This window comes from Culex pipiens, chromosome 2 (genome assembly GCF_016801865.2).
Source record: "Culex pipiens pallens isolate TS chromosome 2, TS_CPP_V2, whole genome shotgun sequence".
Taxonomy (NCBI): Eukaryota; Metazoa; Arthropoda; class Insecta; order Diptera; family Culicidae; genus Culex; species Culex pipiens.
The window spans coordinates 106,911,090-106,982,667 of NC_068938.1; the positions used below are offsets into that span (position 1 = coordinate 106,911,090).

Consider the following 71,578-nt stretch of genomic DNA (forward strand, 5'->3'; position numbering starts at 1 on the left):
TTTGAAGTTTGCCCCACACATAAGGCTACGTGTTAAGTTTTCGTGAAAAAAATTGGATTTCCTCCTGATTTCTAGAACAAAGTACTGGAAGTTATAGGCTTTTCTGAAAGTGCACACGATTTTGAACCAAACTGCATCATTAACTCAAAAACGATGAAAATGCATAAGGGACATTTATGCGATCAGGGCAGTCTAGCAGAAATGATCCACCGTTCTAGCAGGATTTTGGCAGACCCAGCTCTGCTACAATATTTCGTGACTGGGACGGTGTAGCTTTATCCATAAACCAAAGGGTTTTGTATTGTATCCCTTCTCTCTGCATAATCTACGTCAAGCTAAAATCAACCAAAAATTTTAAGCATGGGACGCTCCGCCAGTTAAGGTGCCCTTAGGTGGTAGGGGAACTATACCCTTTCTCAGCCTATTTCTATTATCGGCCTATCAGCACTTTGATCATGAATCACAGTTTATATCAAGTGTTTTTGACTGTTCCAAAGTAATAAATAGCTCAAATAAAAGTGAGCAAGCAACTCTCCATTGTTGAAACATCTGAAAATGTTGATTTAATAGCAGAAATGGCAAAAGTGATGAGAATTGGTCGAACGGCTTAGTGTGATTAAAATGGGTATATTTCCCCTAGGTGCCTTTCTCACATTATAAGAGGGTAATGTTATCCAAAATAGATACAAAAGGGTGGACCTTTCAGTGTTCTATCAACTTGATTTATTAATCATACCATCAGATTGGGTAGTCAGATTTTCATAATACAGGTCATTTATGTGCTTATAACTTTTGATTAGGTTGTCAGATCTGTAATCTATTGAACTCGTTGGAAAGGTCTTTTGATTACCTATCTAACGACAAGTCGCATGATAGATCCGGACAACGTTTTTATCGAAATATATGAGATTCGACCCCAAAAAAGTTTATAAATAACACTTAAGTGCTTATAACTTTTGATAGGGTCGTCAAAACTTCAATCTTTTGAACTCGTTGGAAAGGTCTTTCGAATACCTTTTCTAAAAAAATTAACATGACGTGGTTTCTTACCAAAAACCACCCTTTTTGGACCTTTATTAAAATCGTTTTTAGCATAACTTTTGAAGTACTTAACTAAACTTTATAATTTTTAATAGCGACTTTTGGGACCCCAAGACGGATCGACTGAGACCAAAACGGTCCAAATCAGTTCTGCCAGTGCCGAGATAATCCAGTGCAAATTTGTTTGATCAACATCCCACTACACACACAAACATTTGATCAGAATTTGATTCTGAGTCGATATGTATACGTGAAGGTTGGTCTAGGTGGTCAAATTAAGAATTTTGTTCTTCGAGTGATTTTATAGCATTTCCTCAATAAGGTGAGGAAGGCAAAAAAAATGATCAGAAATGATTTTTATTCATGTTGTTTACCGTTCACCGAGAATCAGCATTACACTTTTTCAGTTCACTTTTACACACTTGTATGGGAATTTTCATCCCATACAAGTGTGTAAAAGTGAACTGAACTTTGTGTAATGTATAGATTCTCAGTATTGCACATAAAAACTGACATATAGAGCTATAGAGCTTTATGACCTTATTGGCACAGAAACATTTCTCAAAAGAGAATTCACCAAAACAATGATAACAATATCAAAAACATAAGGAATGAAATGATCTGAACCATAAATCATGTCCACGCCCACTCAGCGCGTTCCGTTTGAATTCCGTTTAGAATTCCGCTTGAGCGAAAAAAGTTCGATTCGAATTCTAAACAGTGTTCGTTTTAGATTCTAAAACGCATTCCCAATCAAACCGCTTTCCGCTAGACGGGTTCATTCCGCTTCGAATTCCGCTTCGAAAATTGCTTCGAAATTTTCTAAACAGATTGTCTGATTGGGTTCCGCTTCGATTCCGTTTGAGCAATTTTTGCACAAGGGCGACACCTTCTGGTGTATGGTGGAACCTCGATGACGTTTCGCCGAGTTTCGCCGAAGCGGTTTTATTGTTGATTTTTGGCAATCAAACGTCAAAATGTTAGGAAAAAACAAGTTGGAAAACTTCCCACTCAGCGCGTTCCGTTTGAATTCCGTTTAGAATTCCGCTTGAGCGAAAAAAGTTCGATTCGAATTCTAAACAGTGTTCGTTTTAGATTCTAAACCGCATTCCGTTTCAAACGCAACAACCGGTTCCGTTTGAGTTTTCGCCGCAAATCGGTTTAAGCGGAATTCAAACGGAATCGAAACGGAATGGACGGGTTGGTTTTGACAGCTGCTTCTTCTTCTTCTTTTCTTTCTGGTTTTCTTTTTTTGTTTTGGTTGAGTTCAAATTAAATTGGAATTCAACCAGAAAGGTTAAATCAACTGTTATTTTTAATTTCAAAATCATTTTATTTATTTTCCATAAAATAAAACGCGTCCCAACCCCGAGTCCCCTTATTTTTATTTGTTGTTTCTAGTTTAACAGAAAACTATCCCTCGCGGTTTTAAACGTTATTCTTGGCGGCACCGGTTGGCACTTCGGATCCCTTGCCAACAGCTTCTTCCGTGCAGTTTATTTCTTTCGCTCTGGCCGCCACGTTGGGCTTCTTGTCGTGGTTCTCCAGCAGCAGGGCACCCAGCGAGCGATTCATGTTCAGGTCGATCAGCTTGACGCCGTCGAATATGTTGGACTTGCTCTCAAACAGTTGCTTCAGGAGACCTCTTGCAGCTGCTCGATGATCAGTCCGGGATTTTCAACGGCGGTCGGATCAAGGTCGCGGATTTGATCTTCATAGGGTAGTCCGGCCGGTTGCGGATGAACCCTGTGGAACCATACAACTTGTCCGAGGGGACATTTTGATGGAGCCGTTTTCCAGATCGAGGACTTTGACGGCGTTAGCGGAGACGATCTTCAAGAACTTCGTTTGGCTCTGACGGTGCGTAAGCTGCTTTTACTCGGGAAGAATCGTCAGCAGCAGCTTGGAGTACACATTGTGACAGACGATCAACGTGACCGTATCCAGAACGAACGTTATCCGGACGATGTTTTTGCCCTGCGGGATGTGCGGCCAGTATTTGACGTTGACCTGCTTGAGGTCGCAGACTAAATTCCGTAAGGTGACATCGGCAAGTTGGCCCTTCTTCTCAACGTCCGTGAGGGTGGCCTTCATGATGCAAGCCTGCTGATCGTACGAAAACCGAAGGCAGGCTTGAACTCGAGCTTCTTCATGATGACCCGTGCGATGTCCATCTGCAGAACAAGGTACGGAATCTGCTTGTCGTCCGAGATCAATTCGACCGCTCCGTTGTCCACCGTGTAAAACAGCCAAGTTTTTTCGTGCTGCTCTGCGACCAACCCTCGAGACCAACAGTCGTCCACGGTCTCAATATAAACCAATTACAAGCTTATCAGCTTATCAGCCAACAGTAAGAACAGCTTCGGAGCCAACTCCGGTTGGTTGTACAGCACCTTCATGACCGGCTTCACCGCGGCACTGTTCAGCATCACCAAATTTGTCAGCCACATCACTCTGTACGTCCAGCAGGATCGGCGTCACCGGTGGCTGAATGATTCCCGCCAGCTCACGGTTAACAATCCCGCAGGGTTCTTCATCCGAATCCGGATACGCTCGTTGACCTCGAGCGGATGGCGATGGGAATTGACGATCTCCACCTGAAACGCGCGCAGATTCTTCTAAGATTTTCATCATCTGCAGCGGTGGTCGCTACTCCGTTGACGCATTAACCAACTCGTTGTCATAATCGATCAGGCGAACCTTGAGCGAGATCTTCGATGGGACGGTCTGAAAAAGAGAGAAGAGGGTGGTCATTCCAACTCTAGAAACAAGTTAAAGTAATCCGGTCAGACCTTTTCCAGCACCACAGCCCGGTAAAAACAGTTCTCGTACGGCGCCGCTTAGATGCCTTCGACCTGAATCTCCTCTTACTTGACCGATTCGTATGGAGCTTCATCGCTGTCCTCCGGCTCGTGCATCCCCGCATGAATGAGTGTAACAGGCCGTGTTCTGTCGGCGTGGTGCGTGTCATCTTGCTTTTTCTGGGACATCTGCATGACCTAATTCTGCACCGGGACCAGAATCTGACCGCTCTCTATGGTTGTAGATCTTGAAGAGGGCATGCAACTTTTCTTTGGCTGAAAGAAAAATCTCATAAAAAACGACCAAGCCTAAGACTAAGATTGCTAAACTTACCAATGACTTGACGGATTAGCATAATTAATACTGAGTCCATTCAGCGTCAGCAGCCAAAGCGGGCCACTTTGGCTAGCTCCGGCTAGCCTAGATTGGAACCTGCAGTAGGAACTCCGGAACAACCAACGGTGATTCATTTCGCTGCTTCAATTCTCAATTTCCGTGCTATCTTCCTTATTCCTTAACTTGTAGTACTGCTTTGGACGAATCTCGGCGTACATGGCCATCGCCTTGTCGATGCCGGACGAGTTAACCACCGCCATCCGCACCTTGATCACATCCTCGATCGTGGCGTGCTGAAACCACCGTTCCTGTTCATTCTCAAAGAAATTTAAAGGTACTTTGGTCGGGTCGTGAAAGGTCGAACTCGATCCGCCGACGCTTCGGCTCGAAATGGTCGTCGTCGGGCTGTTGACTGAACCTGCTCGAGACCACCGTCGCTGTTTGGTTCCATCGACGCTACCGGATGTTTGCTGGAACTGCCAACAGCTACGGTCCGAATCGAACGCCGTTGGACGGCGAAAGAACGTTAAGCTTCACGCCTGCTGTTTGGAAAAAGAGCTGTTTCCGGGGAGATAGAGGCGGTAGTTGAGAAAGCGGTAGTAGAGGTATCGCTCCCGAATTCTTGTAATCGCCACCGACGCCGTCGTCTTCGACGACACTTTCCTGTCGGCTTCATCAACCCCAGCGTACTCCTTCGTCACGCTCGTGATGAGCTGACCCTTGAATCTCGCACTCGCCTGCTCATCTTGGACTTGGAGAGTCGCTTCGAGACGGTTCCCGTACTCGACGTTGGGATGATACACGTGAGATTCTTCGCTTCGACGATTACAAGCGAAGGAGCGTTTGGCGCCTCTCAACCTCGGTTCCAACAGTGGTGAACGCGTGCCGGCGTTGTTCGCCGGTTGGTCCGGAACCTGATTCGGTGGCGGGGTCGTCCTCGTTCTGCGTTGCCGGCCTCCGTGGAGATGTCGATGATGATGGTGATGCCGATGAACGTAGATCGTGTGAACGCCGCCGCCAAGCTGCTCGAATGATTCCGTCGACTGGAACGTGGCCGGTTGGTGCAAGTCGAACTCTGTGTCCTCGTCATCAACCGAGGTTGTTGCGGTCGTTGTTTTGACAAGAGTGCTTTCGTCGGCTTGAACTTGAGGGCTGTACTCAGGCAGCCGGAGCTTCTACAGATACTGCTGTGGCCGCCAGCGTCTCATACTTCCGCTCCAATTTCTCAACTACCCCGCAGGCCTTTCGTACCCAGGTGGGAATCCATCTACGCAATATTGGAGCGACTTTTCTTAGGACCTGCGCGAGGTGAATAGGCGTCGCGACGCTCCGACCGCTTGCAGTTCTTTGACTCCTGAAATGAGAAAGTCGTTGAAAAAGGTGCGGTGTTTGGTCAATCCAAATCACTTAGCTTCTCCGTTGGAGCTTCGCTTGTGGCCACTGGAAGTTCCTGGTTGTTCGCCGAAATGTTCGTTTGCAATTCTTGTTGTCAAACGGCAACTGCTGGGACGAAACAATTTAAGAAATTAGGAATTAAAGAATTGAAACATGTTAATTTATGCGCCGCTGATCATCTGCTCTACTTCCTTGTGCTAAATGTATCTGGTTTCTTCTCCTGTCCACGCCTTCTTGCTTGCTGCTGGTGCTGACCAAGATGACTGCGTCGGTTTAACGGCACCGGCACCGCCACGGTCCTCCCCGGTCATCTCGTCGATAACCTCAGCGATCTCCAACCGTCACGCCGATCTGCTTTTCCGTCCCGGCGTTCACCTTGATCTTCATGACGAATTCCGGGGCCGCTACGTCCAGAAAATTGCTGAAGCAGCCTCCGTTTCGGCTGTTCTTCTTGCGCCCTCGTTTGGCCAGAGCTGCTGCTGCTGGATTTGGAAGGGGAAGCTGCATCTGAAAGAAGGAAGAAATAAAAAGGTTTAATGCTACACCAAGTTCTCTCTCTCTCTCTCTGCTCTCTGTAAAAAAAATCAACTCACCAGTTTCTCTATGGTCTTTCACCGGTGCCACCGTGGTCTTCATTGCCTTTTTGTGGCCACGTTTGGGCTGCGCCGCCACCACACTCACTTCAAGTTCCAGCTGCTCCTTTACCAACTCCTTGGCAACGACCTCAAAACCCAGTATCCGTACCATTTTAAGCAGGCTTCTAGCTCTGGTTCTGAGCGGCGACCGCAGCCGCGGGTTGGCGTTTTTTCTTTTTGAGCGGCGGCCGCCGGTTCCGGGGGCTATCCTCTCTTATCCGGTGAGGCAGCTGCTGCAACACCTTCGGGGGGTCACTTTTGCGTCTCGCCATTTTCCCCAACTATGGGTTTTCTGCGGCCGGATCTTCGACCTCGGCCGGCACTGCTGCTTTCCAGCCTGGACGGCCTTGCGACTCCCATGGTCCCATGGTTTTTGGCACATTGCATCATCCGGGTGATGTTTTCATCGTGCATATTTCTAACCTCGTTTCTAACCTTATTAAGGTGAGTTCCGCGGCAGTTACGGAAGGGCTGAACGAGACGGCCGATGGCACAGTCAGTCAGTGAATCGTTCCGGAGGCCTCTGCAATAGCATTTTTTAAACACCGGCTAGTTGGGGACATACGGACTGAAAGGAGGAGACGCCGTTTTTCACCGCGACGGTTTAAATCACACATAAATATCGCGAAAACTTCGAAACACATTCCAATTACAACTTCCGCGAAAAATGCAAGATCGAACAAGTTTGACATTTCTTGGGAAGCCGCTTCACTCACACATTGAGAGAAAAACCGCTTCGGCGAATCGCGGCGAAATGTCATCGAGGTTCCGCCGTACACCAGCAGGTGTCGCCCTTGTGCAAAAATGGTTAAACGGAATCGAAACGGAGTCCAACCGGAGATTCCGTTTAGAAAAATTCGAAACAATTTTCGAAGCGGAATGAACCCGTCATGCGGAAAACCGTTTGATTGGGGAACACTGTTTAGAATTCGAATCGAACTTTTTTCGCTCAAGCGGAATTCTAAACGGAATTTAAACGGAACGCGCTGAGTGGGCGGTTCCGTTTGAGTTTTCGCCGCAAATCGGTTCAAGCGGAATTCAAACGGAATCGAAACGGAATGGCCGTGTTGCCTTTGACAGTTGCTTCTTCTTCTTTTTCTTGTTTTTTATTGCTGGTTTTCTTTTTTGTTTTTGTTGAATCCACTTTAAATTGGGATTCGACCATAGAAATAGATTAAACTTTTTTATGATTTTACATTTTTTATTGTCCCTTTAACTAATCGTTCATTAAAACGCATCCCAACCCCGAGCCCGCTTTATTTTTTTTTTGTTTAGCAGAGTTAACATATTGCACAGATTTTTTTTGTTCCTCTCGAGGCGGTTCACAACGACGTCATTCTTGGCGCACCGGTTGACACTTGTGATCTCTTGCCATCACCATCGCCGAGCAGCTCCAGTAGGTTGGCCAGATCAAAGCGGGAAGTCTTCAGGACCTCGACCTTGGTGTGCGGCGGGTACACTTCCTGGCAAGCCTCGCGTGGGCGGAGTGTCCACGATCGGGAGCGTGCCCTTGTCGCTGATCACGAAGACATATTTCGAACCGGCTCGCTAGTATCTTGTCCCTTGTAGAGTGAAATCGGCAGCTCGTCTCGTTGATGGCAGCTGGCACGGACGTTCCTGTACCTTATCGGCGTTCTTGCGCTCGGCAATTGCAACTTCGATGCAGGACGCTTCCTGCTTCTCCAAGAACTCCTTGTTCTGAACCAGGTTTTTTCGAGGTACATCTCAATCAACTCTCCGGCATCCAGGAAGCCGCCTCTGATTGGCTGTTGCCATCTTGCGCCCTCGTTGGCCGGAACTGCTGCTGCTGCTAAGTTTGGCCGGGGAAGCTGCATCTGAAAGGAGGAGGGAATACAATGGGTAATGTTGATTATTGCACCAAGTCCACTCCGTTTCGAATTAAGTGAAGGAAATGTTCAACTCACCTTGGGAGGAGGAGGATACGCCATTTTCCATCACGTCGCGAAAACTTTGAAATTAGCTCCCACAACGACTTTTGCGGAAAGTTCAAGATCAAACATGTTTGACGTTTCTTAGAAAGCCGCCTCACAAATACACTCAAAGAAAAACCGCTTCGGCGAATAAAGTTTTCTACGTGCGCATGTATTGCGTGTACTTACACGAAAAAGATTGAGGTTAAATTTTGTACCCTCCAGCAAAACAAATGGCGTGCTAGTGTGCGTGAGATCGGGCTTAGATAACTCTATCGCGGCGAAATGTCACCGAGGTTCCGTCTTACACCAGCAGGTGTCGCCCTTGTGCCAAAATGATCAAACGGAATTGAAACGGAGTCCAACCGGAGATTCCGTTTAGAAAATTTCGAAACAATTTTCGAAGCGGAATGAACTAGTCAAGCGGAGAACGGTTTGATTGGGCGTGGACTTGTATCAACACAAAATTGAAATAGACAAAATTGCGTCCCATAGAAAAAATGTTCAAAAACTTCATATTTAATTTTTCCCGACCAAATAATTTTCGTTCATCTTGCAAATGAAAGGAGCTGTTCGAAACTATAGTAAAAAAAACAGACAGATCATTGGTTTTCACTAAGCAAAGTCTTCACAAAAAAAATCTTAATCACCAAATTCTTGTTATTTAATTTTAAAATGATATTAGTGCGAACAAACCAAATAAACAATTACTCCCTGGCCGGAATCCAGCAGCGGTGGATACATTTCTCTCTCCGGAGAAACCATTTTGATCGGCGAGGATTCGGTCCTCCGAACAACAGGACAATGTTCTGGTGAAGACCATCAAGTATAAACAGTTGTCGGTCCTTTGGGCGGTGCGGTGGAGGAAGAGGTAAATTCTTAATTTGCTTGTTTTTTTTGTTTTTTTTTTTATATTTTCTTAAATTACCTTTTCTCTTAGACAAGGACACGAACAAAACATGCAAGAGCTGCTTCTTTGGATCAAAATCGGCACACACTGAACACAAAAATACATCAATCCTCAATAAAGATAAATAAAAAGTACTTGTTTGCAAAAAAAAATACTTTTGATTGATTAAGCCCTAAATACGAAACGTGAGCGTCCGACAGGGACAGGAAATTCTAAATAACAAAGTTGCCCGAAAACGGCCCGACAACGGCCCGTTGATTTTCTCAAACGTTGATTTCGACGATCGTCGGACAAAGTGTTGCATATACGCACGAAAAGGGCCCGAATTCCGTCGGACAAACCGACGGAATTCGGGCCGTTTTGTCGAGCCGTCCGGCGGTTTTCGGGCCGTTGTCGGCCCCGTCCGTCAGTCAGGGTTCCAAAAAAAAAATACTACCCCCTACCCCCAAAAAAGACCCGTGGGGTAAACTAGAGACCCTATTAAGGATCTCTAGGGTAAACTTGTACCACATGAAAGCTACACCCTTACCAAAAATCATGATTTTTTGAGTTCCAAATCCCACTTTTCATACGATTTTTTGAGTTCAGGTACTAGAACCATAAAAATGGTTATATAGGTTGAACTGAAAAATTCGTATGAAAAGTGAGATTTGGAACTCAAAAAATCATGATTTTTGGTAAGGGTGTAGACTAGTCTTCGCTTTCACTACTCCCCACTTGATGTCGCCACAATCACACAACTACACGATTACATCTTTTCATCCACCATCGACCGACCCCTCGTTAATTTTCTAACCAACGTTAAAAATTCTAACCACAACTTGACGTCGCGACGCCTTTTTCGTAAACAAAGTTGTTTTGACAGATTGTCACCCATCGCCACCCACCAGCACACAGCTGATAAGTGGTCAATCCAGTCGCGCGCAGTTCGTTTTGCATCGTCCCTGGGGGAGGAGGGTGGCCACCGCTGCTTGAGTCATCTCTATACAACACTGCAAGTGAAACAAGAAAAAAAAGCAAACCGGAGAGGAGGGAAATTCCACACCTCACAAAGAGTTTGCAGCAGCAGCAGTGTTTACTGATAAGAAAGTGTTAAGTCAGTGCCGTTCCGGCGATGATCCGACCGTGAACGAACGGGTTGAGCTTGTTTCAAAATTATGTAAGGTCATCGGCGGCGACTTCTTCCTTGTGGGGCGTGTAAACAAATAAAGAGACGTGCATTACGCAGCAGACGACGTCGTCGTGACCAAAATTTAATTAGCACGTCGCGGCCGAAGGTCGTCTCCCGCCCGAAAAAGAATTCCGGCGGCCCCCCGACAAAGGACGACGACAAAATGCGCTTCACGACGGCGGCAATCGCGCTGATTGCGTTCATCGTGATCTTCTCGATCTTTGTGGCGAACGTCGCGAATCTGGTTGGAATCGACAGCAAGATTAGCAAGAGGCTGGATGCGGCGTACAGCCGCGGTCAGCAGAGACTCCAGCAGCAGCAGCAATCCGAGGAGGACGGAGAACCGTTCAGGCTTGACGACAGTCCGCGCCATTTGATGTGGTTTTTGCAGGTAAGAGGAGGAGGAGAAGACATGCAATTTAATGAGAGCTAGTTTTGTTTTGATACCGACTTCGTGTTCATTTCTCCAGCGCGTTTTTTTCTCTTCTTTTTTGTTCGTAATGCACATCTTTTATTCTGTGTTGCAATTGCAGCCAGCGAAAGGAGAGTTTATCAGGTTGTAACGGTTTATAGATGAAGGCGGTGCGCAACTGGTTGCAAGTTTGCTTTTTTTACTTTATGGAACGAATTGAAGACTTGTATGAGTTAACCTGCTAAAGGCAGACGTAACTTGGAGATTAGAAAGAGGTGAAAAACGTTCACTTTATATCAATATTCATTCGGATTCAATATTGACTTTGAACTTGAATTAAATTAACGACACTACAAAACACGCAACAAATTTCTATTGAAATAAGTTGTAATTCATTGAAATAAACTTTGCAAAATACTGGAAACGGCATAAGGAACTCAGAAAACTGTCAGATTTTTTTTGTTTATTTTTGTTTTCTAATTTTTGAATTTCATAATTTTCTAGAATTTTAAATTTCTTGAAACTGTTTTAAGATTTTTAAGACTTAGATAGATAACTTAAATTTTAAGAATCTAAGTTAAAATGCTAAGTTCAAATCATAACATTTTAGATTATTGTAAAATCTATAATTAAAAAAAACCCTCAAATTTTAAACTTTTTGAATTTATAATTTTTGATTTGGAATTTTGAAATTTGAATTTTATATTTGTTGGGCTTCTTTCCCATTCCCCAGAAATACATATTTAGGATCTTGAAAAACATGTTATGATGCCCTATCGTCATAATGTCATTTAGCATAACGCCCCGTGTGGCATAACGTAATTGAGCAATTCTCTACAAAATCGGTTGATTGCGACCATTTTTATTTTTTGTATTTTTTTATTTGACTTTGTGGGGCCTTCCCTATGACCAAAGGAGCCATTTTGTGTCATTGGTTCACCCATACAAATTTCCATACAATTTTGGCAGCTGTTCATACAAAAATTATACGTAAAGATTCGAAAATCTGTAAATTTTCAAGGATTGATTTGGTGTCTTCGGCAAAGTTGTATGTATTGACGAGAACTGTTCAGAAAATAAGTACACGGATTTTTTTCACAAAAAATAAATTTTCTAAAATCCGTATTTATTAATTTTTGATTTTTTATATGTTTTAGGAGACAAAACTCTGCACACCATTTTTTTTTTGCTGAAATTCAGTAAAGTTTTACTGAATTTTCATGTACTGAAATTTCAGTAAACGATTCGGTAATTTAGATTTGACTGAATTCTCAGTTAACTGATATTTGTCACTTTGACAGATGATTTACTGAAATTTCAGTAAAATTGTTGTCAAAACAACTGAAATTTCAGCAGTAATTTTTTTTTGGCAGTTTGACAGATCATTTGCTGAATATTCAGCAATCATTGCTGGTATTTCAGTTATCAAAATTTGATTTTGCTTGTCATTGAAAATACTGTTATTAATTCATTTATTTAATCAATCGTCCAAACCTCAAAAACAGGTGGTTAGCAACGAGGCATTTGTTATTAACATTTTTCTTACCTTTGTTTCTAAAAATCACAATTCAAAATTTGAAAAACAATACATTTGAAAGAGGATTTTCACTCGGCAGCATCTAAACAATAAGTCAGAAGTGACATTTCAGTTTGTCAGATATGCAGTTACTGATTTTCAGCATTGTAATGATTACTGAATCGCATTCAGTTATTTATTTTACTGAAATGGCAACCCAAAACTTGCTGTGTGGATCTTTTAAGCCAATCAGAAGTATAGACCAAAATTTTGCCGACGATTTATGTTTTTTTAAATACCGTAAACCGGGGTGAAATTGATAGGTTTAAAATTTTACCGCAATTCTTTTGACAATTTTCCACTAAGAGAAGGTAAAATAGGTTTGTAAACAATAAATATTATGTGTTTTTCGCAATTCGCAATTTTCAGTGTAAGAACGGGCCTTGACCGATCTTATGCACTAGGTTCCCGACGAACACGCACTGCCCTTACACCTACATCTCACCCTTGCTCTGAGTCAGTACGAGCAACACGCTAGAACACGCTTTGAGTGTTCGTGCCAGGCATGCACACCTTCTTTTCCGGTTACGCATTTTAACTCGGCCGGGGGTGGTACATTACGTAGGGTTTGATGTAAGTATAAGCGCCTAATAATTTATAGTGTGCCTATCAACTTTCATTAAAGCAAAAACTGTTATATTTTTAGTTTGAATTCAAAAACTAATTGTTATTTACTGTGTATTGTTTTCTCCTGAAATATTCCCTGTTGTTGAGTCGTGTTTATCTGTTGCTATTTCTTTTGTCGCGGTGTTTTGTTACAATATGTTGGTCCTAAGCATTTTAGAAAAGTTTTTCAAAAGTACAATAGTAATATTTGTGTTAATCCTCTAATCATTCCATAAATTGAGTAAGGGCTCGAACCTCACTTGTTTAAGAAAAAGGTGATGTTTCAAAACAATGGACAGTGAAGGAAATATACTATGTAAAGAATCAATAGTAAAAGAAAGATAGTAATTTATGAAGTAGATAAAGACATCTGGAGTTTTTTTTGAAAAGGTCCAATAAACCAAATTTCCAGTTTTTTGCTTTTTGGGTGTTTTTAGAACCGCCTTGAGTCAGGGGTATTAAAAAACACCCAAAAAGCAAAAACTGAAAATTTGGTTTATTGGTCCTTTTAAAAAAAAACTCCAGACATTAACAATAGTTAATAAATAGAGGTAACAAACAAGCTTAGATTGTATTGAGGGCAATTTACAGGGAAGATGAGAAATTATTCAAATAGATAAATAAAGAAAAGGCACATGATAAACAAAATTAACATCGCTGCCAAATTAAGGGAAAGCAGACAGTCTGTTACAGCAGCATCAGTTGGTAAAATAGAGTGGAAAAGCGTTGAGAAATAAGAGAATCAAATAAGTAAAATCGAAATCAAATGAAGGATAGTAAACAGAAGCCGTTTTAGAAAATCAGTGAAACAAAATAAGCAGAAGATAGATGGTAGCTGGAAATGGAAAGGAGAGAAACCCCGTTCTGCGACGTTCAGGTACATCCACAGCAGTTGACTCAACATACTGCGAATCAAAACAATACCGTCTACAATCACAAATTACTTCCCTTTCCCACATTGACGCGCCCCTTTCTTTTAGCCGTCTCGACTCTGACCCTCGCTGGTCAAAGGTTTACGAGTCGTTTCCACAGGCCACCAGCTAGGTTACACCTTGTCATCATGATGACTAAACACGGGGTTGGGCAGAAGGTTGATCCGTAGCGCATTGGATTTACTTCCGTAAATATCGTAAATATAGGTAAATATTATTGCTTATTGCGAGATAAAATCACGTTTCTCCTTCGCTGTGAGTGACATGAGATTATTGCCGCCTGACTACCGCAGAGTAAAAATCAGCAAGTTGAACTGAAATTTTGCGTTGATTTGGCTGTCAAAATGGTTTGTTTTGAATATTTTCCAAAAAGTCAGCTGAAAACTCAAGGCAACCTTTGACAACAGCCAAAAATTTGTTCTGCGGTTGTCATGCGGCTGTCATGCGACCATTATGTTGCGGTCGTATCACCGCGCGTGAACTCTATAGAACGCCCGTAGTAATATTTACCTGCACGATATTCGGCAGAACATTTTGTTCAGTGTGGATAATGACAGTTAAGAACTGTCACTTGTTTGTTTCCTTCGTTTACAAACTGTCACCGCTCCAATATTTTTCGAGCTTGAGCTTTTTTTTTCACTTGTGGAACCGATCCTCGCAATCTCTCGCAACAACCTACCCCGCAATCCACCAGCAATCTGTGCGAGAAGCCCAATGCGGATCTGCTCTCCGACCCAGAAATTGCCGACAAGACCATCGACTGCCTCGGACTTGGGGTGAGTAATCCTCCGATCTTTTGCTTCATTTCTAATCGTTCCGCCTTCACAGATTTCACCGGAGGTCGATCCGACGGTGCGGATTTGCGCCGGCTGTGCCGAACGCGTCGACGCGCAGCACGCCTTCCGGACGCGAGACCTGCACTGCAACAGTTACGTCGAGAACGAGCTGGAGGACAAGGAAGACGAGGACGTGTCACGGTTCTGCTTGAAGGCGGATGGCGGGGCGGCGTTGGTCGAGTTGTTTCCGGGTGGCGGCGGGAGCGTGGCGGATGAGGTGCAAACGGTGCGGGATTGTTTAGGGGTTGAGATCAACAGCTGGGACATGGTGACGAAGATTTGCGGGGATTGTGTGGGCGGTGTTGAAGAGTTGGCTGAATTTCGGGCGGAATTTTCGCCGACAGCCGTGCCGGTGAAGCTGGAGGACGTGACGGATTCGTCGGATTCGTACAGCATTGGCAGCGAGAATGGGGAAGGGGGTGAGGGTTTTGAGTCGGACAGTTCGACGGCGGATAACGGGGAGAAGCGTGGGGGAAAAGCGGAAGGTCACGGCATGGTCGCTGCCGTGGATTGGAAGTGACCACGAGGTTACAAAGGTTACAAGTCTAAATGTTTGAACGGAGCGGAGGATGGAGTTCAAGCGAAGGTGCTCCTGCACATGGTCAGACAAATGACAAATTCGGCAAATAACAACCGTACGCCATGATTGTTGTTTTTGTTCATCATATTTAACAATACAAAAAAATACGGCTGAAACCACAAATAAAAAGAAAATCCAAGAAACTTCAATGTTCGTCTCTCATTTAACTCCAGGTGACCAAATAAGGTCAAATAAATTTAAAACATGAACATGAACAGTTAGATGCGTCTGCAGTGCAATCGCGTGCAGGAAGTAATCGCCGGCAACTTTTCCTTGGCTAGTGCAAACGCGTTCCGGACGAGCTTGGCACTGTCTCCGATGAACATCTGCACCAGCTGCGGGTCGGCCAGCTTCAGGAAGGTCGACTTTGTTTGCACCACACAGGTACCAGCCGACACCGTACAGCACTCCCTTCGGTGGATGAATTCCCAGGTTCATGAACATGTCCTTGTGCGTCATCGGCAGCACGACGACCTCAATTAGTTCCTGGATTTGCTTGTCCAACCCGCCAATGTCCGAGTAGTGCTCGGTGGGCCGTTCGTCCACCTCCATCGCTTTGACGCGCGCGTCATACTCGGCCGGAAGTGTCTTCCGTCTCCTGCGGGTCCACGTCCAGCAGCTCGATCAGTTTCTACTGATCTTGGTATCCCGTCCCGATTAGTCCTCGGAATTCAACATAGCGTGCCTTGCAATCCAAAAAATGTGGCCGGAGAACAGCAAAATTGAACGGATTTTTTTTGTTTGTAAACAATCAGCAGTGCGCGCGTTTGCGATGACAGCTGTAAAAACACTGAAATAAAATTCATAGAGGAATCGTGTATACACGTGAATATGGATGCACATACGGATCAACTTATGAAATAAATGCAATATATTTGGAGTGACCACCTCGTGTGACTAAACCAAGCCAACGTGGATGTAAGAAAATAGGACACTTGCAAGGAACCAGAGCCATGCTGTTTTGTCCAAACAGCACTACGGATGTAGTTGGGCTCCTTCCGGGATGTTCCTCGCCTAGGTGTGTCAACCGACGAGTATCATCAGTATCATGCACCCTTGGCCTGCAAATATTATGTGTTTTTGAAACAAAATTAAAAAAAAAATCTCCATATTAACAGGCATTTTCAGCTAAACGAACTTAATATAACGTGTGATAACTTTAGAATTTTGCTTCAAATTCAGTTCAAATACCAATATTAATTGGTAATTTTATAAACAAAGCTAATTTTTAGTGATTTACAGGCAGAATTCTGACTTTTTAACAATTTTACCTAAAATTTATTTGTATTTTGTTGAAAATTTTATAAACTTAGTTAACTTAAATATAAACATTTATCTTTACCTTGTAATCAATATTAGCAACCTAAGGTATGGTACATTTCACGTAAAAATAAAGTTTGAACACCTTAAATCTGTTTTAGCAAGAAAAACTATGTCTATCAAAGTCGCCCCGGGATTTAAAATAAGAATTTTTATCGTAACTATTTTTTAAACACTATTGAAAAAACTTGTTTTGTGGCCAGTACATGTTTCAATAATAATAAACTTGAGAAAAACCTTACCATTTTGAAAAAAAAATCAAAAATAAATTGAAATCCTATCAATGTCACCTCGGTACTTAACAATTTTTTTGATTAAGTGCTCCGTTTTCAAAATATCACAATTTCAAATGAACTACAATTTTTGTAACTCTATCCTATGAATTTAAATCCGAAATAAGTTTCTCACATATAAAAACTGAACTATGCGGGATTCATCCCTTTTTCTTGAAAAGTACACCATGTACTTCCAAGTGCTGCGCAAATTCATACTTTTTTCAGTAAAATCACTGTATCTTGCCAATAGTTCATTTTAGTTTGAGGTCTACATTGATTATTATGTAAAATTGTTCGGGAAACATGATGGTGATAAAATAAATTAAGTTAAAATATAAGCAACTGGTCAACATTGAATTTCAATACTTAAAACGTTAAAATATAATATTAGTGGGCATTTAAGTGATAAAATTTTATTTCTGTTGAATTCCTTGGACAATTTTCTATAAAATGTAACTCGTAAAAAGTCTGTTGCTTAAATAGTTGTAAAATTTTATTATTATTTTTTGCTTTTGAGTGTCCTGACTCAAGGCGATTTAAAAAAAATACCCAAAAAGCAAAAACAAAAAACTAATTTGTTTATTGGACATTAAAAAAAAGTCTAGATTTGTTTTCTATAAAATTCCACAGAATTGATAAAATAAAAATATAATCACGGAAACCATGCAGATCTTCCTCTTTGGTTCCAGCCTCGTTGTAGCCTTCAAAATCGGAAGATAGAATCTTTTCGCCATCGCTCTCGCGGCTTTCTTCGTACTTCGATTCCACCGTACTGCTTAGAAGTTTCTTTGTTTCGCACTTCATTTTACAGCAGTCCCAGGGCCAATCTTGTCACACTCAAATATCTTTCCCAGAGCGCTGGATTGCCGTTATGATACGGTCGTCTCCTCTTCTTCGGAAGGTCAATGTTGTAAATCAGTGCTGATCTTAGCACCCCTTCCGTTGGGCTTCTGGTTACATAATATTATCCGGGCTGCCGATATTTTGTTGTTGACCGTGTAGCTACAAAGTAGCGAATCGCCGTTTTGATTTAGTCAGCTCTTTCCTCGTACGTTCCTAAGTACCGCATCTTTGTGACCAGTTTCAGCAGGTATTGTCCAAACTGTTTGACTCCGTCTGGGCTTGTGTTGTCGATGTTATACCTGATAAGGACTGCACCTTCTGTCGACATTTATCTCCAGTCCGATTGGAGCTAGTAGCGGTTCCAAAGTCTGCAGGATCCGATGGACTTTTCAAGAGTAATTGCGACCAGTATCCAGTGGAGAATTCGGAAGATGGATGCCAGGCTTATCTTCGTCTCGAACTTCCGTTCAAAGCGTTCCTTTGCTTCATCCAGGCACAGTACCGGTTTGTTCTTATACAGGGATATTATCCAATGCCGGTTCTCCTCGCTGAACCGATGATACGTCTGTTTTCTTCTCGCCTGCTGTCATATCACCGTATCGTTCGTAGTTGTTTATCTAGTGCTACGTAAAAACTGAAGAGTGCGTGATACCGGAGCTCCTCCGTCGGCGGGAAATGTTATCTATCTCACTTTCAACCTGGTAATCCGCCTGGACCTTGTTTGTCGACGTCGTTGAGCGTACAAAACCCAAATCTGTCGAATCCATCTGACGTCGAAGGCAGCAAACTGGACCGAGTAGTCCTCTGAGCTGGTGAAAAATGGCCCCGAAAATACATCTTTGGGAATTGGCGGCATAAATAATCGCTTTTTTCATTTTGGTTGAAGTGTCAGTTTCCATTTCCTTCGTATTTCGAAATTAAAACCTTTTTGGTTGATGCTTCCAGAAAAGAATAATACATTTTTTCTACGACAGCCTCTTTCTGTCACCAAATCATGGCATACTCAGCATGACATTAGGATAGTATGAATAAGTGGTTTGGTTTGTGTCACTACAATGTTATATTAACCCGTTGGTTGCAAGGGGCTGGAAACTCTAATTATACTTATTAATTTTCAGTATACTGGCGGTATTTTAGTATACTTGTAAGTATACTTACGAATATTTAACTCCAAGTTCCCACCGCCACTTGCTGAACCTTGGTTTGACAACTCGTGAGCCTTGTTGATCTTGTTGTTGATATTGTTTACATTGTCTAGCTTCAGACATAAATGAAAATTATCAATATTGCTTATCACTGCGTCAATCTGGAGAATCTACTGCGACCAATACACCCGGGCTTTCCAAATCCGGAAATCGACTACACACTTGTTGCAAGGATGTTGCTCAACCTCACATTGGCGGCCATAGTCCGCGGTCTCGACTTAGCCGAAGCGGACAAGATCAAGGAGCACGCGGAGATCATCCTTTCGATGGTGAAGAACGACTGCGAAGCTCTGCAAGAATCTACGAGCAGTGCCAACTTGCGCAAGCTACGTGACGCCCTGGTCCGCTCGGAAAAGTGGTCCCTCGACAAAGTACGGTTTCACCACCAGCGGAGCTATGGCCGCCAGGGAAAAACCGAGCGGGATGCTGCGAAACGGCACGGGAAAAGTTCTCCCACTGCCTGCAGCGGATGTCAACCGACGCGGACAACAGCACGATCCTGAACAGCATCGAATCTCCGGAAACCAAACTGGCCAGCTATCGGACGGCGATCCCCCTCAAGCGACCCCCGCGCAGTCCTCCCCTGTTGCTGGAAATCATCAGTGTCCTCGAGTCAACGGGCCAGGCGCAACCTCCGGAGGCGATCGCGCGGGCCAGCAAGATCAAAAGCTCCAACACTTCGCTCACGAGCAGCGGACGCATAAAAACAACGCCTCGCTGCACGAACCGGCACCGAATGTGCTCAACACGCTGGCAAATCTCAAGCACATTGCGAAAAGGAAATTTACGGACTTTCTCACGCACTTAGAACTCGCGACCTGAAGCCGCCACTCCCGGCCAACTCAACGGATTACCTTCACGGGCTGGTTTGCATCATGAGCACGTGGTTCTTCGAAAAGTCCACATTCTACCTGCTCAGCTACGGCGCCCACCAAGATACCGTCGCATGCCTGGTCAAACATCTCCAGCTGCTTCCAGCTATGATGTACGTCATCATGCAGCACAAGATTGCTGCAAGTGTTTTTTTTTAATTTGGGTTGTTTTTTAACCCCAAAAAATAATGAAAAACCTAGTAGGCATGAATATTCTGGAGATAAGTTTAAGATTTACTTTTGCATAATTTGACTGGGTGCCTCTTGTAACCATTTTTTAAATATTTATAATATTAAATATTTAAATTTAAAGTTAAGCTCGGAAACGGACTTTTTGACTACGGCCATGGCCCTCCTCGTGATGGGTAAAGTGTTTATGTTTGGCCGAACCTTGGCTGCCAAGCATGAAAAGCTCTTCTTCAGATAACTGCCTCACATCACCTGTGTGTTCGGCCGGAAGTACCGCATGAACACATGATTTGTCCTCATGGAGTTGAGTCCGTCCGGCAACGTGCGCGCCTTCTAGAAGCCGGCCGACATGCTAGAGCGGCTTTTGCCAGATCGACCCCGATGAAGCTTTACCCCTCGAGGGCAAGATTGTTGCGCTCATTAAATTTTACTCGTACCTTTGAACTGCTGCTTGAAAGAGAAAGTACTAAAGGAACATAGGCATAGCCCAAGCCACCCACCCAACCCACCCCGAGAGTTCGACAGTCGTGTTAATATCATTTATTTCAATCAAATAATGTTTAGACTTAAAACTTTAACGTTTTTCCTTCTGTTGAAATCGTCGGAGCCGATCGGTAGAAAGATGATAGCGGCCATCGGTCATCATCCAAACCAGTGTTTGTTTTTTAATAATTTTCACTTTTCCGCTCCTGTCCCTGATGTTGAACGTGTGTCGCGAACCGGAAGTGCTGCTTTTCAGGTTAAGGGTTCCGTTGCAATCTGGAAACAACTCGTCCAATTCGTACACTTCGTCCGAAATTTCTGAATGAATTGTTCCATCAAACTCTGAATTGAATTCATCATCAACCGCTACGAATTCAGGTGGCAAAAAATCATCGTACATCTCGCCAATGTCCACTTCTGATTGCTCGCTGTCTGCTGCTGTTTCTCTAAGTGAACCTTCCTCATCAGCTGGGTTTTTCGCTTCTGCCGATTCATTCTCACCAGCGTCTTCTTTGTCGAAGTCTTCTCCGTCGTCATCGTCATCTTCGTCGTCAGCTTCAAGAAGGTCGTATTCAGGAGTTTGCTCTGTTGAGGTCGTATCAGGAACTCCATTCGTTCTGAATATAGTCGGCTCCAGGTTTGCGTTGGGAATCCCCACCTTGGCTAGCTCTTCACGAGCGACTGCCTGAGCATCTGTTATAGCCGATTGTATTTGCTCAAACGTCGGGAGTGATTCCACAATTTTCCTTTTGTTCATCTTGTCCATAGCCGGGAAATCAAAGTTTTCCTTGTGCCGATACATGACATCAAGTTTGAACTGAGTAGATTTCAATTTACTCGTTAGCTCCTTCGCAGTGAAATTGACCACTGTTTGATTGGTAGTCGATTCTGATCTTAGAGATCTAAATAATCCTTCGCAGTGTTGGCTGGACAGCAATCTGACAATAAACTGAATTGGGACGTCATGTTTCTTGCAATATTCGATGAAAGCGATCAGTGAATGAGCATTGAGCTCAATGCCCACATGTGCGTTGGATGTAATGAATCGTTTCATTGCTGCGCCTTTCTTCTTGCTCTTCTTTGCCTTCTGATTTTCTTGAGTGCACCAATTCTTCCAGCCACGAAGTATGAAAATGGCCTCCCTAAAAACAAAAAAAAAATGTATTTAGAATATCAAACAAATAAAGACACATTTAATCAACTAACCAAATCTCGGACACACGTTCCAGTGGGGTAAGATCCTCGTGCATAAATGATCGATACAGTCGTCTCATCATTTTGAGGTAAAAAACAGTGCCTTCACTTCCGGGAATACAGTCTTCCAAGCCTTGAATTGTCTCGTTGCTGATAAATTTCAAAGTAGGACCGAATTTCATACGATCTTTAGTCTCAATGTCCGACATGGTCAGGGTCAGTTTGTCTTTGCCGAGTGTTTTTACGAGTGCCTTGAGGTGTTCAGTTGTAATATCAAAATCACCTATAAATTGAAAATTATAAATAAAATAAATCATTCTCAATACTTTCAATATTACCGATTTTCAAATCCAGCTGTTTTCCATTGTGGGCCAAGCGATTCTTCAGTTTGTTAAGGATATGCGTTTTATCTTGAAAGTCAATGTTCGTTTGTTCCAAATCATCAATCACAATGTACCATTTTCCCCAGTATGGAGATCCTTCTCGGTTAAATCTGGCTCGTAATTTTTGAGCTTTTAACACGCGACCGTCTCCATCAGCAGCATTACCAATTACTCGAATGTTCTCTTGGGACAATAGATCTTCTTGTAGTCTCCATCTGTTCAGGACGTCTTCGGTGGTGAACCTGTTATCTGTGCACATATGAAAGAGTACAAACGGGGCAGCTTCTCTACACAGGGGGACGGCCAATTGGACGTAAGCATAGTTTGCGACTCGGTGGGTATCAATGTCATTAGCCATTTTAGCAGGCGAACTTGCAATAAAAATATTCTGAAGCGGCAAACCGGTACATTCGTCGAGTGGTGCAACAAGTCCTCTGAGACTGTCTGTTCGATGTTCATACTGTACAGCTGGTGTTATCCGGGTCCCATCTTCACATAACAATACGGCCAATGGAAAGTTGTTCTTAATAAGATATTCTTTAAGACCAGCTACGTTGATGATGCCTTCGGAGATGTCCAGAGTGTTGGCCTTGATATGGCTTTTAAGGGTTTTTGGCGAAATGTTGATCATATTACGCCCCCAAAAGGTGTAATGTCCTTTGCCGGAGTTCAAAAACTGGTATGCGCAAATGTCTTTCTCGAGTTCCGTAAACCGTCTTCCGTTTCGTTTAACATCCTTGTTGCGCAAGTGCATTTTTACCATTACTTTGAGTATCGGCGCATCTTGCAAAAGTTCGAAAACGCGTTCAGCTAAACAAAAGGAAACAAAACCATTATTTATAAATAAAAAAAACAAAAAAACAGGTTAAGGACTTATGTTTAATAATAATAAATATTTAAATAGCAAAAAATTAATACAAAGTAATGCATTCTGCTAAAACGCTCAACCAAACCACAAAAAATTAAAATTAAATTATAATAAGTTAAATCAATAATGAATAAAAGAAATAAAAATAACAAAAGAATCAATTAAACAAATTATACATAAAAAATAAAGAAAAAAAGAGAATAAAAATAAATAAACGAATAAACGAATTTAAAGAATTTAAGAATTTAAGAATTTAAGAATTTAAGAATTTAAGAATTTAAGAATTTAAGAATTTAAGAATTTAAGAATTTAAGAATTTAAGAATTTAAGAATTTAAGAATTTAAGAATTTAAGAATTTAAGAATTTAAGAATTTAAGAATTTAAGAATTTAAGAATTTAAGAATTTAAGAATTTAAGAATTTAAGAATTTAAGAATTTAAGAATTTAGGAATTTAAGAGTTTAAGAATTTAAGAATTTAAGAATTTAAGAATTTAAGAATTCAAGAAAAACAAATTTAGACATTTATACCAGCCGGGTTAGCGTGGTAGCCTCCTAACCCCAGTATGGCCTGGGTTCAATCCCAGACGGACCCGGTGGCATTTTTCGAGACGAGATTTGCCTGACCACGCCTTCTATCGGATGGGGAAGTAAAACGTCGGTCCATTAGCGTAAAAGAGGTTTTGTGTGACTCACCACACATAACCTTCGGACGCCTAGAAATGAGCAGAAACTTGCAACAGAGACCACAAAAGACCCGGGGGTCGTTAAAGTGGATTGCTTTGCTTTTTTTTTACCAGCCTTATTTTACAATTTCCGAATTTCCAAAATTCCTAGTTTCCTAATTTCTTAGTTTCCGAATATCATAATTTTCTTATTTCCTAATTTCATAATTTACTAATTTCCTAATTTCCTAACTTCCTAATTTCCTGATTTCCTTACTTCCGAACTTCCTTACTTCCTTATTTCCTAGCATATTTAAAACCAAATTTTCTTATTTTATTATTTTCTTTATTTTACTAATTTGCTAGTATCATAATTTCTAAATTTCCTAATTCCTTAATTCCCAAATTTTCTTATTTCTTAATTTCCTTATTCCATTTTTCATAATTCAATTATTTCATAATTTCATAGCTTCCATATTTCCAGATGTCCTAATTTCCTAATTCTTTAATTCCCTGATTTTCTAATTTCCTAATTTAATGTTTTTTTCAATTTTTGTTTTTCTAGTTTTAGAATTAAAAAATTACTCATTTCTGTTTTTTTAAAAAAATGTTCAATTATTGATTTCTTTATTTTAATTATAAATAATAATTGTTGTTAAATATTTTTGAATAAACATTTTCAATCTACAGTAGTTGTTCGGTAACTGGGCGTTGTTTAACTGGGCTGCATTTGAACTGGGCGCTCGATAACTGGGCCGTAGCCCAGTTAAAAAGCAGACAAACGTCAAAAAACCAAAACAAACCGAAATGACCGAGGGGTTAATTGATGCAAAATCATGTTCAATAAATAAAAAAACTTTTTTCAAACTTTTATTTGATTTCAATGCACAATTAAAGAAATCTCAAAAGTAAGCATTGTTAATAAATTTGAGAAACTATTATTTTTATATTTCATCAGCAAAGTACTATGCATCGGTGGTCCCCTCGTAATTTTTCGTCCAGCCCAATTAGCGAGCAGCATTCGGTGACTGGGCTGCGTTCTCAGCCCAGTTATCGAACAACTACTGTATTTAGTTTTGACTTTTGAATATTTATAAACGTCAAACGCGCTCATACCGAACTGTCAACTTTTCTTGGGGGTCACGAAAAGAACATGCAACATTTCAAGAAAAACAACGTAAATAGGCCAAAGCCGAAGTGTAAACAAACAGTTTGTCCTGCTTACGTCAGTGGATGTTTACACTAGGAATGAGCAGAACAGACTCTTTTTTACACTTCGGTTTTGGCCCATTCACATTGTTTTGCTTGATTTCTTGACCGCGTTCCTTCTGATCTGCATACTTACTTTTAACGAATACATAAACACAGAAGGCACAGAAATTTGGAATAAATTAAGAAACCAGTATTATTTTCATATTTTAAAAAAACTAGTCATGTAAGAAACCATGTTAGAACTCACAGAAAACAAACTATGTTACAAACTACTACTAACTCTCTTCGTAAATGCATTTAAAAAGGGCCCATTATGAACAACAGTTGCAAAGTTAAAAGGGCCTAATAACGAGATTTTTTTTTTAATTATGGGTTTTATTGCGAAATTAACAAAAATGATGTATCATCAGTAAAAATACCAACATTCAAGCTTCTTTTTTAAATAGGAATTGAAACTAGTTGTCCACTTTTTGCAAGTGATTTTCTCGAATCGCGGTTTTTGGTTTTGTGCCCTAATAAAATGTTTGGCTCGAAATGTTTACAAAGTTCGGCTGTTTTTGGATGAGTGTGTAGATGAACCAATAATTTTAATTATTAAATGAACTTTAATTGTTTGAATTTACTCACAAAGCTCGTCGTTTGCTCCGGCCGGCTCTTCTTGCGATGCGTTCAGGTGATCATATTCGTTGGAGGTCGCCGATGTTCCAGCACCGGTATCATCTTGGTGTACTTCCCAAACCTTGCAAAGGTGCTCAACGGCATCGCAATTGCTATCAACCTCGCTTTCTTCGTCGCCGTCTTGATCGGAATTATCGAGAAATCGTTGCTGCTCTTCCAACGGCTCCATGGAATCGCGCAACTGGCTACCGTTCGGTATCGCGGCCAGCGCCACGGAATCGCGCATCCGGCCAGCGTTCGTTCTCGCGGACAGCGCCACGGAATTGTGCACCCCTCCATCGCTGTAATTTTTCCCATAATTGCGAGTGCAACCATCCTTGCTTCCTTCGTCGTCATCGCCTTGTTCGTAATCATCGAGAAATTGTTGCTGCACTTCCGCCGGCTCCACGGAATCGCGCTTCCGGCCAGCGTTCGGTATCGCGGCCAACGCCACGGAATCGCGCATCTGAACAGCATTCGGTATCGCAGCCAGCGCCACGGAATCGCGCAACCGGCCAGCGTTTGTTCTCGCGGCCAACGCCACGGAATTGTGCACCCGTCCATCGCCGTAAGTCTCCCCATCATCGCGAGTGCAACCATCCTTGCTTCCTTCGTCGTCATCGCCTTGTTCGTAATCATCGAGAAATTGTTGCTGCACTTCTGCCGGCTCCACGGAATCGCGCTTCCGGCCAGCGTTCGGTATCGTGGTCAGCGCCACGGAATCGCGCATCTGGACAGCGTTCGGTATCGCAGCCAGCGCCACGGAATCGCGCAACCGGCCAGCGTTTGTTCTCGCGGCCAACGCCACGGAATGGTGCACCCGTCCATCGCCGTAATCTTCCCGGTCATTGCGAGTGCTACCAACCTTGCTTCCTTCGTCGTCATCGCCTTGTTCGTAATCATCGAGAAATCGTTGCTGCTCTTCCGCGTGCTCCACGGAATCGCGCATCCGGCCAGCGTTCGGTATCGCAGCCAGCGCCACGGAATCGCGCATCTGGACAGCGTTCGGTATCGCAGCCAGCGCCACGGAATCGCGCAACCGGCCAGCGTTTGTTCTCGCGGCCAACGCCACGGAATGGTGCACCCGTCCATCGCCGTAAGTCTCCCCATCATCGCGAGTGCTACCAACCTTGCTTCCTTCGTCGTCACCGTCTTGTTCGTAATCATCGAGAAATTGTGGCTGCAATTCCGCGCGCTCCACGGAATCGCGCAACCGGCCCGTGCTTCGATTTTCCACGGAATCGCACAGCCAGGCCGCACTGTAATCTCCCACGGAATTGATCGACATCCAGGTGGTACGCTGGTCTTCCTGCACGGTCTCATCGGAATCAATTAACATCGGGGCCGCGCGAAGATCTTCCAAGGTCTCAATGGAATTGATTATCACTCTGGTGGCGTGGTGTTGTGGTTCTACGGGTTCCTGGTCCTGTATGCCGTCCAAGCTTGTGCCAGAATCTTCCAGGGGGTCCTCGTACGAGGAAGTGAAGGAGTGAGGCTGTGCTCGGTCGATTTTTACCCGCTTTTTTCGAGGTTGGCCCGATTTACCAAAATGTAGATCGAAGTGTTTGGTTAAATTAGACAGCTGCCAAGACTCATTACCGATGCGTTTGGTTTTGTAGCTTTTCTGGTCGCAAATGAAGCACTGCACGAACGCCGTAAGAACTCCTCCAGCTTCCCTTTGTACCTGGATCGGAGTTTTGGCGAAATCAGCCGCGCTGTAAAGAAGGAAATCGTGATTATTAAAATTATTATTGAACAGTATAAAACCTACCGCGTTTCATATCGAGCTTGTAGCCGTTTTCTAAGGTCGTTTTTCTCCTTCCGATAATCTGGTGCTGCTGGTTGGCCCGTTCGTGTGCCCTGCCTTGACTGGAGTTTCGTTGGTGGAAGGAATTTTTTCAATCCGTTAGTTTGGACGGTTTTAGCAAGTTCACTCAGCATGAGGCGGTCAAGTGCCGAAAAGGCAAATGGATTATTTCCATTGGGGAAAAAATCCCGATGATTCAGCCCGAGTGCTCCAGCATGCTGGCATATCGCATTCCGCTGGCTGTTGATGATTCCTTCGAGAGAATCAATAACATCAGCATCATCAAGTTTGGTGATCAAAACACTTGCTGCGATTTTTTGATAATTTAAGTGATTTTTCAGGTGCTGTTGTACTTCACCGACCTCTTGGATGATTTCGTTCCAAAAATAATCTTGGCGGGTTATCTACGATAAACGTAATGTTTTCAGTTCTTAGTTATTTCGTTTGTATTCCTTACTTACCGATTCATTGGCGTCGTTCATTTTTCGCTTACGGAATCCTCCGGTGACATTCCGATTCCGGAACGACCATTCAGCTCGGAACACTTTTCACACTCGCTGGCAGGTTAGAAGAAATGGCAGATTTTATTTGACAGCTACACGTTTATGAGGAGATGCTCAAAATAACGCAAGGTGGTTAAAGAAGGGTGGGAAAAAATAAGTATACTTATATAATTTAAGTATACTTATTATTATACTTAGTTAAATACTTAGAGTTTCCTGCCCCTTGGTTGGTTGCTGTCCGTGCTAAAACCATTCACTACTAATGATTCTCCCCTTCCAGATCTCCGACATCCACATCAGTCTGTACCTGGACCCGACCCGCATCCCCCATCTGATCGACTTTTGCAACCGCACCGTGGACATCATCCGGCCGTCGGTGGTGCTCGCCTCGGGTGACCTTACGGACGCCAAAACGTCCAACTTCCTGGGGTCGCAACAGCACGAGCAGGAGTGGCGCTGGTACCGGGAAGTTTTGCGCGAGACGAACGTGCTGAACAAGACCACGTGGCTGGACATTCGCGGGAACCACGATAACTTTAACGTTCCGGCGCTGCAGGCCAAGCAGGATCTGTTTACGAACTACTCGGTCCAGGGGAAGATCCATCCGCGGTCGTATCTGCACCAGGAGGTGACGAAGGACGGGGATCGGTACAGTTTTATTGCGGTTGACGCGTGTTTGGATCCGGGGCCGAAGCGGCCGTTCAACTTTGTGGGGATGCTTTCGATGAACGAAACGCAGCACATAATCAATTTGGCCGAGCAGTCGCGGGCGATGAACACGAATTACACGGTTTGGTTTGGTCACTATCCGACGTCGTGCATTTTGACGCCGGGGCTGGGCACGAGCGGGATCCGGAACTTGATCGGGAAGTACCAGGAAGGGTACGCGTACTTGTGTGGGCACTTTCACAAGCTGGGCGGAGCGGTTCCGCAGATGTACACAATGCAGAACGAGGGCTTCCTGGAGCTTGAGTTGGGCGATTGGATGAAGAATCGGATGTACCGGTTGGCAGCGTTCGACCACGGGCAGTTTTCGTTCGTGGACCTGCAGCACAATCAGTGGCCGGTGGTGCTGGTGACGAATCCGAAAAATGCCTTGTTCAACATTCCCGGCAAGGAGGATCCGCACGCGCAGCTCGACTCGAGCCACATCCGGCTGTTGGCGTTTTCCCCGGCCAAGATCAGCGAGTGTCAGGTGAAAGTGGATCGGGAAGAGTGGGTGGACTGTCGCCGCGTGAGCAACGAGCTGTTTGTGGTGCGCTGGGAGCCCAGGAAGTTCTCGTACGGAGTGCACAAGCTGTCGGTGTTTATCCGGGACGAAGATGGGCGGTACCGGGTGGTGGAGCACGAGTTTACGCTGGACGGATCGCGGAAAAAGTTCAGCCTGTTGGCGCGGTTCGTCCTGATGTACGACACCAACAAGATCTTCCAGGGATTCTTCAGCGTGGCGCTGATTGCGTGTCTGCTGCCGCTGTGCGTGTTCCGGATTTGGCACACGCTTGTCAGAAGTAAGATGACTTCGCGTCCCATAAAATATTGCTTCTAACAGCTGATTGATTTTATTCCAGACGGCGCCGTGACGCGACCCCGCATCCGAAGCTACTGCTGCCGCGGCTGGATTCGTAAAATGTGGATCCTGTCCACGGTGGATCGGCTCATCTTCCCCATCGTCGGGTACTGCCTCTACCTGACGTGTGGTCCGTGGTCCTTTGGGGAGGTCATCGACGGTCATCTCGGCATCGTGTTTGTGTGGGGCATCTTCGTGAACGGGTCGTTCCTGCCCGGCACGTTGACGTACTTTTACGGCTTTTTCCAGCTGATGTTCTGCCAGCTGCCGCTGATTGTGATTTATGCGAACAACGTTGTAAAGAGGTGAGTTGGAATGGCACTTCAAGTGCGGACGTAACTTAAGAAATTTTTAAGTAATCCCTTCCCCACTCCAAAGCAAACCCATGCAATAGTTTAATGTAAAGAACTCTGAATTATGTATTCAATTGAAAGACGCACATGTTTAACAGACGCTTTACAAGGCGCTACAGTCTTCGTTACATAATGCTAAAATTCTACGCATAATTGATAGCTTGTTTGTCTACGGACTTCAAAGGAAACACAACCCTACCATTTTGGCAGAATTTTTGTGCGGAAAGAAGTGTTTAGCTTTTGATCGAAAAGCTTTGACTAAACTTAACCCAACATTGTAGCTGTACCACACGGGCATTTACGTTATGGCTGATACGTGTTCATACATGTTATTCAACTGTTTTAATTTATAGAGAATACCTGTCTTCTCGGGGGTTATTCCATAGGGCGTTACACAATTCTTTCGGAGATTTTACACTTTATTGGAAATATTTAAATTCTTACATGAACCACACATATCAGAATTACCAGAATATTTCCAGAACACAAAACGGAACAATAGCCTTTAGAGTGACCTCTAACGTCTTCTTACGTTGTGAGTCGATTCCGGTAACTTCTGCCAGATCAAAATATTCATTAAATCGCAATCATCAGCTTCGACCAACTTCTGGTGTTTTTTTGACAACAGGTAGCAATAGGTCAGCTGCTTACAATGAACAGTGTCACGATAACCAACCACGTATTGGCTTTTACTGAAGACAATTTGTCTGTTGTAGAGTAGTTGTAGAGTCCGTCGCTTGCAATCTTCACGGCCTTTGAAACAGCAGACTTAAGGTCTTCAAAAGTTATCCTTCAGAGTGGATGCTACAAGACTGAAAAAACTAAACGCGTTTGTATTAAGTTCAGTTTTAAGCAAGTCCAGGATGGATTCTGACGGAGAGTTTTTGCATCGGATGCGGTGAAGAATGTTTTGATCGAATCTGAAAAAACGGTTCGGAGTTCACCCAATAAACTGGGAACGCAAGCAACATAAGCAGTTCCACCACCTATATTTCCAGTTGCAAGTGGATCCTGCCAAATTACTACTTTCCACTACATATTGGACCAAGTGACGCCGCTACTAACAAAGGATTGGAGTAATTTCATAAAATCACCGGTAACTCATAGAGAACTCCTGTTTATAACGTTGTGGTAGGTGCTTGTTTGCCATTATTTATGAAGCAGACAGTCATAACGCGACACAAGTTGCTTACAATTCCTGCAGCATTCACAGTCTCTTGCTGCTCCATACTCATGATCGGAAATCAAGTAGTTAATGACAAGGTCAGATTTTGCCTTCCTCGTCTTACTGAACAACTCGGAATCAAATTCAGAGCAAATGTCTGTGTTGTTGATCAAACAATTCGTGCCAAACATTTCATTAGGGCTCAAAACCAAAAACTGCGATTCGAGAAAATCGATGGCAAAAAGTGGCCAACTTGTTTTAATTTCTAAGAAAAAAGAAAGCTAGACTGGAGGTAATTTAAACGGATGACACGATAAAACACATCATTATCCTCAACTCTGCTTTAAGGCTTTTGCCTTCCTCACTGAGGTAAGGCTATAATCCTGCTCTAAAATTGAACTTTTTATTTAAAGCTCGAAAACCCACCTTGATGTATACATATCGACTCAGAATCGAAAACTGAACAAATGTCTGTGTGTATGTGTGTGTGTATGTGTGTGTGTATGTGTGTGTGTATGTGTGTGTGTATGTGTGTGTGTATGTGACCAATAATGTCACTCAGTTTTCTCAGCACTGGCTGAACCGATTTTGACCAAACCAGTCGCATTCGACTTGGTTTAGGGTCCCATACGGTGCTATTGAATTGTTTGAAGTTTCGATAAGTAGTTCAAAAGTTATGTATAAAAATGTGTTTTCGCATTTTTTTTGGATGTTGAATAAATGGCAGTAAACTGAACCAAACATCATCATGTTATTCATCGTTAGTTAGGTAATTGAAAAACCTTTCCAAAGAGTCCAAAACATTGGTAATCTGGCAACCCTGTCTCGAGTTATAACCACTTAAGTGATTTTTATGTACTTTTTTGTAGTCGGATCTCATTTAAATGTATGTAAACAATGTCCGGATCCTTCATCCGACCCATCGTTGGTTAGGTAATCAAGAGACCTTTCCAACGAATCTAAAACATTGAAGATCTGGCAACCCTGTCTCGAGTTCTGACCACTTAAATGATATTTATGTACTTTTTTTGTAGCCGGATCTCACTTAAATGTATGTAAACAATGTCCGGATCCATCATCCGACCCATCGTTGGTTAGGTAATTGAGAGACTTTTCCAACGAGTCCAAAACATTGAAGATCTGGCAACCCTGTCTCGAGTTAGAACCACTTAAGTGATATTTATGTACTTTTTTGAAGCCGGATCTTACTTAAATGTATGTAAACTATGTCCGGATCCATCATCCGACCCATCGTTGGTTAGGTAATTGAAAGGCCTTTCCAATGAGTCCAAAACATTGAAGATCTGGCAACCCTGTCTCGAGTTCTGACCACTTAAGTGATATTTATGTACTTTTTTGAAGCCGGATCTTACTTAAATGTATGTAAACAATGTCCGGATCCTTCATCCGACCCATCGTTGGTTAGGCAATTGAAAGGGCTTTCCAATGAGTCCAAGACATTGAAGATCTGGGAACCCTGTCTCGAGTTATAACCACTTAAGTGATAATTATGTACTTTTTTGAAGCCGGATCTTACTTAAATGTATGTAAACTAAGTCCGAATCCATCATCCGACCCATCGTTGGTTAGGTAATTGAAAGGCCTTTCCAAAGAGTCCAAAACATTGAAGATCTGGCAACCCTGTCTCGAGTTATGACCACATAAGTTATACATTGTGTTCTTTTTTTCTGGATCTAAAAAAATGATGAAATCACTCATATACCCATTTTTGGTAAAAAGTGAGGAAGGCATCAACCACATAGGTGGATTAAGTTAGTTTTTAATTTATAATGATTTTCGCAATAAAACTCATAATTTTTAAAAAAAATCGTTATTGGGCCCTTTTAACTTTCCAACTGTTGTTCATAACGGGCCCTTTCTAAATGCAATTTCGAAGAGAACTGAAAAAGCACTAAAGCGCTGTCATCTGATTGTTGTTTTTGATTATGTTTATGGGTCTTTTTGTTTAGTTAGCAATAATGAAGAATTCAGCGGAAATTTTGTGATCGAATGGTGTAGATAAGGTATGTGAAACATAAAAAATCTGCAAAAGTGTACTGAACAGCAGCCGCGGGGCCGTATTAAATATTGTATTTCGACGAAGTTTTATTCTGCAGAAATCCTTGGTGAAACGTAAACCAAACTTTGATTTAAAGTGATTTAGTGTTAAGAATGTATGGAAAGTTCACTTTATAACATAGAAAGTTCCTTAACCATGAAAATCTAACGAAAAAGAAAAGACACAATAGAGTTATCTACGTGCGCATGTATTGCGTGTACGTACACGAAAAAGATTGAGGTTAAATTTTGTACCGCCCAGCAAAACAAATGGTGTGCTAGTGTGCGTGAGCTCGGCCTTAGATAACTCTATTGAACTTTTATCTGGTTTGAAGTGAACATTGTTATGTGCTCTTTTGTGTTTTTGATTTTTTCAATAGAAAATTCTTGCTATCAATCTGATTCTTGGAGGGCATGTAGGAATGTACTAAAGAATGGAATAGTGGAATAATCCCAAATGTTAATGTTTTGGTTTTTTGCCCTAATGAAATGTTTGGCTCGAATTTGCACTCCATTATCTCTGCACTGGCTGAACCAATTTTTATTCTGGTCTCATTCGATCCGTCTTGTGGTCCCATAAGTCGCCATTGAAAATTATATAAAGTTCAGCTAAGTACTTCAAAAGTTATTCTAAAAAATATTGAAGGAGGTTATGTACGGAAAGCTTCCGTGTTACACATTTTTAGAAAGGTATCTAAAAGGTCTTTCTAAAGAGCCCAAAAATTTGAAGATCTGACAACCCCATCAAAAATAATAGGGCAATTCTCTGCGAAATCGGTAATTAACTCGGTTTCGAACATTTTTATCTTTTTGATTTTTTTTTATTTGGCTCAAACTTTGTGGGGGCCTTCCCTATTCGGAAATATGTAACTTTTTAAGGTTCTTGTTTTGATTGATTGGTGTCTTCGGCAAAGTTGTGGTATTGATGAGAACTAAAAATTATTTGGTGATTTTTTATTTATTTTTTTCACAAAAAACATTTTTTTATATGTTTTGGGGGACAAAATCCCGCATCTTTTAGGTCATTTTGGAGTATGAAATTAAATCCTGTACTTAATTTTTTTTGACCTAATTTTTTATGTAATTTGCAATCGAAAAGTACTTAACAACCGTTTCAAAATACAGGTCAGACTCGATTATCCGAAGGTTTGTTTGGAACGTCGGATAATCGAATCACGAACATTTTTTTTCGTGTTTTTTAATTTTCTTATTTTAAACATCAGATTTGTGTTTTGCTCAACCATTTTAGTCAAATTTAAATGGTTGATTGCCCGCAAAATTAAAAAAAAAAAATGCATTCTTTCAATATTTCATCATCGCCATTTTGGTCGTCATCTTGGATATAAAAATTCTAAATCACTTTAGAGTTCATCAATCAAAAATAAGACAACGGAAAAACTTTTTTTTCGTGATTCGATTATTCGATGTTCTGATTATCCGAAGTGAAATTTTGCCAAGGTTTTCGGATAATCGAGTCTAGACTATATAGCCATTCGAAATCAAATTTTGTCCAAAAAATCGTTTTTTTTTTTATGTTTGAGAATAGTGTCCATGATTATCCAGCCCTAGAAATATTTTTTTTGAAAGGTTCAGAAAATTTGCTGTAAAATAGTCTAAGAGACATTGGACCTCTGGTTGCTGAGATACAGCGGCTTAAAAAAAAAGAAACAGGAAAATTGAAGTTTTCTCAGTCTCACCCAAACAACCCGCCATTTTCTAATGTCGATATCTCAGCACCAGTTACTGTTGGTTAAATCAAGACTAACATTTCAAAAGGCCGTAATTTTGAATGTTTGGTCAGTTCTAAAAAAAAAAAAAATTAGAAACAAATTTTACTTGAAATATTTCAGGAATGCTTGTCCATATATTTGAAAACATTCCCGATCAGACGGTAATAACTAAATTCATGCCATTTCAATAACAAATACTGTTAAAATAACAGAAAGTGTTATGGAATCTTCTTGAAAAATCCATTTTTGCATTAGGGTTAAATAACAGTTTATGTTATTATAACAAAATGTGTTATTGGTATGATGTTTGTTGAAAGCCAAAACAACTTTGGAATAACATTTTTTGTTATGGAAGAATACCGCTAACTGTTATTGGGATGATCGGATTAAAATAACAAAAAATAATAACAAAGATTTGTTCGAAGAATTAATAAAAATGTTATATTGTACGATCAGTACCTAGCTGGACTCGGTCACTGGAAACGACCGGCGACTCAGTGACCGACGAAATAGGCGGCGGGCCAGATGCGGGCATAAAAATGTCAAAATCTCTTCCCCCCTCACTTCGTCTCACCATCCAGCTGCAGCTTTGTTGACAAACAAACAGAGCACGCGGTCGCATGATGGCGGCATCGAGCCAGAATTAGGGGTGATCATGTGATTAAAAATGATTTTTTTTTCAAGAAAAATAATATTTTTCCGACGGATTAAAAAAATTGGGAGCATGTCCAAACAATTATTCCTGATGTCGGAGAAGTGATAAAAAAGCAAAATTTTAATCCATAATTTTTCTACAATTTTTTTTTTCACTCCAACTGGGAACCCCTAGGTCTATCCACGACCGTTTCCAATGACCGTGAGAAGATGCCAGAAAATCCAGCTACGAGCTAAATCCACTAAATCGTAGCTGGATTTTCTGGCATCTTTTCACGGTCATTGGAAACGGTCGTGGATAGACCTAGGGGTTCCCAGTTGGAGTGAAAAAATTAAATTTATAGAAAAATTAAGGATTAAAATTTTGCTTTGTTATCACTTCTCCGACATCAGGAATAATTGTTTGTACATGCTTCAATTTTTTTATTCGGTCGGAAAAATATTATTTTCTTGAAAAACTTTCATTCTTAATCACATGATCACCCCTAATTCTGGCTCGATGCCGCCATCATGCGACCGCATGCTCCGTTTGTTTGTCAACAAAGCTGCAGCTGGATGGTGAGACGAAGTGAGGGGGAAGAGATTTTGACATTTTTATGCCCGCATCTGACCCGCCGCCTATTTCGTCGGTCACTGAGTCGCCGGTCGTTTCCAGTGACCGAGTCCAGCTAGGAACTGATCGTACAATAAGTCTGTTATTACAATAACAATCCAATACACTCAACCCCCGGTGGTTGGCCACTTTTTCGTTTGACACTTTTTTAGTTTGTACCCCGATGGTTGGTCAAAGTCAAACTAAAAAGTGACGAACTGTCACTTTTTACACGGCGCTCACGCAAACTATCAAAACAAACGTTTGGTAGTGTGTGTGAACTCAGTGTAAAAAGGGTGTCAAACTAAAAAGTGACCCCGTTCGTTTGACAACAGTTGGTGTCAAACCATCGAGGTTTGAGTGTAACAAAAAAATCATAACGACGAATAACAAATCTTGTTATAAATAACATAAAATGTTATTGGCCTAGTATTTCCAAATATCAAAAAATGTTATTCGCAAGTTATTTCCGTCTGCTCGGGTTGAGTTGTTTGAAGTAAAATCAACACTTGAAGTAAGATTTTGAAGGAAAAACTAAAAAGTTTAACCAATTCGCTCTGAACTGAACTGAAGTATGACTTGATTTAGAAAATTTATTTGTTAGGAAAAACTTAAAATCGGCATGATTTTTATCATTTCAACATAATGTGTCAAACCATACTCTCAAATTGGTTAAAAAGGCAAGTTTTAAAGATTTTTTTTATTATTGTGGAGTGTGGATTAATTTAACTTACTGTCCGAACACTTTGATGAAAAAATACTTCTCATCAACAATTACCAAAGATCATTTTTGGATTTATTGTACGATTTAAGCTTATAAAATTATACATTTTCTTGTACAGTAGTTGTTCGGTAACTGGGCGTTGTTTAACTGGGCTGCTTTTTAACTGGGCGCTCGATAACTGGGCCGTAGCCCAGTTAAAAAGCAGACAAACGTCAAAAATCCAAAACAAACCGAAATCACCGAGGGGTAAATGGATGCAAAAATCATGGTCAACAAATAAAAAAACCTTTTTCAAACTTTTATGTAATTTCCAGTCACAATTAAAGAAATATGAAAAGTAATCATTGTAAACAAATTTGAGTAACTTTTATTTTTATATTTCATCCAATAAATTTTATGCATCGGTAGTCCCCTCGTTATTTTTCGTTCAGCCCAGTTAGCGAACAGCATTCGATGACTGGGCTACGTTCTCAGCCCAGTTACCGAACAACTACTGTAGTTGTTTACACTTATTTTTACCATGAAAGTTGACCTATATAATTTTGATATACATCCCTCCACCCCCCTACAGATTCTACCGGCCACCATCCTCCGCGGAGAAGAAGCTCAACTTCCTGGCGGCCACCTGGCAGAACCTGCCGTTCGTGCTGATCATGGTGGTCGAGCTGCTGCTGGCGCTCATCTTCTGGAACGCGTACGGCACGCTCGCCTTCATCATCACCCCGCTGCGCACGTGGTCGATCGTGCTGAACCTGTTCCTGTGGTACCAGTCGAAGAACCTGCCGGACAAGTGTCTCTGCTCGGCGGCCGCCGTCTGGTGTCCCCCGCCCGAGCACAAGCCCGCGTCGTCGCTTGGCCAGTAAAGGGGCCTTTATTTCAAAACTATAGTCACGTGCACCTGATGTATATCTTTAAGTAGGCAATTTGTTTTTTACGTTTACTTTTTATCGAAACGACTGAGCTAAGCCGAGGACAACGATGGACCTGCTGCTGAAAATGCTGTGTTTGTGTATTACTGAAGAAAAAGCTTTCTACCTTCCTGAAGGATGCTAGTATTTGTATGAATGTTTTTTAGTTTGTTACTTCTTTGTTGTTTATTTTTATTCTATTTTATTTTCGGGCATTTGCCGAGTGTAGCCTCGTGACCAGAACTATTCACCACCCAACCACCGAAACAATCTGCGTCTAAATGTGAAAAAAATATTACTAATATTGTGTAAAGTTACAAACAGAACGAAAACCAAGGTATAAAAGAGTGTGCAAAAAGAGTAAAAGTATTCTGCATGCACTAGCTAAGTGTGCTCTAATCTTAATATATATTATTGTATTGTATTTATACAGAAGAAATAGAAGCTACCAAATGTGTAACATTTAAATGCACCTCCTCTCTCATGTGTGTCACTATTCCGAAGAAAGAAAGATCCATTACAACATAATTCAATCTCAAAATCTCACCCACTTGGTATCAAAGTGAACGCAAAAACCATTTGAAAATCGGACATCCACTTTTCCCACGTCCCGTCCAATGAGATGTGCAGTACATTCGGGCACATTCTCCGTCTCCTTTTGAAAAGTGCAACACTTGGCAGGAAAGCTCTGTCATGATATGGGTTTTTGAGTGGGGGGATATTTCAAGGGCCAGCGCGCGCTTTCCGAGTACTTGTTCCAGTTCCACGTGTTCCAACTCTATAGCCTTAAAACGTCCTCCAATGGAATATGGTTCTCCCGTTATTCAAGCAGGGCTTTGCGAAAAATGCGTTGCTCATACTTTTGCTGCCATTTCCGGGCTTTGGCGTCGTGAGGAGTGTGGCGCGCTGCACTTTAGTGCAGTGATTACGGGCTTTTTGTTTCGCCTTTTTTTGCCCGATGTTTTGTGAAGAAGTGCTGCATTTGGAGGCGCATTATCTTTATGTCCTTGTGAGTAATTAGCGGCGATTCAGGTTTGTTGTCTGGTTTTAAGATGCAAATAGAATGAAAGGTTTTTGTGATGCATCAGATCTTTAAAGCTTTCGTTGCTTGAAAATCAAGAACTTAAGAACTCTACAATTTGTCGCTTGTGTGCTTTCTTGTAACATTTTTTCTGTAGAAAGATAGGACGTGTCACAAGATAGCACATAATTGACAAACTGGCGGTTTGGAATTTAGACAGTCTTGAACTGATATATTACCCTTTATCGGTTTCTCACATGGGTATAGTGCAAATTGATACACATGACACTTTTGCATCTAACTTTAATTGTTTGGAATTTTTTTTGAGTGCATAATTGACGAAGGGAGCGCGTGGTCGTAAAAAATATTCGGAGTGAAAAGTGATTTTTTTTGTGTGTGCCTTTTGTTTCGCATTTTTGTCGTGAATTGTGTGCTGCGAGGAGAAGATTGCCCTCTGAAAATGCAGCGTCATCAGTGCATAATTGACAAAGGGAGCGCGTGGTCGTAAAACATATTCGGAGTGAAAAGTGATTTCTTTTGTGATTTTCAAAGCCCTTTCTATATCATCGTTGATCGGAATGCACGGCGTCGGGTGGATTGTGTTTAAATTTTTCGAATAAAGTTTTATTTTTTTGCGGTGAAAAAGCCATTTCTATATAATGAACGAAAGACGCACTGACAATTTGGATCGTTGAGTTAATAGTGGAGCAAAATAACTGTGTGTGAGTGATTTTGTGTGTTAACCAGAAAGACCTTCCCATAGCATCGTTGCTCGGAAGGCTCGCCGACGGGTCTATTATGAAAGTCCTCCCCATAGCGTCGTAGCTCGGGAGGCATCGAAAAGCCAATACCTTATCCTACTAACCCAAAAAAATAATAATCACGTGATGCTTGAAGGAGATGCTGTGGATTCAACGGTCTCAAGCGGTATCAACAAGTATATAGCGAAAAACTATGTGCTTGATGAGTCTGCAACTTCAACTATCGGACTAACATTCCTCCCTTTCGTTGAACTGCAGGCTTCTTGGGAGGGCGCCGGTATTGACTAATAAAGTAGGGATCTTCAGAGGTTAAACAGTGAACGATGTTTGGCTCCCGCTGATCATTTTTGATTCATTGTTTAACTTCAGCTGATCTGTCAATAACGGAGTAGCAGCTCATTGGCAGTCAACCATGCTCATGCTCATTTAATTGTTTGGAATTTTTCAATACCGTAAACCAGGGTGAGATTGATAGTCATTGAATTGCAACAGTTTTTAACAAAATTTGAAAAGCTGAAATAGTTAGTTAACTGTAATGAAGAAAACATTGATAACAAGTATTATTTAAATTCTCTCAAAGTGTCATGTTTTTGCTCAATGAAAATGAGTTTGAATTGGATTCTGTGGACAATTTTACACTAAGAACAGTTAAAATGAGTTTAAAAGTTAAAAGCAGACGTGCATCGGCTCTCAATAGCACTTGATAGTTTTTCTAAGGCCATGGCTTGGAAAAGGCACCATATCAATTTGTTTTGTGCCTAAAGTATGTTTTTTGCAATGCACTATGAGGTTCTGAACGATCGAAACCTTTATCTTCACTTATTCGCTAGTTTTAGTAATGAAGCGCTATTTGAGTGCTAAATAGCACATTTAGCACTTGAAATTTATGTGGTATTCAAATCACTATTATTTTTTTGCTAATCCAAATTGCATAGTGAACAACGATTATTAAAAGCATCGAAATAAAGCTTGTTTTGATGCACAGTGAGCAAAGATTTACTCTGCCGGTTTGCGAAGGCAATCATCTCAAAATGTGGTGAAGTGCTATTGAGTGCCGATGCACGTCTGGTTAAAAGTTTTAAGTGTTATTGAAAAAGAAATAAAACATATGCTCAGCTCGTAGGAATTTTCAGCAGAACAAGATTTTGCCCTACTCACCTCACTGAGGAAAGGCTATAAGGCTTTCTAGGCCCAGTGAAAAAAAATATAATTTAACCCAAAAATGACGAACTTCTCGTCACAGTGTCCTGATGCTAACAATGATCGAGCTCTGTCACAGCCCTGCGAAGTATGCTGGCTGTCATATCGGGAGGTCAGTAAAAAAACCAGCTAGAAGTCGCCTGACAAAAAACTTTTGCTAGAAAGAGATAGGAAACCTGATGCAAACAATCGTTCAGCTGTAATGTAAACATACTTTGAATGTATTGGTAAATTTATGACTAGAAAGCCTTATAAAATTATTCGAAAAATAAACATCACAATTCTTATTTCGGGTAGAAAATGCACATTTAAGTTTTTGGTACCAACCGAAGGTAAATAGGACCGCAAAATGCTAATCCAATTCTGATACATCTCAAGCTAAAAAAAAAATAATAAAATCTAAAACACTGTGATTGCCGAACAATAGTTTTCTCAACAATATCAATAGAGCTATCTACGTTCGCATGTATTGCGTGTATGTACACGATGGATTTTTAGGTTAAAATTTGTGGTCGCCAGCAAAAACAAATGGTAATCTAGTGTGCGTGAGATTGGGCTTAGATAACTCTATAGCCAAATTTCCATTTCTCTTCCACATTAGCACCTCAACCAATAGAATAATCAAATATAACCGCATAAAAACGATAAGAATTTGGACTGATGTGTGTAACGTCACACTAACGTATCTCGACTTTCATTTTGTGAAAGGGAAAAAGAAAAAGTTAGAGTAAAAGTTCTAATTCCGCCAATTTTAATTTGTTTTTAAATTGATTTCACGGATGTAGAAATTTTGTTTGCATATTTGTAGCTGTAATGTATAAAAAAAATAAACATAAAACATTCATTTTTTTAGACCCGCAGTGGGATAGTGTAACCTTTAAGGTTCCTTGAATCAAACGTTGTTATTTGTGCATGTCTATTTTTAAAGTATTTTTGTGTTAACGTTAATTTATTATTGTTCATGTTATATATGCATGCATAGTTTATTTTTAATTATTATTTTTTGAAAGCACACTACAAGTAAATGATTGAATATCTTAAATACACTTCAATAAGGATGATAACTTATGAGTGGGATCAAATTGTTGAACTGGTATAATCCACACCATACTTGGGTGTAAGCCAATACCCCAGGAACATCACAACTAGAGGAGAGTTCAGCCGATCAATATGAGCAGGTCAATACGTCGAGCTCGATTGCTAATATCCGACGAAGCACGATGGGAGCCGACGAGAAACCGAGAGAGGGAGGCTTCGTGGCGGCAAAATCACCATCGGTCATCCTCTTTTCCTTCTGGACGTTCTAGTGCGAAGTTCTAAAACACTCGGTAGATTCGAAAATTTTCTAAGTGTGGTTAGAAAAGCAAGTGGTTAAGTGAAGCTCGATTCCAAATTGATTCTGAGCAAACTGTGCAGCTTCAGGTAAAATTCCTAGAAGAGTTGGGCGAATTAAGGATTTTTGCTAATTTGCGGGAACGCTAACCTCTCTGGCGTCATGTGGCTTCCATATGACGACACGGCGAGCACATTTTTAGTATGCCCAAGCAGCATAGCGCAACATGCTAAAAACGTCTAAGTCCAGTTAAGTTACAACAAGGGAGCAACAATGTTGCAATTCTCAAAAATGTGACGTCGAAACAAAGTTCTTCATGAAATAGTTACCATTATTTTCTGTGGCAACAATTTGATTTTGTGTATTGATGCAACGTTTCGGTGACATTGTTGTACCAATGTTGAAACAAAACAAAAACTTACTTCATATTGAGCGGTAAATGTTGCGAATTAGTTGCAGCAAAGTTTCCTGGCTAATGCTAATTGTAAACATCGTCTGCCATGACATAAACACATCTTGAGTGGAAAAAAGCTATTTTGTGAGTTGGTCTTTTTGTTGCACGCATCAAACAAAATATATGAAGTTCACAAAAATTCTGTCCAAACGGACTTACAGTCAGAAGTATTGGGGCATGAAGAAGAACTTCCACGACTAAAATCGATAATTAGATACAACAGCAAATAACGAATTCAGATGGAATGATTATGCTGATTATGACGTCGAGGATTTCTCGGACAAATCAAAACTATTCTATGTGATTTTCAGGACGACCTCCGTAACACGCACGGCAAGCGTACTTGGGTGTCCCGAGCCGCCTACGCGGAGTCACTGAGCTTCCAGCCGTTGGTAGCCTTGCCCATTTTCCCGGCGAGACACTTCCACTGTTCCGGCCGTGGGCCCGGTACGTGACCCACAAGTCAACATCCTCGTTGGGGTACGGGACAGCCGAAACCAGCCTAGGGCTGATGGTACTCACTTCGCGGCGCTTCGCACCCCTTGTTTGTTCGCAAGGGGGAGAAAAACCACCTACCATGAATCATACGTTTTAGTTTCAATCTACGATTCTTGAAACACACCTTCCAAACAAAGTTCTTTTCCTATTAATATTGTCAACTCTGAACTAAAATGAGAACTTTTATTTCGTTTGACAGTTCTCTAGACAAATTGATGTTTGCAAATTTTATGTAACCATTATGTTACCACAGACAAACAGACGTGACTCTCCATACAAATTATTTTTGAAATCCATCGTCCTTCATCAAACCACCAAATCACGGCGACGCCAGCGCTGCCTGGTGAGCTTATGCCGAAGCGCAGCCCAAACACACCAATACAAACCCATTACTGTCATGTGTCATGTCAGTGTATGCGTGAGACAATCAAGCCTTAACGATTGTAAACATTAACAGCTGTTTCGACATAATTTTGTTGTTGCTGATCATCAGTAACAAAATCAAAATAAATAAATCAAGATCGACGGCCGAAAATGACGGTGGGTCGGTTTAACGGTCGGTTCCGTTTCCAATGGCAGAACCTCATGAGGCAAATCATGCGGCAGCACCTGCAGCAATGCACGACAAAAACAATGACAGAGACCACACCACTGGTCCTCCCCGTTGCTTGCATGTTCCGTCTAAGATTCCTCCTCCACCGAAAACATGAACCATTACATCTGACATCAACATCAACAAGATATCCCGGTCACGAAAACACCAGTAGTGGCCGCCGGAATAGGAAAATCCAATTAAAAACTAACAGAATTGATCCCCACGATGGGCATTTGGAAACATCTGCGGGGAACGTGTCCACGGCGCAATTAAGTTGCCAGCCAACAAAACCAAATTTGAATTTGGGCCGAATGAGACGAAAAAAGTCGCGAAGAGTGGCGCTCACGATCGACGCAACATCGTCAAAATGCCAAAAGGACGACCAGCAGCAGCAATCTGAGCAGCAGGATAAGCAGGTTGCTCCGAAAGAGATGACTCCACCACAGGATCCGGCTTTCTCCGCAGTAGCGGGCGCCTCAGTAGCAGCCTCGACTTCGGCAGGCAGTGGAGCAGGCCTATCTGGTTAATAGTGGGGTAAAAGTATGCCTTCGCTAGTCAGTCGCTCATCTGACTCTGGCCGAAACTTCCCCAAATTTGACCCGCAAAGTCTGGGTAGTGGATCACCGTTGGAATTTCTGAATTTTATAATATTTTTTTTTGTTTTCATTTGCTGCCTCACACGTGCTCACGCGCAACTTAAAAACAAAAACACACGCATCACACACAATGAGAAAAGACGGGCGAGCTGTCACGATAGCAGCGCCATCAGCGCCGGGTGAGTGGATGCCGAAACAAAATTGAATTTGAAATAACCGTTTTTGGAGGACGATGGTTCGGCACTCGAGTGTCCCGTCTGTTTGTCTGTGATGTTACCACAACGTAACACAAATTTTGGTGTTGGATACTTAACTTCAACATTGTTGCTACATATCTGAAACGTTGTTGCAACATAAGTGAAGGTTGGCAATTTGCTCAGAGAGAAGTAAGCAGGGACGTACTTAGGGTGAATGATTTAGAAATCATATCACATTTATTAAAAAAAATCTAAATCTCACAGAAAACAGAATAATATTACTAAAGTCTAGTATGAAGTAGAGGGAGAGCGTGTAATTTGCACCACTAAGGGAAAACTTTGATTGAATGATGTTTGCAAAATATTGAAGAAATCACGACAGGATTTTTTTAAGTTATTAGAAAAATAAAAAATGTGATTATTGAAATTACAAGTCAGCATTTCACAAAAACATTGGAAAATTCATTATAGAGCAATTCTAGCTCAAACCAGGAATTTTTCAGGCACTTTTGTACCTGAGCCTCTCCGATTTCAATGAAACTATTTAGAAAACTGGGCGATCATGGCCAATGTACCTCTATGTGTTCCGTAAATTGTATACTGACATTAGCATGTCCCAAAAAAAACAAGAAGTCGAGTACAAATACGATTTACGAGATACGTAGAGCTACATCGGCTTTGATCGTTCAATTTTCACAGCGGCGAGTTGGCCGTGCGGGTTGGGGCGCGGACTTAGTAAGCTAGATATAACTATCGCCGGTTTGATTTTTTTTGGGATTACATATATATTTTCCTAGCGTCTGCCAGATGTAAATTACACATTATTAGAGGTAAAATTAAACCTTTTTTCTGACATAGAAGATGTACCCCTTTTAAGATGAAATTTTACCATGATTTTTTTTTACTTTGTAGCCTAAGATGTTACAAAAAGACTCACGAAAAGTACAGGATGATATGTCTCTACTAACAAAATACAAAAATCATTTACTGAAACTGTTTTTTAAGCTGTCTAAATGTAAAAAATTCAAAAGTCGATTTTTCAAACAATTTTATATAAGAGTCTCCATATTGACCATTGTCCTATTTCCAATCCTTGTGAAGATGCAGCGATTTTAAAAATAAAAATGTTGAAAAATAGTTTTTTTGTGGATTTGCCAATTTCTATATGACAGACTTGATGTTTCAGTATATAGTTCTGAAATAAATGGAATAAGTTTTTTTCCAAAATAAATAAAAAATAAAAGCTTGAGCAGTTCTTTCTAAAAAAAAATACTAATGTGTGTTTTGGACCTTTTTAATGTAGTTGATTGATTTTAAACTGTAATCAAATATAAGAATTACTCACAAGGACAACCGGCGGATTAGCATCGAGCTGTATTTTACACTTTTGACCATATTGTGAGTGTTGTTTCTATTGTTGTTTTTCTTCAAATTTTGTTCAAATTGTTTATTTTGCACTAAAAGTGCTTGAAATCCCTGTCAACATTTCTTAAAGAGAAATTGACAACATTGGAAGATATGTTGATGGCACTCAGTAAACTTCATTTTTTTAAGTAGAAACCTAGCACAAGAGATAGCCACGATACGTGGGTTGCACTTTATTGCACAACAATCTATTGTAAGTATTTATTTGGGTACTTAAAAAAGTATTCTTTCCTAGTTTGCATAAAAACAAAAATTTTCTTATTGTTGATTTTATTAAAGGTTCCTGAATACACCCCTGTGCGTACAAAGCGCCATGATGCTAGATAGGAAAAAATACTTTATTATACAATTTTCAACTATTTAAACCCATTTTTTATAACGTTTCGTTACAGAACTGACATTCTATGTAACTTGCATTGAAACCCAGATAATTTTCAGATATATTAGCCAACTTTTTTTTATATCGATACTTAAAATAGCTCCAGAAAACATAGCAAATTTTTAAAAGAGTAAGGGCGCATGAAAAAATCACGAGTAGAATGAAATTTTACTCGGTAAACATGAAATAGCCAAACAAATAGACCTTCTATACATTTAAGAAAATCAATTCAGTTTGCTGTTGACGAAAAATACGGTAGCGTTATTTTTCAGACTTATCCATTTTTGTTTTGCTGGGATATCGAAGCGGAAACATTTTTATTCAGAAATTAATTAGAAGTTTGTTGCGCTTGAAACTTGGCTTGAAATCATTTAGGCTGCACGTTTGATTTCAAGCAACCAAAAATTTCACCAATATGGTGACATATTTGCATCATATTTGTTACATTGTTGCAACACCATCAATGCCTCCTACAAAAATTACCATCGCATAGGAAACATTGCCGCAACACGTTCACAACTATCTGGCTATTGTTGCCAATCGCGTTGTTGTCGTGCGCTTTTTTTGTCGCCAGAAGTGTTGCAAATATGTTGCCTCAGCGATTTTGGATTGTTTTGAATTAGTTGCAAATAAGGCTTGGCAACAATAATTGCTGCTTGGGTGTGTTACTAAAGTTCCTCTATCTTCGTCTTAGGACCTTTTTTGTTTCCTTGGTTTAAGTGGAATTCCGGGTTGATTGCCGGTAATTCCCGCAAGCAACATACCCGGACACTGCGGTGCCCGGAAGTCGCACTTTTGGTCTCTCCCTAGTAACATTTTTAAACTTACAGGTTTTATCATGGTTCTGGAAACCTTCATACGGCCTATATGGGCTTTTATGGCCTACTTAAAACCTAAAATGTTACTAGGGCTGCTACGAAGCTTGCGCTGAGTAGCATCAACGTCAAAGAGACAACGCTTCTCACTCGGATTAAAGCATCCTAATCGTCAAGTGCCCTTCCGCCGGAACTACCCACGGTACGACCGGTTCAACAAAGGAAGAAGACGTCCAGGGGTGTGATCGAACACCCAAATAGCTTGCAGTAGCTGTACACAGAAAAAAATAATGTAAATTTGGAAGCTGTAATTTTGGAAGGTTGAATATTACCACTTTTATGATGTAATTTTACCTCAATTTAGACTGAAAAAGTGACATTACACCAGAAAAGTGGTAAAATTACACATTTCCAAAGGTAAAATTACACCTTTTTTCTGACATAAAAGATGTACCCCTTCCCAGATGTAATATTACCATGATTTTTTTTTCTGTGTACCTACACGAGCTGACGGAGCAGCATACCCAGCCACAACCCAGAGGTCCTGCGCTATTGCTCTAACGCGTGGACCTATCCAGCAAACAATTTGGCGCAGCGCGCTAGCCGTTGCTTTGCTGGGAACCCCTGCATGATCCCGCCTAGATCACCAGTACCTGCCTGCCGCTAGATGAGCGGCGGTCCCTGTTCCAGCGGCGGCCCTGTCCAGCGCGGACGTGTTAGCCAAAGACCCGCCACGTGGACGCACCACGTGTACACGATCGTTCGAGGCCTCGACAAACGGATAAATCCGGGTAAGACAAACTTGTGAAAACTCTATGTTTGATTCCTTTTGCCTAAGAGTAGTAGTATAGTAGTGCGCATGTGGGTCAGAATAAACTGTGCAAAATATGAACAAATTGTGTTTACTTTCCTCACTGATCTGTTACTGACATTGCGAATGCCGACCCTTTGATTAGATTCTAGTTTGCTTATACTGAGCTAGGCCGCCGTTCTTGCTTTGTAACATCAATTTGGACTTAAGGGTCAAAAGTTACAGCCATTTTAAGATAAAAAAAGATGCAAATTTAAAACTTAAATATCTCAAAAAGGCGCAGGCCAAATATTAGGCGTCAGGTTGCATTCGAAAAAGGGGCTCTAGCACTACAAACGCTGAAAAAATCCCAGGGATATTTTTCTTTAAACTCGAGATATCTTCATTTGAAAATGTATAATTTTCAAGGGTAAAGTGTATGGGACCAGCCTAACGAAATTCGAAAATTGTCCAACTATATGTTTTTTCCAATCCATCTAAATCTGTCCTCAGAAATTAGCCAAAGTGTCAAAAATGGATTATTGTCATATTTTAGATTTTCTATGTACCGTAAACTGGGGTGACTTTGATAGCCCGGGGTGACATTGATAGAAATTTGATTTGGCCACTAATTTTGATACAACCAATGTAACAGTCATGTTTTTGCATATATGTTCGATAATAAGCTATCCCTTAATGTTGCCGAGCTCCTGTGGTCTAATGGTTACAGGTTTCGCTTTACGAGCGGAAGATCGTGGTTTCAAACCCACATGGCTCGGCACATCCTTTCCCCTGTACTCTTCACATGTATAAGGACCAACTGTTCTCTGTATAATTGCCCTACAGAGCTCCACGGCCCGATCGCAAAAAGTGCTTTGAAGGGACGAGTTTTCCAGAAACCAGAACTTAAGGGCTAGCTGGGTATAAGTAAACGTGAAATGTGCACTTCGGTTCTAGCGATACATTTGGACAGTACAGAGTGGAAAAGGCAGAGCCAAAGAGGATTGAAAAAAAAAACATTCAAACCTCTTCGGTGGCGAAGTTACGGCAGTGGATCGCTCGACACACTCGCTCAACAATAGCGTGTGTGCGTGTCCCATCTGCCTAATAACAGAAGAAGCCTTTGTGATTCTATAAATAGAATTGCAAGTCCGCAATAGATCTAATTCCTGGTCGCAGTGGATAGTGGCATCAAACAAAAAAAAAATCCCTTAATGTTTGCATACTCAAAATCGATTTTTTGACACTTTGGTTCAATTCTGAGGGCAGATTCAGATTCAGCGGGCAATATTACATGAAAAAACATATATAGTTGGAAAATTTTCGAATTTCGTTAGGCACTTTACCCTTGAAAATTAGACATTTTCAAATGAAGAGATATCTCGAGTTTAAAGAAAAATACATGCCGGCGAGAGTCATATTCAGATTACCAAGTACGCGCTCCAACCCTCTCGGCTATCTCGCCGCTGTGAATATAGTTGGATCTTCACCGATGTAGCTGTACACAGCTAAAAAAGTAGTAATCCAGCTGCGTGTTAAAGGCCTGGGTGTAAAATAAATATTGAATTATTTTATGCAATTTTATGTGATTTTACACCCTGAAATATGTAGCCCATCAGTATGGAAAACCTACTTGACCGAAATGTCAAGCTCATATATGCGTTCATTCTTTCTATTCTTCGTCGGTCTGATGGCAGAGTGGGCTAAGGCGCCAGTCCATACTGTTGGTGCTGGGTTTGAATCCCGTCGTCTGCAACTTTTTTTTTGTGTTCGTAAAAATTGTACATGCAGTGTGTAATATTAAGTGTTTATGTTGACGAAGGTGATGTGCATGCTTTTGCATGCGATTTTACCATCGGATTTTTTGCTGTGTAGGTTCCCCATACATCGTGGGCAGTTAACACAGTATACGATGTACGGAAAATCTACTGTTACATTTGCATTGATCCTATCACTTTCATAGCGGCAAGATAGCCGAGCGGGTTGGGGCGCGGACTTGATAATCTGAATATGGCCGGAATGATGTTATTTTTGGGGTGAGCAGACCTAGATTTTTTTCATCGGTACATGCTTATTGTGTACACGTTTTCTTATACAATATTACATGCTTTTGCTTACAAAGGTGATGTGCATGCTTTTGTATGCGATATTACACAGATTTTTTTTACTGTGTGCCTTTTCGTAATTTGGTCGCAGAAGGCGTAGATTACGAGATAAAATTTTGGTGTTTTCGATAAAGTTGCTTGGATTGGCCCAAAACCACCCCAATTGTGAACCGCCCTAATTTTGAACCAAACCAAAAGTTGCCCTTTTCCATTTCCGTAGAAACAGTTCAATCGAGGTTTTTAAGCGAAGATGGCGTTCGAATGGTGAACGCCCGAAATGTCAAAATCGCGCAGTGGTACCAACATTACGGAACAAGTGTGCCATGGCATGACAGCCACATTTTTTTCTAATGTTGGTGCTACTGCGCGATTTTGACATTTCGGGCGTTCACCATTCGAACGCCATCTTCGCTTAAAAACCTGGATAGGGCGAATCTGCGTTTGTAAACAAGCAGTCTGTCCCCCTCTTACTTAACGTGATCTGTCACTTGAGCATAAGGGATAGACTGCTTGTTTACAAACGCAGATTCGCCCTATTGAACTGTTACTACGGATTTGCAACAACTCTTCTGAAGACACCAAAGCTCCAAAACGTCACCATTTTTCGGAAAATCCATTTCCACTTAATTTTGAGTTTTGGACCACTGTGCATTGTTTATCTTCAGCTGATCTGTCAAAACGGAGTAGCAGCTTATTTGCATTCAACCATGCTCATGCTCATGCCTGAAAATGCACTTTTAAGTTTTTGGTTTTTGGTGAACCTAGTTCCTAAAACAGCTGCCGAAATTTTACAATGATACAAAATGCCTTCGTTAGTCAAGGGGCAGCCCTCAAACACCTTTAAAAAAAATTGCCGATTTCGTAGAGAACTGCTTAAAAAGGAAATTAGGAAATAAGGCAAATAAAAAAAATGGTGTTTTAAACAGTAAAGCTAATGTTGAGTGAACCTTTTCCGTTCATTGTTTTCCTTGCAATCATCTTCAATATTATCTGTCATCATCACCATTTGAAACATATGGGGCAACATTTTTCCTCATTCTTGACTTTCAAATGCACCGCATTATTGCACACAGCAGTTGAAGAGAAAGAAAAGCTGAAAGGAAAACCGCTCACGTTAGCACAAAATCAGGGTGTGAAGAAAATTATGTAGCACAACTGATGCTCCATTTGTTTGCCATTTTATAGGGTGGGTGTTCCTGTTTCCATCATTGAAACGTTTCGAAACGAACCGTTTGGCAAAAAGTTCCTTCAACCCTACAAGACCAACCACAGGGATGACGTAAACCGGCGAGGGGCCGAGAAGTCAAGTCAAAGGGGGAACACGTAATATTTCGTGAAATGAAAAATAAGTTGCAAATGAACAGTCACTTTGGCTGACATTTCAGCACTGGTTCATTTTTTCACTTCTTGTTTCTTGCACTTGTTCATTTTTCTATAAGCATCCTTACGACGAGCCACCAAGTCCCGTTCTGTGGTGGTAAAAGGCGTGGGAGATGCCGTGCAGTGTTCTTTGGGTTGTTTCAGCATTACCAGTTGCACTGTGGAATAAAAAATGCTTAAGTTACAAGCTTAATTTTCAGAATTTGAAAAAAGGATTGCACAATGATTTTTGACATCATCATGAAGTAGTTCCGTTGCCGAAAGATCTTAGAAAATGCAAAAATAGAAGATATCATGATTTATTTTATTAATATTCAAAGAATAAAATATAAGTTTTTCATAGTTTTCAAACATCGTTTCGATTTTTTAGAATATTTCGTTTTTTCTCAATCAATGTTTTGATTTCATTATTTAAGAAAAATATTACAAAATAGATGTAATTTTTCTTATTTAATTTTGCCCATTTTTCTACTACCAAACTCCTACTGTGCAACCTTAAGGTCAAAGCATTGGGGAGTAGCAGCTGTTAGTTATGCTGGCAGCATTCGGGCCAGGCTGAGAGGGATGCTTATTGTGCAATCACGTGCGCCCTGGCACACGACGACTGCTGCAACCACATGTCTTCAGAGTCTGTCTTGTGGGTGTTGGGATGGTGGTGATGGTGAAAAAAAGCCAAAAACTGGCGTTTTGGCTTGTGCTGTTCGCCAGAAAGTGTTGGCGGGAGTATGTCTTCATGCAAAAGGATGTTCTATTCTTCTTCGCGTTACAAAAGGGGAATTGGTAAAATTGCATGGTTTGCAAGAAAAGTGAATAAAAACTATGATGTGCTCATGAGGGGGAAAAATTTGCCACCATTTGTGCCATTTGTGGAACTAATTTGAACTGTCACGGGATGATGTATGGATTTTCACACCTGTTGTTTTAACCACTGCGATGTTTGCGTGAAATATTGGCATTTTTTGATATGCATCTTTAAAGTACCGTCATCAGCGGCGAATTGGGACAACTGTTTTTGCCTTGTTACTGCACAGTATTTGGATAATATTTATTGGTTTCGCTTAGAACAGATACAGATTAACAAAAATAGTGAATCGATTTCCAAATTTCATGCTTTTGAGTGATCTAAAACCTATTGTCCCTGTTCAGACAGGAGTCCCGATTCACCCCAGATGACGGTATCATAAACATATTTTTAATAACGTATAAAACTAGCACAAGCTTATAGAATCAAACAATTTGGCTTTTCAAATAAAAAAAAAACATGTTGTTAAGTTGATACATTGAATATGAATATGAATCAATTTTTACCGATAGAAGATTCGAAAAACACTGACTCGACACAGTCCCCCAACAACTTGCGGGGGAAAAGAGGGGTTCATTCAAGTTTTATAAAAATATTGTTAAGACTATGAATCTAGTCCAGGGGTTCCAAACTTTTTGAAAATTGATTCATAATCTGTACATTCAAACCCCGATGGCTTGAGACCAACTGTTGTCAAACGAACGGGGTCACTTTTTGGTTTGACACCCCTTTTACACGGAGTTCACACACACACACACACACACACACACACACACACACACACACACACACACACACACACACACACACACACACACACACACACACACACACACACACACACACACACACACACACACACACACACACACACACACACACACACACACACACACACACACACACACACACACACACACACACACACACACACACACACACACACACACACACACACACACACACACACACACACACACACACACACACACACACACACACACACACACACACACACACACACACACACACACACACACACACACACACACACACACACACACACACACACACACACACACACACACACACACACTACCAAACGTTTGTTTTGATAGTATGCGTGAGCACAGTGCACAGTGGTCCAGATCGCAAAATTAAGTGGAAAATGGATTTTCCGAAAAATGGTTAAGTTTTGGAGCTTTGGAGTCTTCAGAAGAGTTGTTGCATATGGAAAGGGGCAACTTTTGGTTTGGTTGAAAATTAGGGTGGTTCACGATTAGGGTGATTTTGGAAATCTTACTTTACAGGAATATTTTTGGGAATTTTTTCGTCTTCTAGAAAGTTGACGGGCTTGCCAATCCAAGCAACTTTGTCGAAGACACCAAAATTTTATCTCGTAATCTACGACAAAATATATAGAAAGCATCTGAGCAAACCTTCAAAAATCAGTTTTTTTAACGTGGAAATTCAGGGTTAAGTTTTAGAGAAAAGTGGTATTCGGAGCACTTTTAGAACTCTAAAAAACAAACATTTTTATTATCTGACAAGTCAATTTGGACTTAAGGGTCAAACGTTACAGCGATTTTAAGGTAAAAAAGATGCAAATTCAAAACTTAAATATCTCGAAAAGGCGCAAGCCAAATTTTAAGCACTAGGCTGCATTTGAAAGAAGAGATCCAGCACTACAAACGCTGAAAAAATCTCAGGGGTGTTTTTCTTTAAACTCGAGATATCTTCATTTGAAAAAATGAAAAAAATGATAATTTTACATGGAAACCCAAAATATGACCAAAAAACGATTTTTCGACACTTTGGGTCAATTCTGAGGGCAGATTCAGATTCAGCGAACAAAATTACATGGAAAAACATATATTTGGACAATTTTCGAAATTCGTTAGGGTGGTCCCATAAGGTTTTCCCTTGAAAATTAGACTTTTTCAAATGAAGATATCTGGAGTTTAAAGAAAAACACCCCTGAGATTTTTTCAGCGTTTGTAGTGCTGGATCTCTTCTTTCAAATGCAGCCTAGTGCCTAAAATTTGGCTTGCGCCTTTTCGAGATATTTAAGTTTTAAATTTGCATCTTTTTTACCTTAAAATCGCTGTAACTTTTGACCCTTAAGTCCAAATTGACTTGTCAGATAATAAAAATGTTTGTTTTTTAGAGTTCTAAAAGTGTTCCGAATACCACTTTTCTCTAAAACTTAACCCTGAATTGCCACGTTAAAAAAACTGATTTTTGAAGGTTTGCTCAGATGCTTTCTATATATTTTGTCGTAGATTACGAGATAAAATTTTGGTGTCTTCGACAAAGTTGCTTGGATTGGCAAGCCCGTCAACTTTCTACAAGACGAAAAAATTCCCAAAAATATTCCTGTAAAGTAAGATTTCCAAAATCACCCTAATCGTGAACCACCCTAATTTTCAACCAAACCAAAAGTTGCCCCTTTCCATATGCAACAACTCTTCTGAAGACACCAAAGCTCCAAAACTTAACCATTTTTCGGAAAATCCATTTTCCACTTAATTTTGCAATCTGGACCACTGTGCAGTGTAAAAAGTGGCAGTTCGTCACTTTTTAGTTTGACTTTGACCAACTAACGGGGTACAAACTAAAAAAGTGTCAAACGAAAAAGTGACCAACCACTGGGGCTTTCAATATTATCACTTATTAGAAAATTATTTTTTTTGGCCTTTATTTTTTTAGCAGCATGTCAATTTCATAACATTGAAGTAGAGCGTTTCCCGGGGTTACTAAATTCCCGGGAAACGGGAAATTTTCAACAAATTTCCCGGGAAATCCCGGGAATTCCCGGGAAAATTTCAATTTATCGAAAATTATTTTGATAGTGTTTCTGATCAATCTTTTGAAATAAAATTGTATAGAACAGCAACTATAATGGTCAAAATGAGTGTGAGGATCAATTAATGGCTTGACTACTTGTGAAAAATCATGCAACTTTGAGAAAATATATAAACTTTCTAATTTACATGCCGTCTTTTTTTCAGATCAATGCTTAAAATTGCTTTGTAATTTTTCTCAGTGACCATAAAGTTAAAATGAAAAAAAAATCATGCAGAAATTTTGTTGGTCATGGCAAATAACTTATCTCAGAACAAGTATTTTCAACTTGTGAATAAATAATTAATCATTGAATTAACCTTAAAAATCTAATTTCTAGCACTTTTTAACATGAAACGCTAATTCATGAAATAACAACCCAAAGTTTTCAAATATTTGGAGCGTATTTTTGAAATATAGTTGCATTCTTTGGGTAAATTTATTATGTTACGAAGTTATTTTTTAATGGTCTTTCATGGTTTTATGATATGATTTTAGTTATATGGTATTTAGCCTAATAAATTAACAAGATTAAAATAAGTTTGAGTATTTAAAAGTGGATGAAATTAAATGATATTTTTTTCATATTTAACTCAAATGTTTCAAATGATATTACAAAAAAAACGTTCATTCCATAACAGCGTAATTTTTGTTGTCAAACATATAAGCAAACAATATTCCTAGTGGTGAATGCTTCAGAAATAAAAATCATCTAAATTAAATCTTGACATGAAATTTACAGACAAGCTGATTAGTTTAATATGAACAGTAGATTGATATAAATAAAATCAAATCAAGTTCTCCAATTATTATTTTTTGTAAAATTGTATACTTCTGATTGTATTTCGGGAATTCCCGGGAAATTCACAAATTTCCCGGGAAACGGGAAATATTTTTTTCCGGGAAATCCCGGGAATTCCCGGGAATTTTTTTCCCGGGACGGGAAATTGGACGCTCTACATTGAAGCTTCACGGCAATTTCACGGTACCGTCATCTGGGGTGAATCGGGACTACAGTCTGAATAGGGACAGCAGGTTTTAGAGTACCCAAAATCTTGAAATTTGGAAATCGATGCACCATTTTTGTTAATCTGCATCTGTTATATCCGAATCCAAAAAAAATAACCAATTAGGGGAAATATACCCATTTTAATCACTCTAAGCCGTTCGACCAATTCTCATCACTTTGCCGTTTTCCGCTATTAAATCAACATTTACAGATATTTCAACAATTGTGAGTTGCTTGTTCACTTTAATTCGAGCTATTTATAACTTTGGAACAGTCAAAAACACTTTTTGAAAGCCGTAATTCATGAACAAAGTGCTGATAGGCCGATAATAGAAATAGGCTGAAAAAGGGTATAGTTCCCCTATTGTGCATTGACGAGGCTAAAACAGTTGTCCCAATTCACCCCATGTGCCCCGATTCACTCCGACGGTATCCTAAAACGACGGTGTCCTAAAATCTGCTTAAAATTAACAAAAAAATATATTTTTAAAGAAAAGTTGTGTAAATGAAAGCTCCTGAAAAGGTTAGCAAAGGTTAGCAATAGTTTAAGATACAAAATATCTACTATTTTGCAAGTCCTGAGACAATAAGTAACTATTTAACAAATCCAGAAATGTTGTGAGGTTGTTTTGGAGGCCAGCTATTGCCTAACACTTCGAGGTGTGTGAAAAAGCTTCCTGAAGCTTAAGAATTAGCAAAATAGTTCAAACTGAAACAACATATTAAATGAACAATCCCACCCCAATAACGGAAATTTTTAGGGTATTTTTTGACTCGACCCTTTCCAATTTCAACGAAACTTTGTTGACATATTATCCTACGCTTATATAAGCCATTTTTGTGTATATGAAGTCAGTTGCACTCGAGAGTTAAATTTTAAAAAGGGCGAACGTTTTTTTTTAAATATGTTTGTATTTTGTTATATAAATATTGCGGCACATCCAAAGTTAAAGAACGAGGGGATAGTCCTCACGAAAAGAAACGTGGGGAAAGTGCTATTTTGCGAGAGTATAGTCCTCTTGCGTGTTCATTCGTTCATTGAAACAGTTCATCATATTGAGTGGCTTATATGGACAATTGACCGCCACTTAGTCACCGAACCATGGTGGCCCACACGGCAAAGGCACGGTTCAATATGCCGAAGGTCTTGGGTTCGAGTCTCGGTTCCGGTACTAACTACATAAAGAGCGGATCAATGCATCTGAAGACTGCAATGATTTTTGTCGAAATGCATCAATTATCTTATTGGACATAACATCCAAAGTGTCAACTTCGGCTAATTGATGAAGTTCACTGGTGCTGAACCTGGGAGGAAGTTTCAGAATCATTTTCAGAATTTTGATCTGAATCCTCTGAAGTTTTTTCTTCCTGGTTAAGCAACAGCTTGTCCAGATCGGCACAGCATAAAGCATGGCAGGTCTGAAAATTTGTTTATAAATTAACAGTTTATTCTTGAGACAAAGTCTAGAATTCCTGTTTATAAGTGGATACAAACATTTAATATATTTGTTACATTTAACCTGGATACTTTCAATGTGATCCTTGTAAGTAAGGTTTTTGTCAAAAGCAAGTCCAAGATATTTCACTTGATCCTCCCACTTTAAATTTACCTCATTCATCTTTATAATGTGATGACTTTTTGGTTTAAGAAAATCAGCCCTTGGTTTGTGAGGGAAAATAATAAGTTGAGTTTTTGCAGCATTTGGAGTAATTTTCCATTCTTTCAAATAAGAATTGAAAATATCCAAGCTTTTTTGTAATCTTCTTGTGATGACACGAAGGCTTCTACCTTTGGCGGAGATGCTTGTATCATCAGCAAAAAGTGATTTCTGACATCAGAAGTAAACATATTGTATAAAATTGGACCCAAGATGCTTCCTTCCAGCACTTACAGGTAGTTGATCAGATTTGTTGTTCTGATAACATACCTGCAGAGTACGATCCGTCAAATAATTTTGAATAATTTTCACGATATAAATCGGAAAATTAAACCTTTTCAATTTCGCAATCAAATCTTTATGCCAAACACTGTCAAATGCTTTTTCTATGTCTAGAAGAGCAGCGCCAGTAGAATAGCCCTCAGATTTGTTGCTTCGAATCAAATTTGAAACTCTCAACAGCTGATGAGTAGTTGAATGCCCAAGGCGAAATCCAAACTGCTCATCAGCGAAAATTGAATTTTCATTAATGTGCGTCATCATTCTATTAAGAATTATTCTTTCGAATAATTTACTAATAGATGAAAGCAAACTAATGGGCCGATAGCTCGAGGCTTCAGCAGGATTTTTATCCGGTTTTAAAATCGGAACTTCTTTGGCATTTTTTCAACTACTGGGAAAATATGCCAAATCAAAACATTTGTTGCAAATTTTGACCAAGCTACTTAAAGTTGCTTCTGGTAATTTTTTTATTAAAATGTAAAAAATGCCATCCTCACCAGGGACTTTCATGTTTTAATTTTTTTTTCATAATAGATTTTATTTCATTCAGATCCGTATTAAAAACTTTATCTGATGAAAATTCTTGTTCAGCAATATTCTGAAATTCTATTGAAATTTGATCTTCAATAGAACTCAACACAATTATGTTGAAATTATGAGCACTCTCAAACTGCTGAGCAAGTTTTTGAGCTTTTTCCCCATTAGTTAATAGAATATTATCACCATCTTTTAAAGAAGGGATTGGTTTTTGAGGTTTCTTAAGAACCAAAAGGTGAAGCTTTGTGATCTGCACAAAATGGCGTTCTTAACTCAATTTGGCCCAAAATGCACTTACGACAAGCTAGCATGACGGTGAAGTCAACTTGGAATTGTGTAGAGTAAAGACAGAAGTAATTAAGTATGCGGTGCGTTTCGCTTTGAAAAATTGTTAATAAGATAATAATAAGTTAATAAGATGGTTGCAAATTGCTTTAGAAAGAAGGTTGTCAATCAAAGCATGAATGTTTTTGCTTGTTTCGGCACAAAACGTGTTATCAAAGTAGACAACGGAAAAAGAAAGAATACATTCAGTTCAACAACTTTGAAAGTAGTGTGGTCAAATTGTCATTCTTCACATGGTTTTCTAATTTTAGCATTGTGTCTTTTTCCATTCTACCACTTTGTGACTATGGTTAAGCTCCCTTTTCCTTTTTTTGTGATTTCACCAGAAAAGATACTTATTCACACATCTAGACCCCCCCCTTCCTCACCCAACACACTCCCACTCACACATGTGCCTGCACTAGGGTGCCCAGAAAAAATGACCCCCTGCTCCACAAGCGGAAAACAGTTTTTTAGGTTATTTTAAGCATCTGTGTAAATTTTGAGCGAATTTGGTTAGGATTAACCCATTGATACTCGAGCCTAAAGTTGCCGAAAAAAATGTTTTTCATACAAAAATGACTTTTTTAAATCGCTAATAACTTTTCAGGATCGAGTTTTACAGCTTTGGCATGTTCTACAAAGTTGTAGAGCATTAAATTTACAATAAGAATCTCACTTTTGAGAATATTTGGATGGAAGTAGCGCGCCTTGCAGACCAAAACGTGAGAAAATTGGGTTTTTCATACATTTTTTCGATTTTTCCCATACAAACTTCACCTTCGAGTATCAATGGGTAAATGTTGACCGATTTTGCTCATATTTGGCCCAGAGTCCTAAAATAGCTCAAGGAACAATATTCAGCTTGTGGAGCGAGGTTTTGAGAAAAAGTCCCATATTCTGGGCACCTTAGCCTGCACACACCACCTTCCGGTTCGCTCGACCGACAGACAAAACCCAATTCGTATAATGCAAAAGTTGTTTTCTGGTCTTATGCATTGTCGGTTGGAAAAAAGGAACTTCCTGAAAAAGAGAGGAGTAGGACACACCATCTGGTGCAACTCTCTGCGACGGGATTTCGTGTCCGTCCACGAGTGATGGCAGTTTGAGGGTGGACTATGTTTTGTCTCCAGAAACAAATGTATCTTGGTTTGCTGCATGGACCGAAATAAAAAATGTGTGGGAAATAAGATGCGGAGACAATCGGGTATTGCATTGAGGAGAGTGGTGATGGGTTCAGTTCGTTGCGACAAGAATATTAAATAGTTTTCAGATTGTTTGAATTTTTCATTATTTGTTGGCAATGTGTGACAAGTATTCCTGATCGTTATTCGTTATTTTTACTTGAAACAAGGCACAAACCAGGAAAATCCCTCGCTGATTTGGCGATGGATCCCCTTTCTTTGTAAGTAATGTTTTTTTTTACTAAACCTGTACAGATTTTAAAACTGACGTCAAATTTGACCGGCTTCCAAACATGCGAAAAATTTAGCACATTTCTTCGTTGAAATCATCCAAACAAAAATCCTCCAACCACATGCCCATCAAACAGATCCAAGGAATTCTCATTATTCCACACCCGCCAAAGAAATCTGCATGACAAGCTCGAAAGAATCTAGCTACTGCTGCTCGAGTGCCAAACCAAAACCTCTTCTCTTCATTCCCGAAGAAAGCCACAATTCTGCTCGCGTGCCTGCCACTATAATGCTACAATAGGGCTGAATTCCAGCAACTGGACTGTCGTCGTCCAACTATTCAGTGGATATGTTGTCACTGTGGCTTTGGCCGAAAATCCCGCTCCTTGGCCAGGCGGAGCAGCAGCAACTTTCCTCCATTTACAAGTCCGAAATATCCAATAACCGTAAGAGCGTATAACACTGAATAATAACCAAAGACGGCAGGGCATTCCGCCGGGCATTATTGTGCTGTGATCTGTCCTCCTGCGTGGCTACCCCCGGTTCGCCGCCGGTTCGAATATATAATATCGAAGGAATGTTTCCGGCGAGGCGAAACTCGAGTTGAACCGAGCATGAAATATGTCGCCCAGGATCACCAGATAAAATGTGATAATGCCAGCGCATCCATTGCGTGTAGGGGAAGGTGGGACAAGACGACCATATGGGGCAAGAGGAACAATCGCTCCTACGGCCGTAATTTGTACAATTTTGATTATTTCCAGTATGAGGAATTGTTGCTAGCAATGCAATTAGCTGATTCTACTACCACATAACCGCCAAAATGACGTAAACGCCACGGGGCATAAGATTTAATGAAGTTTTTTTCGAAACCTTTGTTTTCTTATAATATTTGGAAAGTACAAAATAAGGCTTAGGGTTCGTTTTAAGGCTCATTTTATCAAAATGCTATTTTTTCTAGATTAGTAGTGCCCCTACAAATGACATGCACCTATTACAAAGTATGATTTATTGATCCTTGCACTGTAACTTGGATTTGGCCCGCACTTTTCTCTCGCACTTGTGGCAACAAGAATTGGAAAAACTAGGCAACCAGGTAGTTGTTTATTTATTTTTCCAGTCGCATTTTCCACCAAACTGGACATTCGCACTTTAAAATTGCGATTGACAGCTAGAAAACATCAGCTCGCTTTGATCATTTTTCAGGAAATTTAAAATTTTCCAAGGCAGTTTGACAAGTCGCAATAGTGCGATCGATAGCAATGATTTAGTGCGAAGTCCATGTTAGTGGGAATTGCGCAATAACTTTTGGTTATTTTTGTTGAGAGCTTTTAAAAAATCTTGTTCAGGTGGGGCAAGTGTACCATATGGATTTTTAGTATGGAAAAAATTACGAATTGCTGCAATAACATATTTTATTGGGAAATAAATACATAAAAGTACTTAAAAACTGATAAACAATCGTTAAAAAAAATTGTACATACAAAGTATAGTGATATTATGAAAATTTACTATTTATCATCGAAGTAGTATTTTTTTCGTAAAAACGATAAAATTTTTAGTAAAATATTATTATTTAATCTAAAAATGGAAGAAACGTTTCAAATACATTCTAATCTGATGTATCTAAGTGATAACAGTTCAATTGTTAGCAAATTACCATATTTTTTCATGCATTGTTCCTCTTGCCCCAACGGGTTGCTCGTCTTGCCCCACTAGTTGATAAAACGTACGGAAAATCAAAAATTTTAAAATCAATTTTTCACATTAAAAAACAGGATTTTATAAAAACTTGTTTAAACAAAGTCTTAGTCAAGACCTAGAATAAGATGATTATAATAAAATCCGACAGATTTTTTAACTTTTTAATGGGTTATAACGAGCATTTCCTTAGCTTGTTACACTTGCCCCACTTTCCCCTATGTGGTGGTGCTGTTGTGGGTGTGATTGTGTGTACGTGTGAATGTTGTCAAGCCATTTTCAACTATGGTGGGGAACATACTCACAACGAAAGTGTGCAAGATACGTGTGGCGTAGTTTTTATTTTATTTTTTTTTTCGAAAAGATTTTTCGTTTTCCTATAGGAGATCTTGACACAATAGGGTGATCCATTTTGCAAAAAGTAACTGTGTTACGACACATGAAAATGAATAAAACAGGTTTTTAAGTTACATACAAGTAATACCCAAAAATGTGTAGTAATATACAAAACAACAAAACAACAAAACAACAAAACAACAAAACAACAAAACAACAAAACAACAAAACAACAAAACAACAAAACAACAAAACAACAAAACAACAAAACAACAAAACAACAAAACAACAAAACAACAAAACAACAAAACAACAAAACAACAAAACAACAAAACAACAAAACAACAAAACAACAAAACAACAAAACAACAAAACAACAAAACAACAAAACAACAAAACAACAAAACAACAAAACAACAAAACAACAAAACAACAAAACAACAAAACAACAAAACAACAAAACAACAAAACAACAAAACAACAAAACAACAAAACAACAAAACAACAAAACAACAAAACAACAAAACAACAAAACAACAAAACAACAAAACAACAAAACAACAAAACAACAAAACAACAAAACAACAAAACAACAAAACAACAAAACAACAAAACAACAAAACAACAAAACAACAAAACAACAAAACAACAAAACAACAAAACAACAAAACAACAAAACAACAAAACAACAAAACAACAAAACAACAAAACAACAAAACAACAAAACATCAAAACAACAAAACAACAAAACAACAAAACAACAAAACAACAAAACAACAAAACTACAAAACAACAAAACAACAAAACTACAAAACAACAAAAACCAATTTTTAGAGTGATTGTGGAGCTTTTCCTCCCCGGGCAGAAAGTTGCATCTTGGAAAAATCTACCCATGTTCGTAAAAACACGAACAAGTCAAGTTCACCCCAGGGTATGGTTAAGAGATAACCGAACATGGCCACGAACATAAATTGTTCGAGGCGTATCTGCGAAAAATCTTGTTGAGTTTATTTGACCAACAATGCCACATCAAGTTGAGTTTATAGTAGCAAACAACTGAAATCTTCCAAAAATCATATCAAGTTCATAAAGTAGATTTTGATCCCAAAAATAATTTTATTGGTTTTTAATGCACCCCGCCACAATTCAGACCCCCCCCCCCTCTCCCCCCTTCTTCCTCTTCACAAATATGAGTAATATTGCAGTAATATACGCACTTACATCAAAACAAGATTTTTCAAAGTTGAAAAATTATTTTATTTTAAAAACTCATTAAAAAATTGCCAAAATGTCATAATAATTTTCCAAATCACGAAAAATCCAAAGTCTCTATATTCCATTTTTTTTTAAATTAAAAATAACAGTTTATGAAAATATTCCTAAAATTGCATAAGTCCAAAAATCAACAGTAAAATTCCAAAAAGCCTGGTAATGTTTCTTATCAAAATAATTTTTCAAAATGTTGAAAAATATTCAACTGGCTGAGAGCAAAAATTTCGCAAAGTCCTGAAAATCTAAAAAAATCTACCAAAAATCTTATCGTGATACTGATCCCGTAAATTTTCTAAGTGCCGGAACGATTTTTGTAGGGGGTATATCAATAATTATTAAAAACCAACTTTCGAATTTCAAAATTTCAATGAAGACGTTTTGTTAGGGACATTATTTTAGGAACAAACTGATGTTTTTGTAAAAATCGGACGAAAATTTCCTGTAATTTCGACCATTTTTTCCGAAATTTTACTGGCCAAAAGCCAAAATTTTGCTAAGTCCAAAAAATCAAATAAATTCTACCGAAAATCTTGTCGTGATACGGATCCCGTAAATTTTCTAAGTGCCGGAACGATTTTTGTAGGGGGTATATCAATAATTATTAAAAACCAACTTTCGAATTTCAAAATTTCAATGATGACGTTTTGTTAGGGACATTATTTTAGGAACAAACTGATGTTTTTGTAAAAATCAGACGAAAATTTCCTGTAATTTCGACGATTTTCCGAAATTTTACTGGCCAAAAGCCAAAATTTTGTTAAGTCCAAGAAATCAAATAAATTCTACCAAAAATCTTGTCGTGATACGGATCCCGAAAATTTTCTAAGTGCCGGAACGATTTTTCTAGGGGGTATATCAATAATTATTAAAAACCAACTTTCGAATTTCAAAATTTCAATGAAGAAGTTTTGTTAGGGACATTATTTTAGGAACAAACTGATGTTTTTGTAAAAATCGGACAAAAATGTCCTGTAATTTCGTCGATTTTTCCGAAATTTTGGTTCAAAGCAAAAATAAACATCAAAATAATTTATCATGTTTCCAAACTCCCGAAAATTTTCTAAGTCCCAAAAAAATGCTTTTTCTGTAAAAAGTAAAGAATTAAAAAATATACGCAAAAATTTCAAAGTCCAGCATAAATAAAATCAAACTTTAAAATATCAACTCATGAAAATTATTCTTAGTATCGGAAATTGAAAATTCGGTCAGGGACTGCAAATTTTGCTAAGTCCAGCATAAATTTGAAACAAAGTCAAAATAATCATTTCATGATGTTCGGGTAAAATTTTTGAAAAAAAAAATAATTTTCGAAATTTTTGCTAAGTCCAAAAAAACTACCACTAACAGCTCAATATCAACTGTAGATAATGCAGTATGATCATGGAATATACTTTCCATGATACGCAGTCGGTTTCAAAAGTCGTCATAACTCGAGGAGTTTACAGCAACATGCAAATAAACAAGCCAAGATAGTTCGAAGTTATCGCAACCAACTCACTTTCCGCCCGGGTCAGTAAGACAACAAACAACAAAACAACAAAACAAAAAACAATTTTTAGAGTGATTTTGGAGCGTTTCCTCAGTTTGATAGGATTTCAATTTGTTTTTGGAATATTTTCTCAAGATTATATTTTTAAAACATGTACTGGGTTAGGCCACACAATGTCCATGAACTATTTTGGAAAAACATGTTTTTTTTTCAATAGTGTTTAGAAAAATAGTTACGTTAAAAATTCTTAATTTAAATTCCGGAAATTTAAGATGATTAAACTGTACCATCACTAAAGTAGCTGATATATTTTTTAAGAAAAAAATTAATGTTTATATTTTGTTAGCTGAGTTTATAAGCTTTTTAACGAAGTAACATAAATTTTAGGTAAAATTGTTAAAAAATAGGAATTTTGCCTGAAACTTGTTAAAACTAGTTTTGTTTGGGACCATCCATAAACCACGTGGACACTTTTTTGGGAATCTGTTATCCCCCCCCCTCGTGGACAATTGTCCAGTCAAAAAAAAACTTTTTTGTATGGATCGTGGACAATCGCCATACTCCCCCCCCCCCCCTAAAGTGTCCACGTGGTTTATGGATGGTCCCTTTATAAAATTATCGATTTATATTTCATTGTATACTGAATTCGAAGCACGAATCACAAGTTTTCACATTTTACATGAAATTTGTTCAACTGAAATTGCCTATAAATTTGAATATTTTTTTTGATTGTGTTTCAAAAACAAATATTATTTATTATTTACAAACTCATTTAACCTTCTCCTTGTGGAATCATGTTCATTGAGAAAATCATGACACTTTGAGAAGTTTAAAATAATGACTTTCATCAACATTTTTTATAGTTAACTAACTTTTTAAACTTTTCAAAATGTTATGAAAAGTTCTTTTGGATTTACTTTGAACACTTCTCTACCACGGTTAGTATGATTCTAAACAATTTCGTACATATTTAAATTCTACTCTTCATTTTGCGGAAAAATCGCAAACCTTTCAAAGCCACCCCGTTTAACGGTACGATAAAAATTCTTAGTTCAAATTCCGGGGTGACTTTGAGAGTCATAGTTTTTCTTGTTAAAATCATATTTAAGATGTTCAAACTTTATTTGTACGTTAAATGTACCATCACTAAAGTAGCTGATATAGTTTCTAGGAAAAAAAAATCAATGTTTTTATTTAGTTAATTAAGTTTATAAGCTTTTTAACAAAATACATATAAATTTTAGTTATTTTTTTTTAAAGTCGGAATTTTGCCTGAAATTGGTTAAAACTAGTTTTGTTTATAAAATTATCGATTTATATTGCATTTTATACTGAATTCGAAGCACTTATCACAAGTTTTCACATTTTACATGAAATTTGTTCAACTGAAATTGCCTATAAATTTGCAGCAATTCCCCACGAAAACTGCATGATTCGAAAAAAAGTTCTCCGATCGGACTCAAAATTTTTCTGGGGGTTCCTTGGCCGAAATAATCAGACCTGTATTTTTTTTTGTTTGGCCATTAGGGTGACCTACACCGTGTTAGGGTGGTCCGAAAAATGGCAATTTTCGTCGATTTTCGCAAAAACCATTTTTTTCAAAAAATCATATCTCCGCGCCATTCATCCGATTTTAGCTGTCCTAGACGCAAAAGAAAGGTGATTAGTTTGGCTATTTAAGAAAAATGGTAAGAAGTTTCAAAAATCGGAGAACTTTTTTTCGAACCAAACCTATCTAAGTCACCCCGTTTTAAGGTACCTTTGAATACATATTAAAAATGTCATTTGTCAATCAGTAAAAAAAAAAATCAAACTATAAAAACAACAAAAACGTTTAAAATTTAAATTTTGCAGGAAAAAATAACACAGCTTCTCTTCTTTGTTTCTCTCTTCAAATCTTTTTATTCCATTGTGATGACAGAACCAAACCATCGATTTGTCGCCACTAAATTTTATTAACCGTTGGGATCACATTCCATTTGAATAGAATAAAATCCGGCCCAGCTAGATGAAAGGACCTGTCACTAAAGGGACTATAATATGGTGGTGACTCTGACGAGCAGACCAAAGAATGTTTCCATTTTCCCACAACCAATAATGCTTGCACAAACAGTTTTTTCCCCTTTCAACCCCGTTTACAATACGAGAGCTGATATCAGTCCTGTTTTTTTTGTTGCTCACACACCAGTTCGAGTGACACCAGAATCCTTAATATACATATATTTTACATATAAATGTGGAAAGTCTTTTTTTTCGCCTCCCGAGCTTCCGATATCGTGCACTGCACACACACACACACACAATTCTTGGTTGTCCTGTGAGTTTTGTGTTGGCCCTCTCCAAAGTATGCGAGCATTTTCTTCACTTTACTTTTATTACTTCCCGAGAATTCTTTTCTAACCCACATCACATTCGTATTCATGCAATATAAGATCTCTTACGTGTGAGGAAAAAGAGGGAAAAGAAAAGTCTTGGGAAAAGTAGAATTCCAAAGTTGTACGATTTTCCTCGCACTTGTTCGGCGGCAAATCGCAATTCGATTACCCAGATGAAAAGAAAAGATGCAGTGATTAAAAAGGCTCAACTAAAAATTTCATAACAAACTATCAAAATTGATTTGTCGGAACATGTATTAAAAATCTGAAAAAAGTTTTAAACTTTTTAAACTGCAAAACTGGCATCACTGCAACATCTAGTGTGCAAGTGGGATTTCACCGAAGGGAGGCCAAGTGTTAAAAGCTTTCTTGCTGGAGCTCTTCCTGCGATGCAAGCTGCTGCCGAGCTGATAACCGAATAACAAGACGACGATTGCATACTTGAGTAGGGGCGGGCGGTGGTTTTGGGAATGTGTGCTAAACCGGAAGCTGGAATTCAATCAAAATTGTGCGAACAATGTAAGCGAGAAGCGCATTTTGATGCACTTATGGGATTCTAGATGCACCGAGCAAGTGGGAATTGAATCTTTTCGGAGAAATTGTTGCTGCGCTGGATTAACGTGATGTAGAATTTGAAATAGATGTATTTACATAAAGATTTTGTGTATAATTCTTCAATTATGCCAACATTTTCTTCGTTGAATTGTTTCGGGTTATTGAACGCAAATATAACTCCAGAAATGCTTTGAAATGAATTGGAAATTTTGAATTCATTTTAAAAATCCATTTTACAACTTTGCCGAAGACACCAAATCGATCAAAAAATTCCTTCGAAAGATACAGTTTTTTGAATTTTCATACATCATTTTTGTATGGACAGCTTTGGGCATACCGAAGGCACCTAAAAAGTTTCAGTCGGATTAAAAAATACATAAATTAAAATTGAAGAAAAATGACCGATTTCGTAGAGAATTGCTCAGAAGGAAAAACACGTAAAAAATGTGTTTGTCCTTGATTCGATTATTTGAAGATCCTAAAAAATCTACGGAAAATCGAACTTCCGAAAATTGAACTTCGGATAATCGAGTCTGGACTGTAAACAGAAGTGTAGTTTAATAAGATCATATTGAAATGAAATTTATTGTTACTTCTTCGATTCAATCTTCATTTAGTGTTTGTAATATCTCAAACCGAAACCCAAAAGGCTCACCAAAGCTTAATTCCACGGCAGTAAATAGAAGAATTTTCTCCTTTACATTGACTAAAATATGACCACTAAATTAAATTTTCTATGGAACCATTCTGCCGGAATCGCCTTTTGAAAGACACCATCCCCATTTGCTTTTAATTATTTATAGCAATGAAATTGTCATCTGATTCGAACAAACAGACCAACTTTAGAGTTTCGGGGGATCCTCTTCCTCCTCCTCCTTCATCACTATACTTTTGACAAAAAGCTGCTTCATTGTGCAGCAGAATCCCGAAAACTTGCCTCGTTCATACATACATTTAGTTCTTCATCGTGTATAGATCTCTAGTTTATGGTGGGGTTGGGGCCATTCTGCTTCTTCTGCTGCCAAACAATTGCTGAAGCTCCAAATCCTTCACCCGTATCCTCTCGCTGGCTCTTACCAGACCACACATGAAGTTTTCAGCCACTCTTCGTTCCAAATAGTTTAACCAAACCCGAGTGTAATTTAAGCATTTCGTATCCCCATCATCAGTCCTGCCTCCATAGATATAGGATAGTCCAAGTGAGCTTTTTTGAGAAAATCTCTACTCACCCCCTCCTATGGCGCGCTCCGTTCGTTGGTTCTGTTTGTGTTTTAAGCTTTATTTGTTCGGCTTAGTGAAATCCTAACCCAGAAAACCTCATTGTCCACAGCAAAGTTGTACCCATCAACGCTGAAATTGGTTTAGTTATGCTCAATTTCTGCATCTCTGAGGGGGGAGAAACTGTGGGCACTGGGCACACTGGAAAGTTGATGGAATATGGGAGAAATAAAGTTATAATTTTTATTTTTATTCATATTATTTTTTCCAATTCGACGTCGTCGTGTTGTATTGTCGTACGTAGCTTTTTGACGTTCCGAGAAATACGCGTTTAATGTTTGACCTTGAATAAGCAAAAACATGAGCACGCAATGTAAACAATAACAAATACGTTTTGTTTGGCTGACCATTCGGGGCATTGTCCCGAAGTTTGGTTGAAGTTGGTTGCTGGAGTCCCGAGTTATATTCACAAATGTTTACGATAGTCTAACTTGTACGTGCGTCAAACGCGTTGTGACCTGAAATCCCTTTGGCCAATTGTCGCACTTACATCAATTTTCAGACTGTGTCAAGATAGCGTGACGAAAAGTGACAAAAATGAACGGAGCTTTTTCGTTTTTTTTTTTATTAAATATCTCAGGATTGAAATCGAATTTTGTGAAGGTCAAAAGATGAGGCATAGTGGTTTGCGCAAAATGGCGTTCTTTACTCAATTTGGACCAAAATGCACGTGCGACAAGTTAGCATGACGGTGACGAATTGACAAAATTATATATTTTTTATATTATGCTGATGATAACCTTCTCAAAAAAGCGTTGTGCATCATCGGTGTTTCATAAAAAAATCTAAATATAAATTTAGTAACTGTCCGTTAGAGTAACAACCTAAATGATTGTATTTGCTTAAAAAAAACTCGAGCTTGCTACTTTCGCGGTTCATAAGATAAAACTCAATATCAGTCCTTTTTTTGAGCTTTTGGAAAATTGAGATTCTGAAACCAAAAAAAAAATAACAAAATGGTGTATAAATCTTTACACAGAGCTCACACTTACTACCACACATTTGGAATGATAGGAAATGTGAATTACGAGTAAAAAGTGATAGTTTTTTTTGAATTTTTTTGAAATTAAATATGTCTTTATTGAACTCTCTTATAATAATTACATTTCATTTACATTCTAAGTGGTATGGCTACATGCTCTTCATCTTTGTTATATTTTTCGTTTTCTTATTAACTGTTCACATTCATTTATTTACTTCAAATTGTTTTACATTTTTGCATTGAATCGAATACATTTGGGTAAAAAAGAAAAAAATCACTTTAACAACTAATCCTAACTTAAAATTAAAAAAGCAAATTCATTGAAATATTCAAAATCATTAGAACGAGTAAACTACGAACTGTATTTTAAGATGAATGCTCCAAGAGTTCTTACTTGTTCCTGGCGAGTTTTGCACCCACGCAGAGTTGTTGTCATCTCGATGAAAATGTTCAGAAGTTCTTGTGGTGAAAACAGGTCACTACTGCCTTCATCTGTTGATGCTGGTTGGTTTTCCCTCGGTTGCTGACTGAAGCCTGGAGGTGTTGTATTCTCTGCAACTTTTTGCCGTTGATTCAACGGCAATGGCTGCAGATTTGGAACCACTCGAACAGATCCCGCTCCAGGTGACGCCAAAGCAGGAAAATCCACGTCCGTGAAAGTTGGTGGTGTTTTGAGACGATTTGGTTGGTGCCTCGTCGTCGCTTGCTGCCGAATTTTCACAAACTCAGCACGTTTTGGACAGCTTCGATTCTTGGTCGAATGGTCGCCACCACAGTTGAAGCATTTGGCTTCAATGATCTCGTTGATTGTTTCGCAAGCTTGAGTTTTGTGCTCACCTCCGCAGGTTGCACAACGACTCTTGATGAAACAGTTTCTTCCACCATGCCCAAACTGCAAACAGTTCGAACACTGTGTCACGTCACGGTGCACTGGACGATAACGTTCCCAAGTCACGATGATGTTGAAAATTGCCCGAACTGCTTTCAGCTCAGACGGCGTTGTCGATCCTTTCTCGAGATGAACCAGGTACAGTTGATCACGATACTTGATGTCCTTGTTGTGTCTCGTCATCTTGAAGACTTCGATGACGTTCAACTTAAGAGTTTTTAGCTCTTCTTTCAGCACATGCACATCCATGTCGTACAGGCCTCGAATGACCTGTTTCATGGGGCGTTTACCTGGATCATCATGGCTGTAGTATTCAATCTTTGTGTTGTTCAGGAAATCCCGAACGTAGTTGTAATCCTTTCTGGTAGGTAGCAGAATTTTGAGTCCATCAGCACACAAGCGAATGGAAGCTCGTAAAGCACCAGATTTGATAAACCCGGTCAGCCACTTTCGCACCGAATCCGATGACGATGTTTTCACAAAAATGGGTGGCAACTTTTCCCGTCGTTCAAATTCTTCCTTCTCGCTCACGTCCACAGGGAGGGTAGCGAACTGGTTTCCAGACGAATTTTGAGCGTCCTTGCCCAAACTGCCTGGCTTTGCAGGTAGCGTTTCGGCATTCTTTAGCTTCTTCAAATCTGCCGATCCTGCTGGTGAGGACCGCCTCTTTTTCTTGCCGTGAGGCATTTTTTGCACTTTTTAGCACTTTTTTGGTTTGTGAGGGACGCACGTCTGACTCGCTTCTCTGCTGATCGCAGACTGAAAAGTGATAGTTCGTTCGGGATACACATTAAAAAGTGTCAAACAAAAAAGTGACCAATCAACGGGGGTTGAGTGTACATCATTACAATTTCGTAGTAAACTTTTAATAGGGCGAAACCTTGGATGTAAA

At 39.7% G+C, this 71,578-nt stretch overlaps 4 protein-coding genes and 1 long non-coding RNA gene across 7 annotated transcripts; 1 reads left to right on the forward strand and 4 right to left on the reverse strand.

The window, feature by feature from the left end:
* Window positions 1-3,545: 3,545 nt before the first annotated feature.
* LOC120414740 (uncharacterized) lies at window positions 3,546-5,203 on the reverse strand. The gene is made up of 3 exons (XR_005605129.2): window positions 4,177-5,203; window positions 3,834-4,118; window positions 3,546-3,768 (listed from the first exon to the last, which is right to left on the reverse strand). It is a non-coding gene; the product is annotated as an uncharacterized LOC120414740 (long non-coding RNA).
* A 678-nt stretch (window positions 5,204-5,881) lies between these two features.
* LOC120414739 (uncharacterized) lies at window positions 5,882-6,556 on the reverse strand. Of its 2 annotated transcripts, none has more exons than XM_052708645.1 (2): window positions 6,256-6,556; window positions 5,882-6,081 (listed from the first exon to the last, which is right to left on the reverse strand). In XM_052708645.1, the coding sequence occupies exons 1-2, from the start codon at window positions 6,319-6,321 to the stop codon at window positions 5,899-5,901; spliced, it is 249 nt and encodes an 82-aa protein (XP_052564605.1). In that variant the 5' UTR covers window positions 6,322-6,556; the 3' UTR covers window positions 5,882-5,898. The 2 variants fall into 2 exon arrangements, with proteins under 2 accessions (XP_052564605.1, XP_039431983.1); XM_039576049.2 differs by having other exon boundaries at window positions 6,168-6,536.
* Window positions 6,557-7,372: 816 nt separating this feature from the next.
* Window positions 7,373-8,286, reverse strand: LOC128092834 (uncharacterized). The gene is made up of 2 exons (XM_052707692.1): window positions 8,135-8,286; window positions 7,373-8,044 (listed from the first exon to the last, which is right to left on the reverse strand). Exons 1-2 carry the CDS (start codon window positions 8,156-8,158, stop codon window positions 7,730-7,732), a joined length of 339 nt encoding a protein of 112 aa, XP_052563652.1. The 5' UTR covers window positions 8,159-8,286; the 3' UTR covers window positions 7,373-7,729.
* A 1,689-nt stretch (window positions 8,287-9,975) lies between these two features.
* Window positions 9,976-37,861, forward strand: LOC120414738 (transmembrane protein 62-like). Its single transcript, XM_039576048.2, has 4 exons — window positions 9,976-10,612; window positions 27,919-29,146; window positions 29,207-29,510; window positions 37,053-37,861. Exons 1-4 carry the CDS (start codon window positions 10,385-10,387, stop codon window positions 37,342-37,344), a joined length of 2,052 nt encoding a protein of 683 aa, XP_039431982.1. The 5' UTR covers window positions 9,976-10,384; the 3' UTR covers window positions 37,345-37,861.
* LOC128092848 (uncharacterized) lies at window positions 20,393-27,146 on the reverse strand. 2 transcript variants are annotated; one of them, XM_052707767.1, is made up of 4 exons: window positions 25,299-27,146; window positions 21,883-22,737; window positions 21,557-21,827; window positions 20,393-21,492 (listed from the first exon to the last, which is right to left on the reverse strand). In XM_052707767.1, exons 1-4 carry the CDS (start codon window positions 26,665-26,667, stop codon window positions 20,442-20,444), a joined length of 3,546 nt encoding a protein of 1,181 aa, XP_052563727.1. In that variant the 5' UTR covers window positions 26,668-27,146; the 3' UTR covers window positions 20,393-20,441. The 2 variants fall into 2 exon arrangements, with proteins under 2 accessions (XP_052563727.1, XP_052563728.1); XM_052707768.1 differs by having other exon boundaries at window positions 21,350-21,827.
* Window positions 37,862-71,578: the final 33,717 nt, after the last annotated feature.

Excerpts from the sequence above, each read along its gene's own strand:
- LOC120414738 (XM_039576048.2), top strand. The coding sequence starts at position 10,385 with ATGCGCTTCACGACGGCGGCAATCGCGCTGATTGCGTTCATCGTGATC. Across the intron at positions 10,613-27,918 it reads ATTTGATGTGGTTTTTGCAG|ATCTCCGACATCCACATCAG; the intron begins GTAAGAGGAGGA and ends CTCCCCTTCCAG. Across the intron at positions 29,147-29,206 it reads TTGGCACACGCTTGTCAGAA|ACGGCGCCGTGACGCGACCC; the intron begins GTAAGATGACTT and ends ATTTTATTCCAG.
- LOC128092834 (XM_052707692.1), bottom strand. The coding sequence starts at position 8,158 with ATGGCGTATCCTCCTCCTCCCAAG. Across the intron at positions 8,045-8,134 it reads CGTATCCTCCTCCTCCCAAG|ATGCAGCTTCCCCGGCCAAA; the intron begins GTGAGTTGAACA and ends TCCTCCTTTCAG.
- LOC120414739 (XM_039576049.2), bottom strand. The coding sequence starts at position 6,321 with ATGGTACGGATACTGGGTTTTGAGGTCGTTGCCAAGGAGTTGGTAAAG. Across the intron at positions 6,082-6,167 it reads GAAAGACCATAGAGAAACTG|ATGCAGCTTCCCCTTCCAAA; the intron begins GTGAGTTGATTT and ends TCCTTCTTTCAG.
- LOC128092848 (XM_052707767.1), bottom strand. The coding sequence starts at position 26,667 with ATGTTAATTGATTCCGATGAGACCGTGCAGGAAGACCAGCGTACCACC. Across the intron at positions 22,738-25,298 it reads CGGAGCAAACGACGAGCTTT|CTGAACGCGTTTTCGAACTT; the intron begins GTGAGTAAATTC and ends CCTTTTGTTTAG. Across the intron at positions 21,828-21,882 it reads ACAGCTGGATTTGAAAATCG|GTGATTTTGATATTACAACT; the intron begins GTAATATTGAAA and ends TTCAATTTATAG.